The 72089-nt window shown below is 28.9% G+C and overlaps 1 protein-coding gene and 1 long non-coding RNA gene across 2 annotated transcripts; one reads left to right on the plus strand and one right to left on the minus strand.

Moving 5' to 3' along the window:
* The first annotated feature begins 21262 nt into the window (after nt 1-21262).
* On the plus strand, nt 21263-51747 carry LOC142321593 (uncharacterized). Its single transcript, XR_012755669.1, has 3 exons — nt 21263-21369; nt 42521-42697; nt 51575-51747. It is a non-coding gene; the product is annotated as an uncharacterized LOC142321593 (long non-coding RNA).
* On the minus strand, nt 35484-59076 carry LOC142321592 (brain-specific homeobox protein homolog). Its single transcript, XM_075359813.1, has 5 exons — nt 58615-59076; nt 51572-51710; nt 42510-42703; nt 40887-41010; nt 35484-35827 (listed from the first exon to the last, which is right to left on the minus strand). The coding sequence occupies exons 1-5, from the start codon at nt 58756-58758 to the stop codon at nt 35652-35654; spliced, it is 777 nt and encodes a 258-aa protein (XP_075215928.1). The 5' UTR covers nt 58759-59076; the 3' UTR covers nt 35484-35651.
* Nucleotides 59077-72089: the final 13013 nt, after the last annotated feature.

Here is a 72089-nt window from a genome sequence, read left to right on the forward strand (position 1 = left end):
AAATTTAACAATATTTCTAATTATTTTAAAGTTGTATGGGCTCATTACAATAAGCCTGAAAACTATCAGGCGAATTAGAAATTGCTAGATAATTTTCCAATTCGCCGGGCGCATTGCAAAGTGATGGCGCTCTTACAAAAGCCTGATTTTTCAATTTGCTTACATGTATATATTGATAATAAACTTCAAATTTGTTACGTTTGTGTTTAGTTTCTGTAAACTTTATTCATACCAATTTACTCAGAATCAAATTCTCCACAAGCTTTTTTTTTTAAACTTACATGTGTTTCTTTCCCATTTAACAAAGTTATTTTACGCCAAACATAAAGTAGTTTCTTTTCCGACCCCAATCTTGTTGTCTATTACCCAGATTTCCTGAAAACTTCTAAAAATGCAGTCTGGAACTGTTACATATATATACCGGGTTATATTTAAGTATGGAAACGGCTTAATACTACGTATCTGAGAGATGTTTAGAGACAGGAAGATAGTTTTTTATAGTTAACACGATTTTTCCGTCATTGCAAATATGAATGCTTGTAAATCAATAACGAAGGCATTAACAAAAAACCGGGTTTCACCATTGTTTTTCTTGTAAACTTTTAAATCGAAATCATGTGTCATATCTCCACCTTCCTATTTAAAAAAAAAATAAGTTTGATTCAATATGGCAGATTCAAGATAGCAAACATAAATTAAACACCCACCATAAAGCAGTCTCTCAGATATGCAGTATAAAGCTGTTTCCATACTTAAAAATTATCCTGTGTATAAAAAACGGGAAAGTTTTATTTATTCCTGAATAGTTTAATACATTTTCAAGTAAACGCTTTTAAAGCATTTTAAACCGATGTTTAAACATAATTTTTCGCTAATTCTGCTTGTATTCTTCGTTGTCTAATACCTTTTTCGTTAGGTTATTTATTCATTATAATAACACATTAACTTTTATTTTTTCTTTTAATGTTTAATTCATAATATTACATTTCACTGGCTATACATATGTCAGTGAATATACATTTCACTGACATTCACGAAGATTTTTCAGTTTTTACCATTATCTTATAAGATTTTTCCTCTTAACGTCAATTGTTTAAAAGAAGGCCAGTTGCACAAATTATATTCATTATATAAGAAAAAAATTATTTGTATTTTTTCAAATGTGTACAATAATTAAAATAAACTCAGAAAAATTAATAAAATTAAGGAAAAGATTATTGTTTTATTTGTAGTTTCTTTATGAGCAGACGCTTTCTGGACCGACAATGAATATTCTAAATGTCATTTTACCAAATGAAATTAAGTAATTATTTATGCCACAAAAGTAAAATAATTCCATTGTTTAATAATTTTTTCTTTGTCATTTTTTGACAATTTTTATTCACGTATAACTTAATGAAACTCAAATTATTTTTACACATCTGGCATTTATAGTAGCAAAGGTTGACATATCTATGTAAAATTTCAGTATACATCTTAAAAAAATCTTACAAACATATTATACATTTATATATAATAAATAAATAAACTATATCATTTATTATTTCTGGTAACTGAAGGCTAATTACTAATTAATGCTACCCTCCTATATTTAAAAATATTTTTATGACAACTAATTAATTTTGAAGCCATAAATATATTAATACATATATTATTTGTATTAATATATGTATTAATACATATATTTATCTATATATATAAAAATGAATGTTTGTCTGTCTGTATGTCTCTTATGCCTTCCTAAACCGTTCATCCGATAGCGATGAAACTTTGGGGAATGGTTGGACGTATGACAGGGAAGGTTTCTGAATTAGTTTGGACCTACTAGGTGGCGCTGGCGTCGAGATATTTCGAAAAATTGTATTTATGGTCCGATTTTCCTCATATTCTGAATACATGTTACTTGCATGGAAAGAATTATCTCTGCAAAAAAAATGAACCCGCTAGATGACGCTGGGGTTGAGATATTTAGAAAAAATATATTTATGGACCGATTTGGTTCATATTCAGAATATTAATATTAGTTACGTGAAAAGAAATATTTTTGCAAAAAATTTACCCACTAGGTGGGGCCGGTGTCGAGATATTTACGAAAAAACAGACTTTTTTATTCTATATATATATATATATATATATATATATATATATAAGGCATGTTCGTATGTGTGTCCACTAAAGACCAAAAAACTAATGGACCAATTTACGCGCGGGCAAAAGGGATAAAGAAGAAAATAGAAAACGGGGAAAAGGAGAAAAGGTGGAAAGAGAAAAGGGGAAAACGGGAAAGGGTAAAAAGGAAACTGCGAGAGGGGTGAGGGAGTAGTTGAAAAAGGGAAAAGGGGAAGGAGAATAAATGAAAGGTAAAATTTGTGAAGTTCAGTTTTTTCATTTTTTTATCAAATTTTTAATTGTATTTTTTAAACTCTCGCTCTCCCACTCACTCTCTCTCTCTGTCTCTCTCTCTCTCTCTCTCTCTATATATATATATATATATTTCGCTATTGCTATATATATATATATATATATATATATTTCGCTATTGCTATATATATATATATACATATTTCGCTATTGCTATATATATATATATATATAGCAATAGCGAAGCATTACCGAATCTGCTAGTTATAATCATAAACATATAATGATAATAATCAAATAGACTAACAGACTAACATAACAAGAAGCGATTTAAATAAATCTAATTAGGAAAAATATTCTTTGATGATTTATTTCGTTATGATACGGAGAATTCAAATTATTCGTGATTGCAACATAAGTTGCGAATTCAATCGATTTTTATCAAGAAAGATGTTGTTAGCTAGTTGTAAATAAAATACGAGGATTTTATCTGTTTCTGTCTTAATTTGTGCACGTGCTTGAATATATGCGGGTTCGTTTTTGTGTATATGTGTTTTTATAGAGGGCGCTGTACTTACTGTCATGACTTCTAAATTAGCAATCAGTTAGAACAGATATTTCGATCTTGACACTAAGAAGTTCCTAACAACTTCCCCTTCTGTTTCATCATAACACTGCTCGACGCCCATACGCAAGTAGCTCAGCTTACTGATTGTACGTTATCCTTCAATTCCTTCTTTTTATGTATTACGGTGGAAAACGTATTCTCAACTACCTTCGATTGTCTGAAAAATATTTTTCTCTTTATTTGAAGTGCATGATTTTTATGGATTTTTTCTTGTAAATTACTTCTGAATTTACTGGCTTAGTGATAACGTCTATCGCTGAATTTAAATGAATCATTAGGTGTTTTAATTCGTTTAAATTATTTAAAATAATCTATGCAATAATCAAATTTTTTTCTACTTGAGTGATTGTACAAGAAAAATTAAAGTATTTCTTTGTCAAAAATAAATGAGATGTAGAAATAAAATCTAACAAGCCTTTTTGTCGTAACACATCGCCGAGTTAGCGGTACGAAAAAACTGGACCTTCGTATACGTAACCTAATGATTATTAGATTTATTATTTATTATTAAATAAGTGCATCATCTTAATTTTGTAACGAATTTAAGTTATTCTTAAAATCTACTTAAATCAAAGCAGCTCGCTGCTTTGATAATTTTAAATCGCGTACTAAATCATTAAGTTCATGATTTTGAATTAAATGAAGAGATTTCTCATCAGATACAGGAAGAGATTCTTCAAGATCCTCTACATCATCTGCTTCATTTTCAGACTGTTCTTCTAGCAATGTCGGATTAGCTGTGATACAGGTTCATGAAACGACTCTCCATGTGGTACCGTCCTTAGAGCTGAGGATACATCTGCATATTTTCTGAAGTTTCTATTTTTTAATGAAAATCTAAACATATTTGTCATACAAAAGTAGCAGTCCGTGAAGTGGTTCTTAAGTTCACGCCTAACCATCGGTACAGCAAACGGCATGGCTTGTCGTTTCCTCTTCAACCATTCAGTTAGAGTTACTGAGCACGATATGCAATTATCGCGAGGAGCCCGGATTTTATCTTAATCCTCCAGAGCACAATCAAAATAAAATTTATAAGCTGTTTTTATCGATTCAGAAATAGTCTTTTCTTTTAAATTTAGGCATAAATTTACCACAGACATAACAAAAATTGTCTGGATGATTTGAACATCAACAAATTTTTGCAGAAGACATGTATCAAATAAAAACGAGAAAAATTACTTTTGTATTTTAAAGAATTGATGAAAATATAGCGAAACACTACTAACTCTGTGAAACACAAAACACAATACAGAAAAGTGAAGCTAAACTGAATAAGAGTTTAAGCTCTATAATAGGCAACAACAGATGTCTTTATGATGTCCATTATACAGACGTGTTTTTACGTGTCTACTACTCATGATACAGCGTATATATTTATTTAGTTTTTCTTTATTAAACATGTATGCATATTGTTTAAAAGTAAAAATACAGAAACTATTCTTAATTGTAACCAGTAGTTGATCGAAAAGAGTTAATTATAAAATATTTTAAAAAATTTACGATTTACGTAAAACCTTTATGTGGTAACACAATTTCAATAGCATATTTGAAATCAACACACAAATTACAGTGAGATACAAGCATGTTAGATACAAATTTTGTGTATACTAATGTAATTAAACTTTCATTATTAAAAACAAAAGGGTACTTTTCGGAATCCGACAGCCACTTTTTTCAATTTTTTTAAAGTTCTCTTACATAATTTTAATTTTTTTAAATTTGTAAAATTTAACCATAATTATAAATAAAATCTAACCAAACTTAAATGGTTAATTTTTACAAATCTTAAAAAATTAAAATTACGTAATAGTACTTTAAAAAAATTGAAAAAAAGTGGTTGTCGGATTCCGAAAAAGTACCAACAAAACAATACAAAACTTTACAGAAATTTATGATTTTGTATAAATTAAAGCTGTTTTTACAGAAATTGATGATTTTGTAAAAATTAAAGCTGTTTTTAGCACAATAAATTTAACTTTAAAAAAATAAATAAATTTTTTTTTAGGACCTATTGATTACAGCTGTTTTTAATTTGTGCAAATTCATAATATTTTTCTGTTTTTTTTTTAATAAAATAAGTTTTTTGTTTTGTTTTTCATAGATTTAAATACAATTTAAATTCTCTACAAGTTTTTATAATAAAATTTACGTATTTATTAGTCATTTAGCCAAACCTTTATTTTTTTTTTTATTTATTAACGATGAGTCGGAGAAATACCATTTACGTACCCCCCACATAAGTGGGGGTGTGCCGGACTCGCACGAGTTCGGCTAGATGTTGTTAAAAGCCTATATGTACCCGCACCCTACCGGCTAAAACTCCTCTCTCACCCCTGGTTCCCCACCCTTCCTGGAAAAAGCTAAAGCAGGCATTTCATCTAGAAGGGGGGGGGGGGTAATAGATCCATACACTCAATTCATACGCCATACGTACATAGTAATGCGTAGGGTACTCACAACCGAACAGTATAGTATACTACATCATACAGAACAAGACTAAAGGTTATGCTGCAAAAACAAAATCAAATTAGGACATATTCAGGAAGCATCTAATCACGGGACCATAGGGTCATGCCATCATACATAGTAATGCATACGTCAATCACAGAGATAAAAACTTAAACTAAAATACAAAGAAATCATTTAGCCAAACCAAAAAAAGTTGTTTCTCGACACAGAATTTTTCTGTTTGTTTTACGTTGGATATTAAAAAAAAAGTACAAATACAGTTCAGAACAGTAGATACAGTTTTGGGACCAGTTTTATTCGATTTTTCAGGTCAAAAACATAAGAACCAAGTTTATTTCTTATATAACACCTTATAGATTTCAGTATGATCTCATTTTACGAAGGAACAGAAATCCGGGCGAAATTTTTCGCTAGCCATAATTTGATAACAAAGCGTTTTCGGACCTATATTTATATTAAAGTTTTTCCTTATTTAAAACTCTAGAATCAGTTTCCAAATTATTTTTCATTCTTCCTGAATCACTCTGTATATACATATATGTCAACAGCCGGCTCCTCAGTTTTGATTTATAATTATATTATGAATAAAAGATTTTATGAGGAAAATACTAAAAAAAAAAAAATTGTAAAATTAAAAAAAGCGACTGACAAAGAAAGGATTTATCTGACCAGTTTTGTCCTGCTAATCCTAAAAAGTGTTGAGAAAAAAATGTTATATTTACTTCCATTAAAGTGGAAGTCTTTTATGGATAATTCACATTCATAAATTTAATCGTTGACCGAAACTCTTTATCCATTGGTGCACGCATCCACGTGCACACTCGACCCATGGTTAATGGTTTATGATAGAATTACGTAGAAAAATTTATTTGTTTTAATTAATTAATTTATTAGACAAATTAATTAAATTATTTTAATTTTTTATGTTTATTATCAACCATATTAAAGTAATATTTGAATATCCTGACCTCCCTAGAGTAAAGACATTCACCTCTTGACGACTTCGGTCGCTAGCATCTATTCCCTCCGTCTCTAGCCAACTCCCACCTCAGTTCCAGTGCGGAGTTCTCTAAACTAAGCCTAGTCTGGTCTGCGTCGGAAGGGCACCTAATGCCTCCCACTCCCACCAGACCTCCATCAGGGACTTTTAATTAAATCTACGGAACAAACGAAACTTTTTTATCTACTTTAATCGGGGCTCGATGTCAATACGCTTAACTAAGGACCAATTAAAGGCCCAAACGGGTCCTTTTCCCTAGTAATATCAGCAGCAAAGATTAATTTTTTTTACAAATGTTTATTACTTGCCTATTGAATTCTTTTAATTTTTTGATAGATAAAAAATTATATTGCTGTGTATTATATATACAATACAATTATACAATTATATATACAATTATTATTATTATTATTATTATATATACAATTTTTTTTTTAACGAAGTGTAATAATCAGTAACTTAGCAACGATCATGATATTTTAAAATTACTGCTATACGAATATCTGATAGAATTCTTTTAAATTTCGTTGCAGAACAAAACGTTACAGAGGTTCAGTCTACGAAGGAATATCTGGTCGCTGTAGAAAAGCCGTTAAAACTTTGAGGTAAAAGGATATCACTTGAAGCGATAACCGGTTAAAATAAGCAACAATTGATCTCACCTTATATTAAAGGTTAAAAAAGGCATACTTTCTTAATTTAATTAACTGTTTCCTTGAAAAAGTCTTTAAATTTCCTTTATCCTTGTTTCTAGTTGAGTGTGTTCCAAAAGAAACCTTTCCTGCCGTATTTCTTTACTAGAATCTAGTCGACTTTACAATTAAAACTTTATGAGACTTACACTTTTTTTGTGTTTGTTTTAACCGAGCGGTTTTTATTTATTAAATAAACTTGTATTTAGCCTTTTTCTTTTCTTTCTCTTATCTGTTTCTCTTTTCTTTATTATATGGAAGTTCTTGCTTTTTTTTTAACCTTTAGTATAAGTTGAGATCAACTGTTGTTTACTTTAACCGGTTATCGATTGAAATTTTGTCTTTTTACCTCAAAGACTTAGCGGCTTTTCTGCAGCCACCAGGTACTTCTTTATAAACCGAACCTCTGTAACTTTTTGTTCTGCAGCAGACCTTTAAAGACGTACTTCTATCAGATATTCGTATAGCAGTAATTTCAAAATATCATGATCGTTACTGATTAAGTTACTGATTATTACATATTGTTAAAAAAATTTGTGTTTTTTTTTTAATATACTTATGTTTTTATATATCCTTACAGAAGACCGTTTGTGCGACGGAAGCGTGGTTGTCACACTTTCTAATTCCCAGCTTTCTTGTTTTACCAGAACAATCAAGAAATCCAATTTCAAACAGCTTCAGATACATTTAAATCTAGTATTATTTCAAAACAAAGTTGCAAATCTATATACTGATTTTAGGGCAATTACAAAAAATTTACCAAAAAAAAACTTAATTTACATATAAAAACAGATCATTTATTTTCCAAACTGATTAAATTACCTTTATTTAAATTCAATTAAAAACTATTTGCTTTTTTAGGAGCGGACTTCTTAAAATTAATATTGACTTACTATTTTCAGCGCTGAATAGTTCTGACCATTTACAATACAATAAATCCCAAGCAATCACGATCAGTCATTTTTTAACCAATTTCTAGGGTGACTTACTTCTAATCAATCTTTCTCCGAAGAAACCAAAATTGAAATGTTCATCCCATTCATAATACTAATACACGAGCTTCCACTAGTGAGAATACAACCTGGATACAATTATATACAAACATACAAGGAAATTCTTGCCGATTATTTTACACACTTGGACAACTTTGTAATAATTGATATAAGAATTAATAAATTTTTTTAAATGAAAAACATACACAGTATCAAATTAGTTGACATATCCTAATAGAACTACACAGGAACGTTTGAAAATTTGTGAAAAACCGTGTATTGTTACATCCGAGTTAGAGTATGCTTGTTGAAATTAAATTTTGAAGATTATTTTTTGTAGTTTTTAATTTCGGCACTTTACAGCGAGATATTTTTAATTTAAATTTTATTGTCTAGAATTTTTCATTCGCAAAGAACTGCTCAATTTACTAATATATTATTGCTTTAATGTATTTTATTTGAGCACAATTACATTAAATCGGAATTACTCACGTAAAGAAACAGGAAGCAGTTTCCTTGCAGATAGTGATGTTATCAGTCTTACAGTGCCTTATATAAATACCAAAGCTTGTCTAATATATTTGTAAATTGAGTTGATTTTTTTATGCAGTTCTACAAAAAAATCTTTATTCCTTACAGTATTTATTACAGTTTTTATTTACGTTAGAACTGAATGACATAATAGAACTATAAAGGATTTCTATAAATTATATTTCTATTTCATTTTTAACGCAAAGATGAGAATACAAGCTAAAATTTTGACATATTCCGTATAGTAAAAAAAAGTGAATTTTTCACTCCATTATTCTAATCTTTCCTTAAAACTTGCTTGGCATGTAGTTCTTTCTATTATTTTAATATCGATTTAAGAAATGTTCTTCTACATAACTGTTTACCACTTTCTAGTTTATATTACCAATATCGGGGCTGAGCGTTGACAGGTAACAGTTCAGTATAATAACATTATCAGTATTTAATGATGATGATGATCATTAGTCAATATACAAAGTTAACAATTGCCTAAAATTAATTATTAAAAAAAATTGATATTTAGAAAGTTAACAACATATAATTAGTTAAAATTAAAATTAAGTTATTGTGATATTAAAACAAAGGAATTTGGTTAATTCTTTAAATAATTTTTTCTAAATGCTCAGTAATTTCTTATTCGTTACGATAAAGTCTCTTCATTCTGAATTTATAATATTTTTTAAATTTTATTCAGATAATTTGTGTGTTTTTTCTATGTACTCCTTTGCTCATCTCAGATGACTATGAAAATTGACCACGGGTAGTATAAAGAACATAATAATTTATAAAAATTAAAAAATGTAAAAGCGAATAGAATTAAGAATTCAAATAAAGGTTTCTTCATTACTTAGGTCAAAAAAAATTAGCATGTTTAAAACTTATGGATTGTAAACCAAGTAAAGGATAATAGTTACAAATAATATCAGCTAAGATGTATTACTAATACTATTTTTATCGGCTTCTAAAGTTAAGTATTTTTACAGGAGTGAGAAAACCTTTTTACGGTAAACATAAGTTTGGGTTTGATAAATTCTAAGATCTTTGAAATATTTCAGTAATATTTAAAGAAAGATTTATATTATTGTTCTTCTAAAGATCTAATCGTATAGTTCTTCGAAGATCTCTAATCGTGGAAGTGAAGTTAAGTTAGTAATGCTAATGACAAATAATATTTTTATTTAAAAAATATATCGTAATATTATTATAAACAGAAATAAAAATAAGATAAATTATGGAAAACAGGATAGGAATATCAACAGATAAAATAAACTATAAATGGAAGAAATATATGAATAGAAAACACGGAGGGGGGGTTCTTGAGAAAGAAACTAATGTGCTAACAACAGATAGATACTTCTATCTGTTTAACACGTTTCCGGAAGAAATTTATCGTTAACCATATACAAAGGAAAAGTATGAATGTAAGATTTTTGTAGGTAGGGTTGCTATACCACAGGACTTCTGCTGGGGAAAACCAAACACTAGTTTAAATCACTTAATTCTTTTCAGATTTGGATTGGAAAAAAAATTGGAACTCTTATTGATAGGTAATAAATTAATTCAAAATAATGTTTAATTTTTAAACCCCTATTTGGAAATCTCACTATTTTTTGTTGCCACATCTACGTACTTTGACCTGGAAATCTAATATAAAATCTATTATATAAAGTTTAATCTAGTATAATATTTAAACGTCTTAGAAAGTAAGAAATTATTTTATATCAAAATAGTTGTATTGAAAATACTGATAAGGTACTTTTTAATTAGTTAAAACAGCAGCTATTATTATAGTATAAATAGTAAAAAGCATGTAGCTTTTACTGGACACTTAAAAAAAAGATTTTATAGTACATTAAAATGGGAAAAAGGGAGGCTAAATTTTCATTGCCGGTTATTAATATAAAGCTTAATGCTCAAACCAGGGAGTAAATCTAAAAACTACTGAACCCACTTTATTATTAAATTATTTGGTACTCAAAATATAACAAAATCAGCAGATGCTTTTAAATTACAAGAGGAGTCAATTACTTATCTTTGATCTGATCCAATAATTTGAAGTACAGAAACACCCTTTAATCCGGTGTGATATTCATGAAAAGGATTAAAGAGCTCCCTCTAACTGAATTACAGGAGGGTGACCTATTGTCCGCACTCACCGCCCGCGTCGCTTTGAGAGGGGTCGAATATGGTTCGTCATGAGTGCAGACGAGGAAAACACCGAGTTCGAATGGAATGTGCCTTTGAACGTACAACAATAATTGCACTATTACTATTGTATTAGTAATAATAAGAATATTAGAGCTGTCGTTCGGGTTGTATTATCATCATAATATTTTGTACTTGTCAAAGAATTTCCTGCATACTTTTAAATGATGTTTATACTCATACATAAAACTTAACCTCTTTCTACGTTTTCTCCAATAAAAGGCTTATAAATATGTATGTATATAAAGCCCAGTTTGCACATATATATATATTATTAAATATGTAGATTGATTTAGTCTTAAATATATTGATTTTTGATTTCTACTGCATTTTTAAAATATGTAGAGGATACTGAGATGTAAGGAAATTATTTTTTTCCATTTCATCATTTGAATCTCATTTTATTAAAATTGAATGAGAAAATAATTTAATCTCTTAGGGAAAAATAAATTTTTGAAACACATCATGAGAATATCAGAGAAAAGCGGTTGAATTAAAAGTCTTAGATTGCTATATTTATCGAAATCATAATAGAAATTATTAAAATAATCTTGAACACAAAATAATATGTGATTTAAATGGAATCACTGAAATTCTGTAAAATATGTTTCAAAACCTGACCGGGTTTGCATTCCTGTCAAATTTATATTCGCTCTAAAAAGGAATTTTTAATACGCTATAGAAAATTCCATATATTTTTCCCAAGTACAAGATTAAAACTTTTGAGGTAGTGCTAGACTGTGGATGCCGCTGTTCTTTGGTGGTTAGGTTTCAATTAACCTCACGTCTCAGGAGTGATCGGCTTGAGTCTGTTCAAGACTACATATTTACCGGTACATTTACAATTACAAGCTACACTGCGCACAGATGCCTTGGCATCTCTGCTGAATACTGTTGATTTCTTGTCACTGTGCTGTTATTCTGTAACCTGGTATACATAAGTAAATAATTCATACTTAAAAAATGCAAAATAAAATAAAAATAGTAAAATCGGCTTCAAAAAATCGTATTAAGAAATAAAATAAAATACTTATTCAATACTTCTATATATTTCGACTTTTAGAAATCGGCGACAATGTTAAAACAACTACCAACAACTTATCTTAATTTGGTACTGCCTTACTCGAAATCTAAATAAAAAAAAATTACTTTCTAGTTACCTACTTGTACGAAGTAAAGGAAGTACTGTGATCGCAAAATATTTCGGTTTTCAGATTTCAATGGAAATATCATTTTGACCATTCCTGAATCCATTTTGACAAGTTTCGGCGTGACGTCTGTACGTATGTATGTATCTCGCATAACGCAAAAATGATTAGCCGTAGGATGTTGAAATTTTGGATTTAGAACTGTTGTAACATTTAGTTGTGCACCTTCCATTTGGATTGCAATCGACTGAACCAAAAATGTCCAAAAAACCCAAAATCCAAACAAAATTGAATTTTTTCTTAACTTTTATGTATTTTTCATTAAAAAAAATGTATATATGTAATTTAATAGGCGTACAAGGAAGTCATGTGATGTCCACATAAAATTATTTTTTAGTAAAGTTTTTGAAATCGGTTTTATCGTTTTGTTTAATTTAATTTATTTTATAGATAATTTTTTTGCGTTAAAATTTGAATATGCTGACAAAAAAATGTGGTACTATAAAAATACTATAAAAATGTGTCTACTATACTATAAAAAAATGTGGTAAGAAATCTTAATAAAAATACTGTGCAACATAAAAAAACTGCTATCGAGCATATGTGCTTAAAAGCTCCTTTAATTGCGTTATATATATAGTTTTCAGTTGTGTTTTGATGTACGTTGTAGAATTTAATAATACTGGATTATTGTTAATATACAAGACAATATAATTTATAATTTAAAAATCTTTCATTTAGATTAGGTGGATAAAATAAAACGGAACTATAAGAGAGAATTTCGCTCAAAATTGAAAAATCATAATCGAATTTAGTTAATTTGGTGAACAGTGAAGAAGAAAGTTTGAACATAATAAAAATACATTTCGGTTGAATTCGAGACGACATGCAAAAGTTATCATAAATAAATATTGTTTAGTGTAACAAAAGTAAAACCTTTTAATTTTTCACCGTAGTTATGTATTCAAAACATTTTCTTTGAACAAAGTATAGAGAATGGAATTTTCTAGAGCATATTAAAAATTACTTTTTATAACAAATTTAAATTTGACAGGAGTTTAAATCCGGCCAGGCTTTGGAACATATTTTAAAATAGTTTATCAACACATCAATTTTATTGTAAATTGATATCATTTTTTGACAATAACATGTTATTTGGTGTTACTGTTCCGTCTTTAAACGTATTACACATATTATAAACTATAGGGGGTTGAAGCCATTAGTAGCTCTGCTATCATCTGATTTTTTGACATTTTTCGATAATTAAAGTAAACTTTTTTATTAATTCTTATAAAAGAGAAAGTATAACAGCTTTTTAATATGAGAATTCATAAGCATCAAAATCATTGCTAATTGAAATACGTAATATAAAAAGAGAAAAGAAATGGGTAAAAATAATAAAATATCTCGGATAAATTGTTCCTTATATTGATAAAAAATAAAATTATTTATTATATTTTATAGCAATTGTAAAGCTTTTTTTTTTTCAAATGAATTTATTTACTACTAACTAAAAATCATGTTAATCTATTACTCTACCTAGAAATTATTGTCAGTCAACTATGAAACGACTGTGATCAGTATATTTACTCTCTCAAATATTACAATTCAAATTTTACTACAAAAATTTGCCATAAATATAAAAACTAAAACTTTATTATTTTTACTACTTCATTAGTTATATATCATTTAATTTATTTGTAAAGTTTATTTAATACCATTTAAAATTTAAAAAATATACCTGAAACCGCTATCATAATTTTAAAAAAATGTTTAAAGTAGTACAGCGTTTGGAGAAGAAGTAAATAAAATTATTCTTCTTTGTTTTTGGGTATTCATAAAATATAATAATTTCCTATTTTTAAAGTTTTGTGAAAATTTTTTTTAATCTATTTCATGAAAGTTAGTGAAAAGTTTTTTGAAACCAATATACTAAAAATCATATTTAGTTATACTTGTTTTGAATTTTTAATTTACATCAATAAAGGGAAGAGGTTCGATCAGTAGGTATTTTTACTTCCTTGTACGAAGTAAAGGAAGAGATAGTGAAAAATTTCGGTTTCAGGTTTCAACAGAAATATCCATTTTGACCATCACCGAATCCATTTTAACTAGTTTCGGCATGACATCCGTACGTAGGTATCCCATAACTCAAAAACGATTAGCCATAGAATGTTGACATTTTAGATTTAGAACTGTTGTAACATCTAGTTGTGCACCCTCCCTTTTGATTGTAATCAACTAACTGGACGGACCATAAGTGTCCAAAAAAGCTCCAAAATAGAACAAAAATTGGATTTTGGGCTTTTCTTAACTGTAGTAATAAGCCCTCATTTAGAGCTTTTCAACGATAAGTGGTACTTATTTTCATTGGTTTCAGAGTTATAACTAAATAAAATTTTAATTATTGAAATATTGGGATCTTACAAGGGGCACATCGGTTTAAATCCGACTTCATCCTTTTTTTTAACTTTTTTTTAATTTAAGTATATTGATTTATTAAAAATGATTAACCTCTGATTGTAAAAAAATGTTTATGATAAATAATAATTCAATAATAAAAATTTAAAAAAAAAATGAAACAATATCGTAAGTTATTAATGAAATAAAATTTGATGTAACTTTTCATTTAAAAAAAATGTGTGTGTATATATATATATATATATATATTTATAATTTAATAGGCGTACAAGGAAGCCATGTGATGTTTACATCAGATTTTTCTTAATTAACAATGGTTATTCTGATAATCCTGAAGTAAATATATGTTCATAAGTAGTTGGGTGTTTATTAGAAAAGAAATGTATTTAAATTTTATGAAACGTATTTAATCTTATAATACTGAAACTTATAATCAACTGAACCAAAAGTGTCCAAAACAGCCTAAAATTAAAAAAAAATTGGATTTTGGACTTTTTCTTAACTGCAGTAATAGGCCGTCATTGGGAGCTTTTCAACGAGAAATCACAAGAAGTACTTATTTTCGTTGGTTTCAGAGTTATAGCCAAATGAAATTTTAATTAAAGAAACATTTGGATCTTAGAAGGGTTTACACATCGGTTCGAATCAGACTTCATCTCCTTTTTTTTTAATTTAAATATATTGATTTATTAATAATTAATTATTAACCTGTGATTGTAAAGGATTTTTTAAGATAAATAATTTATCGTAATAAACAAATTAAAAATCGTAATAACAATTTAAAAAAAATAATTTAATTTAATTTAATTTTATCGTAATAACAATTTAAAAAAAACAATTAAACAATATCTGATGTTATTAATGAAATAAAATGTTATATTCTTTTTATTTAAAAAAAAATGTGTATATCTAATTTAATCGGCGTACAAGGAAGTCATTTGGTATCCACATCAGATTTTTACTTTCCCGTCTAGCGCTATAGCTTTAGAAGGAAAAGTATTGTAATCGGTCCAATTTGGGCATATGCGGTTTTCGCCGAATCTTGACGTTTTGACACCTAAGGAACTCAAAAAAACCGGATGGATATTTTCCAGATGTCCGGATGTTCGTATGTACTTGTATGTGTTGGATGTCACCCTCTAAATCAACTTATATCTTCAGAACTACTGGACCGATTTTGACCAAACTTGATCAGATTGCTTCTATGTATGCGTCACTGATGCCATAAAATTTTCAACTGAAAACGTCAAGGGGCTGAGGCTGTAAAGAAGGTTACCCTCAGTATCTTCAGATTTCGCCTAATTAAGGTCATATTTTTCTTAAGAATTTTTGTTAACAATTAAAAAAATAAGTGTAAAAAATTAACTCGTCTGGCTATGTCTCGAACTCGATTTAGCCTTGCTGCTACACCTGTCTGTCGACCGCACAAGCGAAATTTGTTCTATGCAAGTTGTAAAATTACATTAGTTTATTTAGTGCCGATCGTCGCCGCTACTACCGCCACACTCGCGAGAATTAAATACGGTATGCGCGCGCGCTTTAGTTAGAATTATTGAATTAAATTAACGAAAAAATATTATATTTATATAAATATAAATATTTTTAATTAAGTTATGTATGTGTGCAAGCCGTGCATCAGAAACAACCCACAATTGCACGACTTTCCCGGTAAGCGGTTTTAGTCGTGTGACGGGAAAGTCCTACAACTGTGTTGTCAGATTTTTTTATGTTATCAATCATCAAATGGGAGGATTTCGATGATTTAAGAAAAATTTTTCTAGAGGCAATTCTTAACTAGTAATTTTTTCGAGAAACATAAGCGGATTGATTTTTAAAACGAAAACTGTTTTCAAAGATGATATTAAGATACTTTTAACATTCTGTTGCCATTATTACTTAATATTAAGTTGTGTTCTATTGATCTGATGCATCAGTAGCTTTAAATTTCATTTTTAATAATAAAATAAAATAATAAAAAAAATAATAATATTAATAATATAAAATAAATAAAATAATAATATTAAAAAAACGGTATTACTAAGAACCGAGTTATTGCAGACAATTAACCTGGCAGTAAACTCGAAAATTGATCTGAGGAATCTTTTATTCATTTTTTTATGTTGACAATACATATCATTACTTTTCAAGTAGGTTTTTGCAATATATGTCCCAGGCTGCTATTAATTTTCAGGTTAAAAAAAGAAATGGATTCCTATTGAAGCTTTTATTAGTATAGATGTAATTTAAAGAACCGGAATGCAAAATATGTTATATTTTATTTATTTCTGGTTGATGAAAGAACAAAGAACCTTTGAAAATTGTACGTTGATACGGAAACGGAATTTTGTAGCGTATGAAAAATGTCATGCCTGACTGGGATTTAAACCCGGTACCTTCGGATGAAGAGCCAAGACACTACATAAAATAGTATAAAAAAATTTAACGTATGGTATAAAGAATGTAAAAGATAAATATTTTTATAATTCGCTTAATATTTAGCTGTAGGGATGCTACAAGCCATAGAAAACAATCAATAAACTATCATGTGAAAGGTGTAAATAAGTTAAGTGAATAAGCTACAGGGAATGGTATAATAACGAAATATGATTTCGATGTAACCGATTTAAACATTAATTTACTAACATTGCAGGAAATCTAAAACATTCAAGATATCCTGTAAATCAGTAAAAATGGACGTAAACAAATACTGGGTTTTTATTGATCTCAAAAAACTTTAGATCATTGATTTACGAACTTTTTCGCCCACCGCTCACGTTAGGAATCATAAATTTTCTAGCGCCCAAAAAATGTTTAAACTTAACATTTGTTAAAAATAATAATTGCAATTACTGTTTTTAAGATGCGCTCTTAAAAACAGTATTTAAAAAATCATTTAATTTCCATATTTATTTGTACCAATGCGTTGCTGAAATCGGGAGATTTGCAGCATTAAAGATAAAAGTGGCCTTTTCTCTTTAGAGTAGAATATTTCGGTTCAGAAAAATCGTAGAGACATACAAAAAACGTAATTGAAGCTGAAGTTTTAAACTTTTAAATGATTTTAGTGCAGTTTACTGGAAAAAATTTATTTCCCATGCGCTCGATGAAACACGAAGAAAAACTTTCAAATTTTTAAAACTTTTCTTCTCATTGATTTATTTTTTTAATTTGACAATTTTTGAAATCTGAAGTACACTGTCAAAAGTAAAGTATTCAAGCTTTAATTTTTTTTTTATTCGTCTCTCTAAACCTCTTGGTTGCAAAGTTAAAATAGTTTGAATACAACCATTTTTTATCATAAGATATAGGTGTCCCTTTAATTTTTTGTACTAGTGTAGTAGATATTTAATTTTAATTTCAAATATCAGAAAAACATCATTTTTGCCTTTTTTTTTAATCCGCCATCAAATTTCTAAACCGCCTGAACGCCCCTAATTTTCTGTGGGTCTTCTACTTCCCCCCTGAAGGACTCCAGCGCCCACAAGGGAGCGTTATCGCCCACTTTGAGAACGAATGCTTTAGATGTAGTGATCATATCCTACTAAAAAGCTATGGACTGCTGGTTCAAGAGAGGTTTGTTAAATAAAAGATTTAAATCATACTTACTAGATAGGTGTTAAACGTTTTTACGTAATAACACCTACCACGTGTTACCTTCTTATCACTTATTATTACCTTCGTAACTAATGTTTTTGGTACATCCGATCATATATTGCGAAGTGTATCATAAGATCATTAAACCCAGTTTTAAAATATGAAGTTGTCTCAGTTCAAGAAATGTAAAATAATATTGAAGAGAACTTTAGAAGAATACTTTATGGTTAGTTAAAAATGGGATCTCTCTAATTATAGCCTTGGTTGTATCATAAATATAATTCGTCTTGACAAATTATATTATTTTCAGATAAGAGGTGTACCGATTGATTTTGACAGTATTATGTGTCAAAATTTACAATGTGGGAATGCTCACTGTAATTTTGAATGTATTTTTCAGACAAAAATTTTAAAGTATTTACGTGTAATGTTGGATATAAATTCTTAACGAAAAGATTATACCAGTAAAATAAAAAAATGACGAATTATGCCATTAAATTTTATTATTTAAGATTTTACTATCTAATAAATATGTTAGAAATATTATAACATTCATTTGTACGATCGTGCAGATTATAGTTTGAGTAGTTGGGGGAGATGGATATGCTATTAATTCAAAATCCACTGTTGTTTATGGGGCAAAAACAATTATTGCGGTTTATTTTAAGAAGGAGTAAGCTTACTGAGGCCGGTCCTAGGAGAAGCTTAAATCCTTCCCTTAAAATGTTTGTATACTTTTAAAGTATTGAACATTTTTAATGCTAGAAGAAGTAATTACGGGTAATTGTTAGAGTCGCGTTCGTGAACCATTTTGAGGTATTTGTACATATGTTCTAATCATATGTGACCGAGGATTGAGGTCATTAGAAGATCTACATGGAACCGAAATTTTTTAACATGGTACCTGATATTAAGATTGAGAGTCGATTAGGAATTTTTAAAAGCAAGTATATTTTTGGTTCTTAGAGTACGAGATGTTCAAGCTATATTTTTTTAGAAGCTATCATAATATATATATATATTTTAGGGATATTATAAAGTTTTAATGTAGTTCTTGTAGTGCGATAATATTTTTGGGTACCTAGGCTTAGAATATCATGCCAATGTAGGCTTCAAAGCAAATTTAGCTTAAATGATGTTATTAGCGTGATCGCCTTAATACATTAATTAAAGTGCTTAATATTTTATTATTATTGTAGAGTCCATTATCATCATAAATATGTGGTGTAAATATTTTGTGCTTTTCATTATTTAATATTTACTTAAATGTTGTTCTCCTTTAATTACGTAATACTGAGTATATATTTTGTTTCTTATCATAGTACTCAACTTGGTTCTTTCTTGTATTTTTTAATTTATTAAGTTCACTGTTAAAATAAAATAACGCTCAACAAAGTTTCTTTTTTTATTAAACAGAGTTTACACATTAAAATTTTTATATTCAGGGGAAATTCTATTTATTTGATTTATTAAAATCTATTTAAGTTAATTTTAATGTATTTGTTTCAGTATTTGAAATAAAGTTAAGTTAGAAGAACCGTTGGAAGTTAAATTTTGATACAATAAAAAATAAATTATGTTAATGTAAATAATAGATATTTAATTAAATCATGAATAGATGTCCATTTAGTATTTTGCGTTAGTTGTAAACTCGAAAATGGTACTGTAATTACAAATTAATAAAAAAAATCAACATTTGATTTTAGTTTTTTCAGTACATATTTGTATTACATATCGTTCGCACACACATAAAAACAAAATAACGTAATATTCTTTCATTTCTCAATCTATCGTGATTCCTTGAGTCTAAAAATTATAAACTGTATTAATTAACCATAGATGTCCATTAGTGATGCCCATTTACTATTTTTTATTAGTTGTAAATCCGTGATTCCACATAACGTTTAAAACGTTATGAAAAACGTTTAAAAATACATCAAATCTATTTAATTTAATTTTAATGTATTTGTTTCAGTATTTGAAATAAATGGTATTATTAACAGTAATATTTTGTTTTGTCTTAAACACTATTGTAAATTTATAAATTGTTTTTTGTTGTGGAAATATATAAATAAATATTGAATTGTAAAAAGCGAAATGGTATATAGCAAAGTAAATACCATTTTAATAGTAAAAGTTAATTAACTAATTAAATTAGTTGGAAATTTAGGGTAAAAATATAATACACGTTTCCGCTATCCAAAGAGCCTTAGCTTATATTTTACAGGATATCTTAAAGTTATTTTTTATATTCCTTTTCTTAGTGACACACATTTCTCTCCTTTTAGTTTTTAGGACCCGCTTTTTTTTAAAAGGGGAGCAGCGTTTTATTTTGTAGGAATTTATGTTTTAAATAAAACTAAAACGAAAAATATTTAAACAAAATTCTTTTTATAAAAAAAGACCGATTTTGAAAAATGTAATAGAAAATAAAAATAATACCTTTAATTTTCCAATTTTTAAAATCTACGTCAAATTAAAAATTAGTAAGTTAACTTTAGTTGTGTTTAATTAGATTTTTGATTTCAAATGATCGAGATTTAAAGGAGTATTGAAAAATATGTATATATTTCTTTCTTCTGTATTTTTTTGCAAGTTTTATTAATATTTTTTTAAAACGCATGTGGGAAAAATATGAACTAACTGGTTTCAACTGAAGTAAATGAAAAATCAATCTGTTTTTTTCTTTTCAATCACCTTTTTTTTCATGTACTTAAAATCGTTAATAATAACTCTCTACCTTCGCTAGGAATGAACTGTTATCTCATATTGGCTGATTTTTCCTTATCTACGATCTTACCATTGTAAAATAAGTAGTAAAACCAATAAGTAGTTTGAAGCAACGTCAATTTTGAGTTTATTGAATGCCTGCACAGAAGGCAGTTTAATTGCTTTTCTCTGTTACCAAACAGTGCTTATTTATGAGGGACGTGGACATTTTTGTTAAATATGAAGTAGACATTTGATGGACGATGAAATATTTAAAGAACATTAGACTAAATTTAATGACAACTGAAAATTCAGAAAATAAATAATGCAAAATTAAATATCAATGAAATAATAATAATAATAATAAAAACAATTTGTATATTTCTTAGTAATAATAAAAGAAAACAGAAATTGTTAATGTGCAATAGATATTTGCATATCTATTTATTAATTACTAATATTAATTCTATAACAGCTGTATAGATGCCTTACAACCCGTCTGTACGTGTAACCATATGACTATTTAGTCAACTGGCAGGCTTACAAGTATTTAGTTGTCATTTTTTTCCGTATACAATGTTAACTTGGTCACCCTGTATTTAACGATTTTTAGTGGGTCAGTTGAAATTTATATTTAACTATGTTTTTATTAAAAAATAAAAAGAGACAGTAATTTCTGTTAAAATATATATGTTAATTAAATATTTGTTGATATTCGTCTTTGCTCTGGTAGCGATGTAGCCGCTCGCCATCCAAGATTAATAGTAAGTTGCTGGTGACTAGGAGGTTCGTACAAGGGTTTACCTTGTTTTAAACAAATTTTTAAACGTGCTTATTTTTTTCGGTGGCGTTACTAAAATTCCTTCTAAATGTAAGGAACTTTAAACTAATTTTTCAAAGTTCTAACTGATGCGCGATCGGAGTTTCTGTTTTAAGTCGTAGGATTTTTTTTTTATAACGTTGCACTCATGCCACGGAAACCTTTTTTTTTGCGCCATACGCTGACTTTTACACGTTTACATTGGTTTAATACAGATTTGTTAACTGGTAAGTTTGAAGCCAACGTCAATTTTGAGTTTATTAAACGCCTGCTCAGAAGGCGGTTTAATTGCTTTTCTCTGTTGTCAAACAGTGCTTATTTATGACTGAAGTGAACATTTTTGTTAAATATGAAATAGTAATTACTACATTTCTTCCCATTTTATTGTTGTAACTTTAAAACTGTTCTTCAACAATTTAATATATTTTAAAACATTTATGTTTTAAAATATATTTATGTTTTAATTAATTATGTGTTACTGTTTAAACTAAAGGAATATTTATTGTAACCTCAAATTTTTTTAACTTCTCGGAATAATACATCAATTTATGAAACAGTTTTTTTGTCTCCTCGTCAGAAAATAGAAAGAGATAAGCAGATTCCCTCACTTGTCTTAAATAGGTTATTAGAAAATACGTTTAAAATGCAAATAATTTTATTACATGTATAAAAGAACATGTCGTGAGTAAATCATAATCAACGCCCAGCAAAATTAGTGAAGATAAATTCATGAAAATATGTATACACGTTCTTCTTATGATGTAAGTAAGAAGGATCTCACACTAAGAAAGAAATTTTGAAATTCCGAGTTGAAAGAGTTAAAATGAAGTTAAAAAGTTCACTTTTCAAATAATCATTGTTCATAATTTCTTAATTCTGACAGGAACTTACCTAGATAATTTTTAATAATTTATGTTAAGAGTTTAAATTCAATGATTTTATGTTTTTAATAATTTAAAGGCAACTACAGTTGAAAGAAATAATATTTTTTTAAACAACAGAAAAGCAAGTTGTATGTTCTAGGAAAGAACATACAACTTGTAAGTTCTAGAATGCTGTTTGGTGTGAGATCAGCATATCTATTCCTACTTTACTTCTTATATACTAATATAAGCTTTATTTTTTTGAATTTACTGGTATTTAGCAGTTTACAGTTTATCTTAATTTTTCAGTATTATAAGATTAAATACGTTTCATAAAATTTAAATACATTTCTTTTCTAATAAACACCCAACTACTTATGAACATATATTTACTTCAGGATTATCAGAATAACCATTGTTAATTAAGAAAAATCTAATGTGGACACCACATGACTTCCTTGTACGCCTATTAAATTATAAATAAATATATATATATATATATAATTTAATATACACATTTTTTTTAAATGAAAAGTTACATCAAATTTTATTTCATTAATAACTTACGATATTGTTTCATTTTTTTTTTAAATTGTTATTATTGAATAATTATTTATCATAAACATTTTTTTACAATCAGAGGTTAATCATTTTTAATAAATCAATATACTTAAATTAAAAAAAAAAAGTTAAAAAAAGGATGAAGTCGGATTTAAACCGATGTGCCCCTTGTAAGATCCCAATATTTCAATAATTAAAATTTTATTTAGTTATAACTCTGAAACCAATGAAAATAAGTACCACTTATCGTTGAAAAGCTCTAAATGAGGGCTTATTACTACAGTTAAGAAAAGCCCAAAATCCAATTTTTGTTTTATTTTGGAGCTTTTTTGGACTTTTGGTCTGTCCAGTTAGTTGATTACAATCAAAAGGGAAGGTGCACAAATAGATGTTACAGCAGACCTAAAACCAAAATTTCAACATACTACGGATAATCATTTTTGAGTTTTGCGAGATATATACGTACAGATGTCACGCCGAAACTAGTTAAAATGGATTCACAGATGGTGAAAGTGGATATTTCAGTTGAAATCTGAAAACCGAAATTTTTCGCGATCACAATACTTCCTTTACTTCGTACAAGGACGTAAAAAACTGATTTAATTACCGACTGTAATTATGTGACAAGATCACATGTATTTTTTTTTTTAATTCTAGGAACAGAAGTAGATTATGAATAATCAATTTTCCAACTTTCGTGGCAGGTTTGGTATTAATCACATATTAACAACGTCAAAAAAAGTATAGTAAGCATAATTAGACTCCGGCTTGTGGTTTCTGGAGTGAATAAACAAATAAAAAAAATAAAAAAGTTAACAGTTTGGCATTTTAATGCTACGGGAGAAGTAGTATTAAACGAGAGGATTCTTTAACAGCTGTGCTAATGTACAGCATAAAAAGTCTGTTCGGTTGCAGACATGTGTTTCTTACCTTAATGGATGTGTTAGCCGATTGAATATTGATAGTCTATATCAATATAGACTATTAAAAGTAATCCCTATTGGAAGTTATTTTAAATAGATAAAAAATATACCGTGAAATTCGGACCTTTTCGGACACATTTTGAAGGTCAAAAGTTATTCAAATATGAATTTTGAAACACTTTGTTTCTAGCCACCGAAAATTAACTCACATATATGTTAAAAGATTTCTTTTAAAATTTAATTTAAGATTAAAAAATTAAAAATTAAAGAATTAAGGTTAAACGAAATTTACATCCACCGAAAGTGGACGCAAAAACTTTAGGAAAAATTCGTGTTATTTGATTTAGGGAGTTTATAAGTAGCGAGTACCCGTATTTAATCTCAGGTAGTATTTGAGCAGTTTTTGTTGTAAAAATCAACAAATAATTGTTGGAAATAGTTTTTCAGATATAGTGTGAATAAATTTTTTTAATCAGTAAATTAAATTAATCTATAATGGGATTAATTCCGAGTTGTATAATAAAAAGTAAAAAAAAAACTTACAAGAAACCCTTTATTAGAAATATGTATACGAACTGACCCACCCGAAGGAGAAGATCCAGCCATGTGACGATTCTGATCGCCACGCCACTCCTTCTGTACTTAGTCCTGATTAGCTTTAACGGAGGTCATCTTCCAAACCCACACTGATTGACGTCATCATCATTTTGTGACCCATTTTGGTCATCATTTTGGTCTCTGTCAGAATGCCACCGATGCAAGTGCCCGAAATAACATCTCCATTTGTGTGAACCCTATAAACTAACATAACAAAAAACAAATAACCAAAACTACTCATACGAAATAGACTGAGTAGAACAAATTATAAATTTTGAGTTAAATGCACTACAACAAATGAAAATTTAACGAACAACACCGGAAAATAACAAAACAAAAACAATTAACACCAAAAAATATTTCAAAAACGCCTATCATGGCAACTAAAACGCCCAAGCGACCCTAGTCACCCGTATTACATGAACACCGCCCTCCCTAACTTGCTGAATAACCAAATATTTCATAAAACTCTCTACAATATCCCATTTGGCCCGGCTTTTCCAATTGACGGTCAAATCCAAGAAAGATTCAATATCTCCGAGCTGCCTCACAACCTCTAATCGTCTGTCCTCAAAACGAAGACAGACATACAAAACGTGAAAAGCATCGTCCATTATACCACAAGTCGAACACAGGTCCGATTCAGCCAGGCCGTAACGAGCCAATTTATCCTTAAAAGCATCATGGCCGGAAAGAAACTGAGTGACATATTTATTATGAGACACCCAAGAGACGACCTATCAACTCATTCGGTTGTATGATCCTTAATTGTAATTCCGTTTTTTCGTTGTATGTTATGCTTAAAAACAACTGGCTTTATTAATTTTAAAGAGCCCGTTAAGTTCATTATGGAGGTAAACTTAACTAGTACGAAATAGATTACGAGTATTAAAAGTTGATAATAACGGCTGTATCTTGCGTAATTTTATCGATCTCTTTAACTTTTACGAAGGAAATTTTTATAATTATTGCTAATAACAAAAAATGATTATTTTTTATCTTCATTGTGCAGATTTCCTTTGTACGAGTAAAATAGCCAACATTGAAGGAAAATTGATTTTGAAGATAATTTGATTTCCTCATTTGACTTCTTTTTTTGTAAATGTTTGCACAAATTGAAAATTACGTTATATAGATAGGTAAAAGATATTATTAATATAGAATATCGTAAAATATAAAAGCAGCTTTCGATAAACAGTTTATTTTATAAGTTTGTTACACTGTGGCGTCGACGGGACTGAAACTGGCCGATGGATTGGTCGGCTTTATGTTGCAGTAAACCCAATCATGACTGATCAAGGTTGTAATAGTATTTTTGATTGTGCATTGAAGCGGAGACAATTTGATTACAGTAAATCGGATTTGACCGCGTGCAGATCACGTGGCTAACAACATTTACCTCTCTCTCCTCTTGTACCCGCTTTTACCACCCTCAATTTATGAAGGAAGGGGATGGTTTATTTTGTCAGTTGACTGTCATGAGACAGATAATTTTTATGTTACATACTCCATACATCTTTATAACAACAATCTTTAATTAATAAAAATTATATTTTATTGAGAGGTAATTTTACGATTTCAATATCGATAAAATCAAACGAACGATTTTAATGATCATCTAAGATAAAGATTTGTTCCTGATGATTTGTTTTATCATAACTAAAAACCCCTCTATTTAGCCACGTATATTTGATAGTATGTACATATTAGGTCGCCCAGCGAAATACAAACGGCATTTCGCCTCTGTATTGGAGCACTTTCTTGCTGTTCACCACAAAGTCTTTGGTAATATAGAACATCTTTACTGTCAGAAAAGATATAAACACTAAAATACGTTGTTATAAAGGGTCTTACTTTGATAAGTCTAAAAAATGTATTTTAACCAGCGTTTTGATAAAACGTAACTCTGGTGGAAAATGAGCCTAGCAAATTATTAAAAACACTTAAAGATCTTAAATTTATGTAAATAATGTTTATTAACATTATTTAATTATAATGTCTATATAATTATAGAATGAGTCATAAAAAAAGCTTATATTTGTTCTTATGTGAGCTTGATAAAAATATTTGAGTCTTTAAAATGTTTTCTTCTGGTTTTATTGTTTTGAAGAAAATTTATTTGAAGATAACCTATAGAAATTAAAGTCCCCAAAAAAATAGCTGCTCTGGTAAGTACATGGCCTGTAGAGTATTAAACTCTTAATTTTTATTATTTCATTCATAATTTAGCTTTATTTTCCATTCTGAATTCTTTTCTCTTCCTACAGATTCTTAATAAAATCATTAAACTAATTACTTAGCGTTTATGTAATTAAAAAAAAACATGATTTAATCAAAAATCCTGTCTACTTAAAGGAAAAAATAGAAGTTTGTTATTGATTATTGAACAACAACAACAACAACAATAATAATAATAATAATAATTTTTTTCTTTTTTTTTGCGGAGGGAGGTGGAAATGCATTTACGCACGGAGTGCCGGGCTCCCACAGATGGTATTATTCAATCACCATAAGCAGACTACCGACTAAAACCACCCTCTTTTCTACCAGGACTCGACCCGTAACCGTTTAAGATATTACTTCCGGCCGAATCCTCCTACACTAGCCTGAGAAGGCCGCTATCTAATTTTTAGGGCTATCCAGTCCCCCTTCTTGGTCCTGAGAATGCTGCCGACGAATCGGGCTATACTCTTCCAGCTTCTCATATTACGGAGCATCATCGCAACTACGTTGTGGAGGCTCAGTGCTCCGAGATCCGTCTCTAGTGTCCCTCGATATGCCACCCACCGTGCACATTTGAAAAAAGTGTGCTCGGCGTCGTCCCGTACACCGGGCAATAGATGCAGTCGGGGGACGGCGCTTTCTCTATGATATGGAGGTAAGCGCGGAAGTATCCGTGACCCGCTAAAAACTGGGTCATGTAGTACTCCACCTCTCCATGCCGCCGCTCCGTCCTCTGGTCTCGTGGTCCCAGGTCTCTTGCCATGCGAGAAACGTGCGAGTGCGTTCCTGATTGGTAATGGTCTCCCGGTCTTCGCCTGCCCGTCGACTCCTGTAGGCGCCTGGCGCTCCCTTACTAAAATAGCAATGGGTATGACGCCGGCGACCACCAGTACTGCAGGCTCGGTTCTGAGCCTGCAGTACTGTTCTGTTTGTAGCGTAGATTTTTAATCTATGCTACGGACAGAAAAAAAATTTAAGGGATTACTTCCATAACAAGTAACACCCTTCTACAAGCCATCGTAGCGGCAGACCAAAACTATACGCCATTAAATCTAGCAAACAGGACCAACAATGTAGAACACAAGAAAGAGAGCAACGCTGATAAAATTCTAGATTGGGGAAGAAAAGAGCTGCATGGCAGACATAGGCACCGCTTAAACCAGGAAGGATTCGACAAATTAGATTCAAATACTTGGCTTGTCCTAGGAAAGCTACATCCGAGTCGGAGGGATTTATATGTACCATACAGGATCAAGTAGTAGCAACAATAAATTTTAAGAAATCAGTTCTTAAAGAAAATATCAACAACAAATGTAGGCTATGTATGCAACACAATGAAGCAATAGAACATATAATCACTGGCTGTCCGAGTCTGCTCCGACGGAGTACACTACGAGGCACAACAGCATGGCGAAAATCGTACACATAGAACTCTGCAACAGATACAAGTTACAGTTTCAAAATAAGTCATACTACACTAACGTGCCAGCCTCCTTTTTGGAGAATAACAATACAAAAATCCTCTGGAAGCAAGGAATTTTAACAGCAAAACCTATCAACTGTAATAAGCCAGATGTAGTAGTATTTGACAAAATGAAAAAAGTAACTTACCTAATAGACGGAGCCGTCCCGTCAAGTAACAACCTCAACGTTGTTACACAATGAGAAGCTACAAAAATACAAGATCTTGCTTTTGAAATTAGAGAAATGTGGAATCAAAAAGAGGTTTATATAATCCCAATAATTATATCTGCAGAGGGGATAATAATCTACTTTGCATAACAGCCTTAAAAAACTGAAGATCCAGTGGAAGACCCACACGCTAATGCAAAGGAGCGTGATAGTTGACACCTGCGCCGTATTTCCCGGAAGGAACTTAGTCAAGCCTAATCTCGTCGATATAAATTACTCCGAGTTAGAGAATGTTACCGGCAAAAGGCTGTGAAGGTGTGGAATAATAATAATAAATATTAATCACCAGATAAAAAACTATTCTTAAATACTAATTTTTAGTATAATCTCTTAACGAAGTAATGGAACGATAAAATTGTGCTACCAGGAAAACAATGTAGGAGTTATATATATATATATATATATATACGAGTTTATAAGTATACTTATGTGTAGAATTTCTATAGAGATTTTCAGATAAAATGAAAGTAATAATAACGTAGAAAATTATATATTGTTCGTTAAGATATAACTCTTAAAATATAAGTGTTTTCTTTCATGACGAACTACACAGTAAGTATCTGAGTAATATAAATTAAAAAAACAAAGATTTAATCTCCAAATGTACGTAGGTGTAAATAAGGTATAAAAACCTGGCTCCTAACAACAAAAATCTATCCTTTCAACATCTTGAAAAATTACTGAAATGTTCGTCGTGAAAAATATTTTTAATATTCGAAAATTATTCTTTAAAAAAAAATCATTCACGAAAGCACTAAGATTTTTTTACGCAAAATAAACCAAAATTTATACTTTTCGATGAAATTCACAAATAGATGATTACAAACAGTTCAATTATTTTTTGGCTTGATGAATTAATTCACCAAGAAGCTTTTGAAATTTGGATTAGGGTATATACCTGGCATATACCTATATTAGGGGATTAAACCTGGCATGCCTGACCGAGATTCTAATTCGGGACCCCCGGATAAAAGGCCGAGTCGCTACCACTCAGCCACGGATATTTCATTTAATTATCATCGCATAATTTTACGAGTTTTTAATAGCACAAAAATAATATATTTTATGGTAAATGTTATGTATTTCACTGTATTCACACATTTCTATTTAACTTGTAATTAATTACATATCAACTTTATGATTATGCGTTTTATCCTCTGACAAGGCGTGGAATAAATTACGGTTTTAGGTGCTATATTTACCCTTCAATTATCTTGTTAATGCGGTGTAATATTAATTTCAAGAAATAAAATTGTAGCTGAGAATAAATAAACAGCCATAAAAGTTTCCCCCTTTTATTTTTTATATAAAATTATTTTATAGAGATTCATCATAAAGATACATATACGAATTACGAGTGTTTTAGATTTAAGATGACTGAAGAAGTATAATATATACCAATTTTTTTATTTTTCTAATTTCACAATAAAAAAATGTAAATATTGTACATAATTTAAATGAAACATTTAATGCTTTAGAAGCTTTGTGAATACTCCGGTTGACTTAGAATAAAGATAATATAAAGAGGAAGTTAGATGAATCTGCACGATTTCTAAACAATTCGTTATTAGAAAAAGAATGCATAATCATCGTGTAAATGATGCATTTCTATTTTTTTTTGTTTGGGTTGATTATATAATCACATAAGCTTGAAACGTGTACGTGGGAATATGAAATACATTTTTGTGAAAAATGTCCAGACTGGATTCGAACCCGGGATCTCCGGATAAAATGCCGAGGAGCTACCACTCCTCGGAGATCGGAATTTATATTATTTTATTAATTTATTCTCATATAAAACGTAATTTGCTACAATACGTATGGGGAAGATATCCGTGACCAAGCATCTTGAGAAATCGTCCTAACCTTTGTTGAAATCCCTTAAGTTATTCGAAATATTTTCATAATTTACAAGTTAACGAGATTGACAGTTTTTAATTCTATTAAATTTTAAATCTATTATTCTATTTTATTCTTATTAACTAAGTGAAATGTGAGTAAATACTTCCATCCATTCATATTCCTCTACACTATATTTTAACCAGCGTGTAATAAGGTATTTGTGATTTTCTTTGACGTTTTATTTTATTCTTGTTCGTTAGTCTACATATTTCTTAATCTGATCAAAAATTTTGAACTGTTGAATGGACTTTGATATAAGTTTTAAGTTTGTTTCTTAATTATATAAAGAAAAATTTTGTTGAGAGAAAAAATTGTTCCAGGCTATTGAAGAAAACGTGAAAATAGAGCATTTTTTACTATCGAAAATAACTGTTCTGCCAATATTTACGTAACCGTTTATTTTACTGTAACAATTTCAGCTTGAAAATTTAAAGATATATTTATATAGAAAAAACAAAAGTTAAAAAAAAATAAATAAAAAAAAAAATTTTTAATTCTTTATAAATATTAGACATTTGAATGGACATAGAATTAAAACATTAACAAATAAGTTTCTAATCCTTAATTTGACTCCAACATCATAAAATATATGAACTATTTTTTTCTTACAAAATTTAAAAAAAAATTATATTTATTTTTTGTTAAATTTACTTTACTTTTCTATTGTTTTTTCAATGGTCGAACAGTTGATTGAAAATATTCGTATATGTATGCTAACACGTTTTGCCTTAGATTTTCATTTTGATTTCGGATTCGGATTAAATATCATTAGAGGACTAAAAAATACACGAATTGCCGCGATTGGCCGTCAGGTTCACCTAAAAATGGCCGCCAAAATGAAAACTTTGTAATAATCATTATAAAATAACCATGTTATTTATCAAGTTGATTCAAACGCACTAATATAAGGTTTACTAAACTGCATAAAATATATAAATATTCATTTTGTAAATCAACTGTAAGACCTCCAATAATGGCGGAAAAACTAATGTTTTAATAATAATAAATAGAAAGCTATAAAAGCGCCAAAACAAGATACAAATAAATTATACTATTTAGTGTATGTAGCGTAAGTAAAGTTAAAGATAATAACTTTATTAAAACTGAATTAGAATGAACTTTATTAGAAATGAATTAATAATTGAGAGAACAGTAATAGTAATAAGAATGTTTCTTTCGGGAAAATCTTATTTGATTATTCATTTTCTTTCTTTAATATGGATTGACCTATAAAAAATTCTGGTCATAAAAATAACTTTTACAAACAAAAGACGACAAAACCTGCGAATTGCAAAAAGTGTATTTTTTGCATATCCTGGGAAATGCAGAAATACATCGTAAACAGATCATAACTGAGCGTGAACGTGTTGTTACTGAACTGCAGGAATTTTTTACGTTTTCTTAAAAACTTTCCTAAATTCTTCTCTAAAAATAAAGATATCAATCAGATGATGTTAGAATATGTAACTTACCTTATAAAATATTAAGCAACAGTTACGAAATATCTTCAAATCCTTTATCGAGACAATATAATTTTTTGTTTGAAAATTTTCAACTGACTGAAATTATCTGAAAAAAATTACTATAGGACAGCAGAGCAACTTTCTCTCTCTTTTTCTGTTTAGCCTCCGGAACCACCATAAGGTATTACTTCAACAATTACAAGACTACACTTCATTTACATTCATACCTATCGTCCTCTGAAGTAATAATTCCTTATGATGGTTCGAAGGTTAAATAAATAAAAAAAGTCGACCATTCCTGAGATGTATGGTTAATTGAAATCCAACCACTAAAGAACACCTTATTCACGATCTAGTAGGATTCAAATCCGTAGAGTAACTTACACTAAAAAATAACAAAATCGGATCATTTGATGAAGAGTAACATTTTTTTGAACGTATGGTATATTAAAAAAAAACAAAAAACTGAGTATTGAAATTACATTTAATTTATTTTAAAATGTATAATTGTGCAAGATGTTTACTACTCAAAAAATTACTCGTTACTTTTTTTTTAACCTAATTTCTTCTCGTCGGTGAGTTATTGGCAGCTCATCACCGACCAGCTGTTACAGAAATTGTTCTGTCATGTCGGAGGAGCCAGGTTCATCTCCAAGAAATGTTATAGTTACCTTTATTGGAACATTACTATTAATTAATATTATTGTTCAAAAGTAGTCTTCAGGATGAAATTTAACAAGTATGCTAAATTAATTATCTCTTAATAAACGTCAACCTATTCCAAGGATATATTTTTTTTTAATCTGAGAAATCGTTTGACTTATCTATTCAAACTTCTTTCTTATTGGATAATAATTAACAGTATCATGTATAAAAAAGAGCCATGTTTAACAATTATTAAAAAAAAACTGTACACGGAGAAAATTCTCAAAAAATAAGTTACAAAAAATTATAAAATTTGGTGGTGATTTTGATTTTTAAACAATCACTATCACAATCTGTAGATATTTGGGAATTATAATAAAAAACACATATAAATAAATAATTATAAAGAGGATATTAAATAAATATGTGAAAAAAAAAAACAAAACTTACGAGTATTTTTAAAGCTTTTATGAAATAAGAGTAAAAAAGTTGTTAGTGGTTTCAGATTATAGTGATTTAGATGTAATTTTCAACTTTCTACTGGAATCGGCTAACAACACAAAATTCTTTGTTTTTAACTTTTTTTATAGCTTTTTTTATATTAATCTATTCCTTCATTTTTTATTTTGTTTTTTTTTTCATTTATTTATTTACTTTCTTATATACTATTTATGCAGTATCTACGATGATGATTGTTTCAACAATCGACATTCCCACCGAGTTTTAATTTTAAGTAAAATATTTTATAAACAGTTTTTTTTTTAGCATTTACATCATCCTAGCATCGTCAGTGTTTTTTTTCCGAAACTCTATGCTATTTATAAGGTATTAATTATAATTAGCCCAACATTTCGACAGTTACTAGTATGTTTCAGATTCCATGAGTGCTTTGCGGCGATTAGTGAATGTACTCCATACACCATGTTATCTATGAGATTCATTGTGCTATTTCTCAAATGACTCAACGTAACACAACCGTGAGTTTCTGTTGGATTTCAAGCTATATTGGAATTTCAGGAAATGAGCGCGCTGATAATAGTGCGGCAAATGTGGCTTGTTTCCAGCCTCCTTTCAATAATCATATTTTTTCTGATGATTTTGTCTATTTTCTGAAGAGGGTGATCCGTGATGATCGGAAAAATTTTAAAAATACTAAACTTCGTCCTGTTAAGAATAGTATATCACCGCTCCTCATGCAGAAATAATCATCGAGAGGAGGTTATTTGCCATTTGCGAATACAGCACACTAAGCTCACTCATGGATATTTAATAACTCGACCGATTTAGCCGTTTTTGTTCGCTGCGACTGCCAACTAACTGTGCATCACATCCTTGTTGTGTTTGTTATGGGGCATCGTGTCGGAAGTTTAAACTAGGGGCTAACTTCCAAAATATTTTAGGAAACAATGAGACGTTATTATTGAATGTTTTACGATTTCTTAGAGCCGTTCATTTATATTCAAATATTTGATTTTTCTATAGTATGTTTTAGCTAATTGTACCATTTGGCGGATGACAGATGGTAATTTTATTGTTTTTATTTAGATTATTAATGTAGGTTTTATTTCATTTTGAGTATACGTCATATACACTGTGTTGTTATATTACTAGGTTTTAATTTTTTAATTTAATATTTATTTATCTACTGTATAAATATCGTGTCCGGGCGCTGATGACGATACTGGACGGTCTGAAGGGGAATTACGTCGGGAGGACAGGCTTTATAAGCCTAGCCTTCCGCGGTCGGCCCGTAAAATGGGTTCGATAACGCTGGTTTAACAACGGATTGGAATGCAATTAAATCCGTCCTTAAAACACTAAATAATAATAAACAAAACTTGAAAAAATTAGACCCGCTATTTAAAATTAACCCTTTTAAAAAAAACAAGCCCGATTAGAATGATCCAGCAGCAAGGGACTCTGTCCAGGTTCTGCGATTAAGTAGCGAGTAATAAACTCCTGCCAACTTTGCATTCCATTCCATGACGATACTTTGTAGTGCGCCCAGGGGAAAAAAATCTACATCTTTTTTAATTTTTACGCTATTATAATTATTTATCAAGTTTTTTTACAATAACGATCACAATTATTACATTCAGTGAAAAATTTAATAGATTTTTAATAACTGAAATAATTTTTAAACGCATTTCAACATTCATCTATTTATTCAATGACACAAAACATACACTCTAATTTATGTATTATATATACATACTATTTATATAGAATATTTACAATTAGAAAAATTGCTTTAATGTATTTCGTTCTTAGATTTTAAAAAAAAGAGTGAAATAAATACTTTTAAAATAGATTAAGGTTATAAATTTAACAAAAACAATATTTTAACCGTATTAAGTAAAATTAAATTGTACCTGAAACTTTACGTAGGCTACGGTTTTAATAAACCATAATTTTTTTTAACAATTCCATGCTTTTTTGTGTTATTTGATGAAAAATTGTTTTTATTAATTTTAAGAACATTCATAATAACCTACTGCTTGCAGAATGTTCGTATTATTTTTTTAAACATACGAACATAGCTAACAGACCTAAGCAAATTTACTAAAGCAAGAATAAAACCATAATTTCACTATGTAAATAGTTCTTTATTTACATATATTTTTAAATTGTAGGCCTACAACTAAAATATCCTACACAATTTTTTTTACGATTTTAAAATGAAATCAAGATAAAGAAACGTTGAAATGTTTACGCTAGCTTCTAATTTCAAACTTTATTTTTCTCTTGTGTTAATAGAAAAAAATGTATAAATTTTGAAAAAAAGATTTTTATTTATCCAAATAATATATCAAGATATATCAAAGAGGCTCAAGAAATTAAGATTTATGTCAAAGAGTCAGTTAAAATTGATAAACATTTTTGCAACGTACAATATATATTATAAAAAAGTAAAAATTACAAAAAAGACTTCTTGAATAATTAAAAATTGTATAACGTCAAATATATTATTTTGCTTTTTTAATAATTACAATGATTATGAGAAGTGATTACAAATAGTAGTGAGCTATTAAATTTACTGCAAAAATTACATCATTGTTAAAAAAATAGTAATACAAACACGTTAATTTAATTAACTGATTTTCCCTTATGTTAACCCAATTAATTAAAAAATTAACAATGAAAGAAATTTATGACGAAATTGAAAATTAAATTGAAATAAGTGATTTCGTCGTATATAATGCTATCATCTACTGAGAATGTGACTGCCTGCATCGTGTTGTAGAAGATTCTCCAACGATGTCTATTATCTCATCATCGGAATCCGACTGTTCTTCTCCGCTAGAAGATGTTCTTCGGATTCTGGTGAATACTCCGGATCCCAGAAAGTCGACTCCTGCTCGTTGCGAGAAGTCCATCGGCCTTTCTAAATAAAAACATATTTTTAATATCCATAAAGATAAATAAAATACAATAATCTTATGTAATAAAACGAACGGTGGAATTTTAATATAGTATTAAACGTGTACTATATGTACTCCGGGTGGGGTGATCGATTTAAATTGAGACACATCTATATTTCAAAAACTACACATTTTAGGAAACAAATTTTTCCTATTAAAGTTTTTACATTTCAAGGGAGAAATAAGTTCATAACCTATGTAGTCCTTGATAAGCTCAAATAAAGGTAATTTCAAGTCAACTTAATTTTTTTTTAATAGGAACCTATATTTTTTATTCCGGAATCGAATTCTTTACAAAAAAAATAAAATTTTATTTCGGACTTTTTTTATCTAAAATTGATAGTTTTTTTAGTTATTCACCTTCAAAAATGCTGTAGGTCTATAAAGTGGTGTTTTTAATTTCATTAGATCTAGCCAAGCTGACGACTTACATCCAGCTGACGCAATTAAAGGATTAATCTAAATAAAATCCATTTACGTTATACTGAATTTTTTAATCAAATAGTACATACCGTATGGTACATAGCCTACATGTCTTGCACGTTTTGGTTAGTTAAGTTATGTCGACTCTGAAAATATTAGATTTAATGAATTACTGATATTTTAAAATTAAAAAAAAAATTTTTTTAAATGTTCGAATTGGTGTGTTACTCGGAAACATTTTTCGATACGTTTTAAGAACGATCCATACATATTTAATAGAGCTTCTCTCTTTATATCTCTACAGATATTTGTTATACGTTTTCTCATGTTGTCAGGGTTGTTGATACTTTAGGTAAACCTTTTATTTACGGTAACCCCATAAAAAAACTTCTATTGGAGTAATGATGGGGAAAAGAGCAGGCCAATGTACTGGACCAGTTGGACCAATCCAATTATCATTTTATTTGCGGTCCAAAATTACTCTAGTGATAATTTAATAATGTGCAGGACAGCCATCATGATGAAACCAGATAGTTTTTCTCTTCTCCAAGTGTAGTTCATCATGCGGTAAAGGCAACTGATTTTCTAGAAAATCAGTGTATTTCTCTCCGTTCAAATTTCAATCGAAAAAATGGGATCCGATTAATGTATAGCCTACGATTCCGCACCAAACATTGGCAGTCCACGGACGTTAATGTTCTACTTCCCTTAGCTGTGGATTTTTCACTGCCCAATGATGCATATTATGATTAGTAAAACCTGATCGTCGGAAAATAGAACAATAAAAAAAGATTTTGATGTACCTGTACTTTTTCCAGCGCTCATCGAAAAAATGCTACTCTTAGATAAAGTCGTTTCCACGCGATTCCTGATGCAGTGAAATATTGTACGGATGGAATTTCAGGCGTTTTAATATTCTCAGAACACTGATTTTTAATATCTCGGTATCACGGGAAAATCTTCTTGAACTTTCATGAGGATTTACAGTGACCGCCGCAGCCATCGTTAATTCTTTGTTTTCTACTGTCACAGTATTTTGACGGTTCCAATTTTTTGACCCCATATTTCCAGCATCACTAAACTGTTTTACAATTTTGTACACAGGAGCACGACTTAGAGTATTTCTGGCTGGGAATCGTAGAGCATACAAATCTACTGTCTGATCAACATTTCAGTGACATTCTCCGTAAAGAAAAATTAGCTTGGTTTTTTCTCTAATTGTAAAATCGTTCCATAATTTCCAATAAATAAAAACTAATTAATTTAATATTTAATAGTTGGAGAGTAACAAAGTAATAAAAATATTAATTGAAGACACTGATAATACGTTCACATAGACAAATGTCATTTGCAACTTGTACTTCACATTTAGGCTATTTTAAAAAGTTAGCTGGAGTTTACATGCTCAACTTTTTTTTTTTTTCTTCTTCTTCATTATTATTAGCTTCATTATTGTTAGCATTGATATTTTTACTTAAAATTTTATTTTATTTTATTTAACATTAACATCAATTGGATATAACTCGTCAACTGGGTCGGACCTAATGAAACTAAAAACACCAATTTATAGGCATACAGCATCTTTTTGAAGATTAATAACTAAAAAACTATAAATTTTAGAAAAAAAGTCAAAAATGAAATTTTTTTTTTATGTAAATAATTCGATTCTGCAATAAAAAATATAGGTTCATATTTGTAATATGTAATATCCGTTGGAGAACTGTATGTGGATTAAGTTTGCAGATAACGGCCAAATAATGGGTGAATGAACTCACGTGATTTAAAATATTCAAAACTAACTGTAAAGGAGTGTTCCAGAAAAATAAAATTATAATATTGATGTACCAGATATAATAAAATAACATATCTTGTCTGCATCTATTTCCTGAGCATCTCTAAAAGTGACATCCTGACAGAAAATCAACATACTATTATATTGTTTAGAGAATTTAATATTACGTAAAATTCTATTTAGATTTTTTCAATGGAAAGGAGAAAATTTATTATCTCTTATATGAATTGCTTTGAACTTTAAGATATTGTTAATGAAATTATAAATTCACTTTGAAAATGGAATTATCCTGATAAAGGACATCAGATGGTAACGTTATCTTCTAACCAATCTGTATAGGCTTGGTGTTCTCTCCTTCTCCAGACGTGTGCCGAGTGTAGGTATGTACATGTTTTTTGAGTGCCAACGTTTTGCCCAAATTCCATTTCCTGAGGAGAAAGTGACCGGATGTCATATTTTTTTAAAACGTGATGCTTGATTCGGATGAAAAGTGGAAGTCAATGGAAAAGTTTGAGGTTAATATTCTGAAGGAACTGTAGCGGTTGTAATTTAATGAGAAAGACGATGAAGTCGTGAGAGATGTGAATGAGGAAGTAGCTTCAGGACTGGAATCATCGCTGAAGAAATGCTTAATGGAGGTACCGATGGATAGTACAGTGTATTTTGAAAAAGAAAAAATGCAGCGAGTACATAAATCAAGGTCTCAAGAAACTTATCTTTAAAGGGTCTTAATATGGACGATAAAGAAATATAATTTATTGTAACAAGAGATTAATTGATCAAACGATGCAAAAAGAAATTATAAGATGGATGCAATAATCATTTAAATTTTAAACGTTGTTCAAAAATTACACGTTATTGGTAAGTAAAGAGATAATTATATTTAAAAAAATAAAAACATAAAATTTAATGGAAAAAAATTTGGTTCCCTTAAATTTAACTCTACTGACATTTTTTTTAATTTTATGGAAATACTTCCTAAGTAATTTATTTTACTATTTTCTGCTTAATTATAACTGCTTTTGTTTTTTTTAAATAAAAATTAAAATTTTTAAGCGCTTTTATGTGGACAAAACTTATCATTAAACTGAAAGTATATTAACAAACGATCTGAGAGTTCGGAGAAAATCGGAGTCAGAAGTTTAATATCTTGTGAGAACTTTCTGACTTATGATCAAAGGAAAATCAAGACGTTCGCTAAAGTCTTACATCTTGAAGCGTTTTGTTGTAAAAGACATACAGGCCTAATTGAGTCAAGTAATAATGCTATTATACAAGCACTCAAGTACCTCTTCTTGATGACAAGAAACTTCCTACAACTTTGCCAAGAATTTTACTGATTAAAACAATTTTCTTATCACTTGCTATCAAGAATATCAAAGTACTTCATTCCGTTCTGAGGTTGATGCAAATATGACAATCTCCCTTCCATTTTCTTTGCAAAATATATAATGGTTCTAGAGACTATCAATTTCACATTAACAATACTTGACTATATGAAAAATATAACACAATTTTGAAATCTTTTTAAATAAAATTTTATCTTTTTATTTTTTTTTCAAATTAATCTGAGAAAACAAAAAACTGGAGGTTAAGTTTAAATTACGATTAAATATCGTAAACTTTTAAGCTAAATAATTATTTATAAAATTAAAATTCAATTGACCTATTCAATTAACATTTTTATACACATCGGTTTTATAAAAATTAAAAAAGTTATTTTTATTGAAGTTTGATCCGTAAAATGCGGAGTTTACAGGCCAAAGCCGGATTTGAAAACTACTTTGCACGATCGCTATTTTCAAAAATTCTAAAACTCAATTGTCCTAGAAAAAAAAAAACATTCCTACTATATTGATAAAACATTTACGTTACAATATGTTATATGTTTGAATATATGTTTACCACCTACAACTAAGTTTCATAATTTTACTAAAATAAATTATATTATAAATAAATACTAGATTCAAAATGTAATTCCATAAAACCCAGACAAATAATTTTGATAAAATTTCAGTTTTACATGGAATATTAAATTTCCGGTAAAATTCTTAGCCTTTACGAAATTTTTGAAAGTTATTGGGAAAGGATTAATTATTTTACGTAGTCGGATATGATTTTAGAAAGATCTTTCAAAGAAAATTCATATGGGTGCATTTTTAACATCTTACTAAAGCAATTCATAAAAAAGGAAAGACAAAAATAAAATCAATTAAAAAACTCCCACAGTGAATACATGTACTTGAGTAGACTTATTTATGGTATTGTTGTCTAGGCTATAGTACCCAAATTTCCTAGGGTAGGGGATCTCATATCGGGTGGGCTTCATCATGACTAAAATACAGAATTCTAGGATGTTAAAATAGTTTTATAAGACTACACTGATTAACGGAGTTTATTATTAATATGACGGAGTTTTTATATATATTTCTAGAAAAAAGTAAACTCGTTTTTAATATCTGATTAAAAATTTAATGTTTTGAAATTTATTAGTTATTTTAAGTCATTTAACTGAGGTGTGACAAAAATAAAAATGTGAGGTTTCAGAAGTTTTTACTAAGAACAAGATATTTTGACGGAATGAGAAAAAAGTGAAATATGAATTATATTTTTCATAAATTTCCACATACATTTTATTATTTTTTGAACATATTTTACGATTTATTAGGAACTCTTTTTATTGTCATTAATAACATTTTACTCGATTGTACTTTATTCTAGTAACTTCAAGAAGATATATTTTAGATTTTAACAATATTACAAATTTTATTTCACGTTAAATGCAATAAAAATTTTATAATTCTGACCTGGCACAAGCCCAGAAGTAACAGATGGAATTCCTTTATTCAACTGTGAAGGTGATTTTTCTTCTCCTAGTTTCCTTAGTTGCTTCTTGTGCTTCATTCTTCTATTTTGGAACCATGTTTTTACCTGATAGTAAAAAATAAAATAAAATTTATTAAAATAAAATATTAATAAAATTTATTTATAATCGTAAATATATATTATTAAGAAACAATTTATTTTCCACATTATCACTGTTTTATCATTAAAAGTTGGATTAAGATTATTGTGAAAATATTTTTACAAATTTCAGTTTTTAAAACTCATTAAAAGTTAAATGTGTATTTTTTCTCTCATTTTTCACACGTTTGTATATTTATAATAATTATGTAATATATAAGGTACAAAATAATCATAGTTACATTATAGGTTGAATTTAAGTTACATCTACTGATAGCAATGGAGAAATTGTAGAATCTGTGCCTTTCATCCAAAGGTTCTGAGTTTGAATCCCAGCCAAGCATGACATTTTTTTAAACGCTACAAGAAATCCATTACCATAATCTCCATGGACATGATTGGTCTAGTGGTTAAACTCGTCATCGTAAAATCAGCTGAGAAAAATCAGTTATGGTAAAATCAGTCCGGAGTTTTAAGGTTCGAGTCCTTTTAAAGGCAGTTGGATTTGAATGCTACACTGTGGGTTCTAGTGTTCTTTGGTGACTGAATTTTATTTAACCACACGTTTTGGTAGTGGTTGACCCGTGTCTGTTTAAGAATACATTATTACCGGTACAGTTACACTTACATTGCACTACGTTAGGCCAAGCAAGCGGTGATTGCAGTTGCTAATCTACGCGCGCGCGCGCGCACACACATACACATATATAATATATATGACTCACTCAGACCGACCTGCAGCAGTTGGAAAACTAGTTGGAAAAATAAAAAGTCTATCAGCAGCTATTAATGGGCGTCAGCCAAGAATAAACGAAATTAATTACTGTTGTGGTTTCTCTTCTTCGAGTCAGTTACAGATATTCAACACAACTATTCATCATTCCGAGGGAACAGATAGTATAGATAACTAACTGTTAAAAAAAATTACTCCTACGTGTATGAGTTTTAGTAATTTCATTACAAAATTAGGAAATTTCTATGTTACTTCCAAAAAATTAAATGTAATTATCAGTTTATCAACCTGTCATGACAAATTAGTATTACGCGAAAGAAGTACAAAAATTAATTAAGTGCTAATCCTTAAATTAAAATAAACTAAAATTAAAATAAAAAATAAACTAAAAAATTGATATAAAATAAACTAAAATTAAAATAAACTAGGTCCCTAATTGAATTAAAAGATAGTTCGATTAACGATTACTTCAGGATATAAGTATGTTTATCCCTTCGTGATCTAGAGAAGTGATTCCGCATTTAAAAATGAATATACACTTTTACGTACTTCGCCGCCTTCCGTAGTGAAATAGAAGCCTCTCACCTTTTATTACTGAAATGTTGGATTTGAAATACGATCAGGCACGTTTATCACGTTATAAAATTTACCTTAATAAAAAAAAACCTATAGTTATAATAGACAGTATTACCCTACACTCGGGAGCGTGAATAAATAAATAAATATTACTAGCCTGTGTTTCAGATAGATGAAGAGCGTTAGCGAGTTCTACTCTTTCTGGTGTTGATAAATACCGCTGAGCTTCAAATCGTTTTTCCAATCCGGTTAATTGATGATCTGAAAATACTGTTCGTGCTTTCCTCCTTCTGCAATGTTTGCTGCTATAATCACCTGAACTGCTACTGAACAACGATCCAAAAGGTAAACCTATTAAAAAATAAATAAATGTTTTATAGAAATAAGTTCTTATTTATTCAAAAATATTATATTTTTATAAGATTTTGTTCATAAATAGCGTCTATCACATGTGATAGCAAACTCCGAACGAGCAGTTACTTAATAAACTACCGGAATGAAAAAATATGTATGATGTTAATTTCACCGTACAAATTCAGCAACTTATAAACTTTTAGTCCGGTATTTTCAAGCTAGATGGAATCTGCTTCCTTTATAAAATGTTGGGGGTCATGCATTTAGACTAGAAATTTGAAAAAAGTTCATTATCAAAAGCAGTTGAGGATTACACTTTTACAGAACAAACAGGAATTCAGAATTAATATGAATTATCAAGTTGCTTAGAAAGAGTCGTGTTGGAAAGTGATTTTTATTTGTTACTTAATCAGTTCTTAATTTTAATTATTAGTTTATATCCACTAGAATTAAAATAATACAAATTGCAATAGTGTATATTTACATAAATAATTTCTCGTATCCGACTTAGTAAAAAAATTATTTTATAACTTTTATTTTTTTTAATTCAGACGGTTGGTATGAATACGTGCTCGTATTTTAATAAGGACTTTTAGGTAGATAGAATGATAGACAAAATAAAGCCAAGTTCATATATAGTATGCATCGGGAACTTGAACTGTTGCAGATCAAGTGGTATACATATTAGCTAATACATGAAGGCGAAAGAAGTTGAAAATATTTTTGTTAACACAGAACTAAGACAGGATGATCTTAATTATAATTTAATTAAATTCAATTAAACTGAGCATGCAAAATATTCAGAATTTTGAAAAAAATAAGAAATCTATGACTGAAATTTTCAGTTTAATTCAAATTTATAAAAAGTCAAGCCAATGGTACCAGACTGAACAATTTATGGTTCGATTGAATGCTGTTAGCCAAAAAATTCTGGGGCGGATGAAGGTCTTCCTTAGGAAACCTGAGCCGTTCTTGGGTAGCGCTTCAGTAACTGGAGTAAAGGAATCTAAGATGATATAAAAAAAATAACCTTCCATCACTAATATTCTACTCTCATCCTTAGTAAAGTCTTTTCAAAATCCAGTAAAATTATAAGGGGGATTGTCCGAGAGTTGGAAACTCATTTGGTTGTGGAGGGACCATCTGCTAAATCATTCTTTTCTTTTATTTTTTTTTCCGGGTTTTTCTAGGGGTGTGTAGAATCCCTAAAGCGTTGATTCGGTAGTTTGATATTCTTGTGATTTGATGGAGCGGGTCGGTCTACAGATATACAACAATGTTTTTTATCTGGAGATTGTATAAAAAGTCGTATTGGGCCAAGAAGCGTATTAAAGAAGAACCCCTCAAATCGTCCTATACGTACATAAAAATTATCAAAAGCTTTTCCAAATATATTTAAAACTTGTTTTTTTTTAATGAAATCTATCACAAAAATGAAATATACTTGTAAATTAAAATGTTGAAATTACATTGGAAATCGGTTTTTGTAACTGAATTACTAAAGCATCTTTTTCTCTGTCTTAAAGTAAAATTTACAATCGGTTACAATATTAAAGAAACCAGAATAAATATGATCACGTACAATCACATGTACAGATGCTTTAATCGAAGCTCCTCAAATATTAAATATGAATATTCCTAGACGGAAAATTTAATTTAAGAAAATTCATAAATTTAGGTCAGAAGAACCTAGCAGCCCTTAGTAGCAACACAAAACAAAAACAATCATAAGATTTCATAAACAAGAGAAAAAATTAAAATAAAACTATAATTAACTAGCTCTACCCGCCACGCTTCGCTGTGGCAGATTGTGGTTGCATGGATGAGAAATGAGAAACAAAACAAAGCATACGTTTCATAGAAGTTTAATTTTGCAATACTTGTGGATATACAATATTTTTTGTTTTTCCACTGTCTGCGTAGATATAAAGGCTATCTGGTTTGCCAACTCGGGAAGACGCAACATACAGTTGGCCATGTGAGAAGCAATCCGCATCTAAATCTAAACCACATAATTCTAAAGATTGACCTTGAGCTTTATTGATTGTGATTGTAAATGCCAATTGAATTGGGAATTGCAATCTTTTAAATTAAAATGGTGTATCGGTCGGGATTATGGGTATTCGAGGAATGAGGACATCTTCACCTTTGAAAGGCCCCGTTAAAATCGTTGCTTCCACTACGTTATTCATCAATTTCTTAACTGCAAGTCGCGTGCCGTTGCAGTTTTGGCTGATTAATATTCCGCAACAGGATAATTGTCATTTTTTGATCGAACCGTTGCTAGAATCAATCTAATGAGGAATGTTTTCTTTGTTCCTCCTGGCGCATCCAAGAAGAAGGTACCCCCAACTCCGTCATTTATCATTTGCACTATGCGATCATAAATGCCTTTCTGTTCACGCGTTAATTTGGGAATGTTTGATTGGACATATGACTGAAGATCACCAATGTTGTAACTCTGTTCACGGCGTAAATCCATATCAAATGAAGCAATCGCAGCTCGGGTGGGTGCTGGCATTCCCAATTGATTAAGAATTTTATTTGCAATAGCTAAGCGCATGTCTTCAATATTTACCAATGCTTCTTTGTAAATGCCTTCTGTAAATTCCATGGTCATATTGGTATTTTCTAGGCGTACTCTATGCAAACTATCCTCAGCCATATGCGATCGATAGCTTTCCCATAACTCTGTGGGAGATGAAGGGAAGCAAGCGGTCAATATAATTGCGAATAATGTGCGAATTTGGTTTGGATGTGCAGTGTTGCACGCGTCATTAATACATATATCCCACTGTTGGTCGTTTTCTAATAAATTCAGAGCTTGGTGAAAGGCGCAGCTCAATCACGACACGATCACACAAAAGTACCTCGATTAAAGTGAATATTTAATTCAGATTGTATAATAATCTGAATCAGATGCAAGTGGATACGTTTTTTTTTTGTTAATAAACAATGTATGGGAACAGGTATTGTTTCACATGTGACTGCGGTTGTCGTTAGCTAGTATGGCGAATGTTCCCCTCGCTTCCGGCAGATGGCGCGGTCACTGGTACACAGCTCACCGTTAAAAAAACTGTTAAAAAACCTCGCGGTCGCGGTATGTGACTGATGCGAAAAATAGATAAAAACAATCTTTGAGGGGGGGGGGTATATATCGTGCTAAAATTTGAGCTCAATCGGTGCAGAACATTTTTAGTTTTTGAAGCGTACACAAACGAACTTAACATTTGTATATATAAAGATTTGTGGGCTGCGAAAAAAAGCCCTTAAGTCGTGCGAAAAAACACATCATTTTAAATGCTTACAAAAGCAGAGTAATGCTTACAAATTACAGAATAATCAAATGGCGTTGATTTCAGATGTTAGTAAACTGCTAACGTAAGTAGAAGTTGTGCTACTTCAGTATACAACGTGATTCTCGAGTATGAATCTACTAATGAATTACGGTCTCCAAAGAAAACAAAACCCCGCAGGTCAATTGAGAAAAAGGTGAGATTTTGATAAAAACGCGATTCGTAAAAAAATTACACGAATTTGAATTATTTAGAAATAGTTTAGCGGTGTATTATGTCCTTTGGAAGAGAATTCGGTTATTGTCTTGACAGCGCTTCTTATCATTAAACGAAAAGAATTCCAGCCGTGTTATAGAAAAACAATGATATCAAAATGTGGCTTAGTTCAAAAGGAATAATTTTTGAAGAGGTTTAAGTTAATGTTCAATCATTGCAAAGGGTTTCGCGTATTAAAAGTAATTTAGTCCGTATAAAATTGGTTTGACACACAACGCTATATTGTTAAGTCGTGCATTTATTCGGCTCCTAACGAATATGTTTGCCGGCCTCCGCGGCGCGAGTGGTAACGTCTCGGACTTTAATCCGGTGATTCCGAGTTCGAATCCCAGTCAGGCATGGCATTTTCATACGCTATAAATCATTCATATCATCATCTGAAGCAATGCATAACGGTGGTTTCGGAGGTTAGAAAAAAGAAAAAAAAAAGAAGGAATACTTAGTTGTGTGGTCTCAGTGTTACTATTTGTGAATTTTGTTCTTTGCTTTTACATAGCAAAGAACGATAAATTACCAAAAAACGATTGTTTGGTCATATATATATGTAAAAAAATAACCTAGCAAAGGATTTTTTGGTCATTATGTAGGGGTATTATTTTCTGTGTATTTGGTTATTTCGACTTTTTTTGTTTGCATAGTCTTAAGTCTGTCTGGGCTATAAGAAAGTTGGGTCTTTTAATTTATTTACTGTAAGTCATCCTTCTTGGTGGCTTTTCTTTTTGTTTTGGTGTTTTTTTTTTTATAATAAAATACAGATGTTTTAGCTGTTAAATATAATTCAAAGAAATTTGTTAGTTAATCAGTTGTGATTTTGTTTACATTGGCAACGGCTATATGGGCTCTTTGTGATTAGTCGTTGTGTTTGACAGCGGCCATCTTGCATTGATCTGATTGGTTTTCCTTTGTTTACATTTTCATCTGATTTATTAGCCTCTTATTTATTAAAAACTGTACAAATTAAAAATAGATAGATAGATTTATTAAAAATAGATGAAAACAATCTTTGATGCGGGTTACATATCGTGCTAAAATTTGAGCTCAATCGGTGCAGAACATTTTGAGTTTTTGAAGCCGTACACAAACGAACTTAACATTATTATATATATAGATAATGAAAGAATAATAACTAAAATTGAACAAAGTGAAATCTAAATATGATAGGAAACACTAAGTTAACCCACCGGATTGGTCTAGTGAAAATCTTGTCATCGCAAATCAGCTGATTTCAAAGTCGAGAGTTCTAAGGTTCAAATCCTAGTAAAGGCAGTTACTTTTGTACAGATTTGAATACTAGATCGTGAATCCGGTGTTCTGGTGGTTGGGTTTCAATTAATCACATATCTTAGGAATGGTCGACCTGAGACTGTACAAGACTACATTTTATTTACACTCATACATATCATCCTCGTTCATCCTCTGAAGTAACTCCTTACGGTGGTTCCGGAGGCTAAATAGAAAAAATAGCTAACACTAAGTTGATGCAGTTCCACCTCAAATCACATTAAGTCACCAACACGTGGAGTCCTTTTAACTTTCTAACGTCTTCAGTATTGTCTAGAAGGTTAATAGCTAAATAATTCACGAGGTTGTATAGCCGCAATTTGTATTTTGTACCGAATCGCTTTATTTATTCTGGAACATATGGTAAACCCAGATATTCGTGGATCTCTCTCTGTTTCTTGCGAACTAAGGCACCTCTGTGGCCTGATTTGATGTAAGCATCAAATTATTGATGTTTCTCAATAATTTGTTTTGGAATCGCTGTATAGTCTCTACGCTAACGCTGCTTTCTATACTCTAAAGCTAGATTTCATAGATCCAAATTGGTTTCAGGTTCGTCGAGTACAATAATTGTTTGCAGGATAGTGCAATTTGTGACTTCTTGCTCAGCAACCAGTACATTTCCTTAAACCTAATATCCAGTTGATTTCTCTGTTCTCTTACATAGATTTTCCACGTCAGACGCCGATCAAGATGAAGATCAAGATACCGTACGCTTAGAGCATATGATATGAGAACGCCAACGAGGTGGACTTATAGAGAGTCTTCTCTTCTCATTGCGAATGTCACGTGACTCGACCTCACTTGATTAATTCTAATCTTCCATCTTGACAGCCATCCGTTGATTTGGCCCGATTCAGATTGTAGATTACTTGAAGCTATAGTCGGGGCAATATATTTAGCCAGGTTAACCGTGTCATCGGCAAATGAAGCGACAGTGGCAGTCTGTAGTCCGCAGCCGTGAGATCCGCTGTGAAGATAGAATATAAAAACAGGCCCTAAATTCGATCCTTGAGGAAGCAACTTGCATGTAATTTTATTACATATTAAAAATGTGTAAATGTTGTACTTAGATCATACGTGGAATATGTGAATACATATTGTATAAGTATACGACTAATTTATTCAAAGTTATATTACCAATCATTGACTTTTAAAATTTTAGTTGTTCGATAATATTATGAGAGGATTTTACTAAAAACAGAATTTTAATAACGGTCAGTTATTTTACTAATAGTAACATGAAATATAGCGGTTACTATTTAGGCAGTTGGCTTAGAAAAAGATCCAACAGAATTCAAAATAATAAGACATTATAAATTAACATTTAACTCGTTTATGACAAGAAGAAAATATGTGTGTATGTTTTAATATTTAATTTTTTTGTGTGATCAGCAAATTGGCATATTTAAAACAAAATCATTGCTGGATGTTTTTGCTGATGTGCTTCAATCATAATTAACATAAAAAAAGAATTGATAAGCAATATTATATCAATTTTAATGTCAGTATTTTTTTTCTTTAATTACATAAATTATTAATCAGTAATCAAAAAAAACGTATTGATTAATGATAACTTGTACTAATTTATGTCATACTTTTATATAAACAGGCGTTATACTGTAAAATTAATTATTAATCTGCAGATAAGTACGATTACTATATGAAACTGTTATTAAAGATGTCAAAAAGTACTCGTAAATGGGTGATTGAGATATATTTCGATTTTTCATTTTCAAGAAAATACTTAAAATTTTTCTCTCCTGATATTCAATAAGAATGAATTTAACAAAGGGTTCAAGGAAATTTTTCCCATTGGGAGTTGTTTTTCTGTAATAAAAATAGAATATGAAAACATTTACAGTAACAATTGCTATATTTTTATAAAAATTTCGTTAGTCCCGTTTTCATCTGTAAAGTATAACAAAAATTACGTAAAATAAAAATATAATTTTTTTACAATGTAATTTTTAACGCTTATTTTTACAATGAGAAAGTTTTGAAACTTTTTTATTCAATTATAAATGTATAAAAATACTTATTAGAAAAGATTATGATGTTTGTTATATCTTATAAACATTAAGGTCATTTTTAACAATGAATGCCGACGCTTTAATTGTTGATCGCATATTACTATTATTATTTTTTGCCAAAAAACGTATTCTTTTTTTAATTTTAAATATTATTTCTTTACATCTTTAAATAATACATATAATTAAAATATGAGCGACATATTCCCATGTATTATCAATACCTAAGTTTGATGTGAACATTAAATTTCCAGTAAAATAAATAGAGGTTTTCTTTATTGTAAAATTTATATTAAAATTTATTTTGTTATCTATTAAATTATTTAATAATAATTAATTTGAGTAATGACTAACACCGGTGATTGAACCAATTTGTAAAATCTCGAGACTATTGGATGCTGAGACAAAATGTGCCCAGTAAATGGATAATAGAGGTGAAAAATTGGTTGACTGCAAGATTTGATCAGGAAGAGCAGATAATTTGAACTAAATAAAAGCATTTAAAGAATTTATTATCAGCAAATGTGAAGGTCCTTCTTTAATGACGAATAGATTCTCTCCTTTATTTCAAATCAAAACCAGAGTAGATAATATCCAATACTTTCCTTCAAGGAGACGAAGAAAGAATGTAAATTTAAACGTTAAAATAAAATAAGCGTTGTATTTACGTGCAGCTTCGAATATTTGGTAAGTTTTTTTCATTATAACTAACTAGAAAAATAAAATTTATTTACATTTTCTGGAGCTGAAATCTCAGATTATCTTTAACTGACAGAATTCAATATTTCTAGTAATTATTACACGAATAAAATATTTGGAAGCTCTACATTTAGAATTCGATTATATTTTCGATTACGTAATCCTCTGTAAAAAATTAAAACTTTTGATATTTTTAAACCAAGTATACCTTATCCTAAATGAAAAGTTTCATATGTGCATCTTTTTAAAGCACTTTCTCATTATGAAATAATTAATTTCAAATAACAAACACGTGACGGAATATGTTAGGAAAATATTTAAATTTTCTACTGCATTCAATGAAATTCTTTAGAAAAACAATAATCTTGTTTTATTTTTCGATCATAAAATGGTAAAACAGAGTGGGGGAAAAACAGTAGAATTAGTTGATTGACCACAATTCGGATAGGTAGATTTCGTTAACAAATAAGTTGCAAAAATATCAATGTAATTAATTGTATTCAATAAATTACGTTTTTATCAATTTCTGTATTTTGAAATTGTCTTTGACACATATTTGCAAGATTTTAATTTAAAATTATAGTTAACAAGCATGTAGAAAATCTGCCAGTTGTGGCATTCTGTCCTGTAAAATCGCGATTTAGAATTAAAAATGATAAAAATAGAATAAATGAAAAAATCTCACGGTTTAGTATTAGAAGAATAATGAAATTATTGATTTTTTGGAATAACGCTGACCATATAAATGTGTAATGTAGATTCAACAAATCAACGGTTAATCTCGAATCTTGGATTGGCTATATTCTGTTCTCATATTAAAAAAAAAAAATTAGCATTGATTGGCTGCATTTTATCATTCAACATGTTTTAATTCGGTTACACAATATTATTATTATTAAATTTAATTCAACTGCAGTCTTCTCTATTAGAAATAACCTTGCAGTATCAACACACACATCCGAAGAAAACACATTCAGAAGACACACTGAGTTTCAACGGAAAAGTTTACTTCACGAAGACACACGGAGTTAGTTTAGTAAGTAATATTCCTATGTGCTGTACATATATATATATATATATATATATTTGGGTTGGTGTGTGTGTGTATGTGTTTATGTTTTTGCATGTACATTTAATATTCACTGCACTTAAATATTTCAGGATCAATATTATTTTTACGAGTATTTTCCAAACTGATAAAACGTTTTTGTTGAATTATGAAAGCAAATTCTACAATAACTATATATATAATATTATAAAAAATTAATACTTTTGTAATTTACCAGGTGTTGTAAACAAAAAAGGATCAGCTTTGTGAAGGTATGATGTCGGATATGTGAGATACGCTGCAGCAACTGCAGGTGGTAATAATGGATACATCTCTGCTGCTCTGCTCAACGCTCTGTTCATTCCATTACCTACCTGAAAATTAATAAAAAATATGTTTTGCTATAAATAATTAATTTCTTAATTTTTTAGTTCCGCGTCTAACCTTAAAGTATTTCGTTTTTGAGTGGGAGTTATTTTTTTAGATTTTACGGTAGGAAACCCTCCCTACAGCATCATACCAGACAAATAATCGTTGATTTAACTTCGGTCTTTTATGAAACCATTTTATATTAACACAGATAATGGTCATTATAATTAAAAAATATTAAAAACGTTCACAGTGGCACAAGTTAATTTAAAAACCCTCAAATCTCTTGAAATAAAAGCAATTTTTTTTTTAACGAAAACCAAATATACATATATTTTTCTTATTTTTGACCAAACTTACAGTTAAATAACATTAGTATCAGCAATTTAAAAAAAATAATTTCCTTAAGTTACTCGTATTTTTATTAGACCAATTATAACTTATTATTTTACTACCGTTTTCTAGTTGGTTTCCCTCTAAACGATGAAACGCCCCCTTGAATTTTTTTATCTTATATAGAATAAGATAATACTAATAAGATAAGAGAATAAGATAATATAGAATAAGATAAGACATCATTTTCTGTTGGGCAGCACTTTTGTTAAGTTCAAAAGTAATGCTTTTCTTGACTTTTATTACTAATAAAATGAATCTCAAGATAGATGAATGAACCAAATAGTATTCCATCATTTACACGGTCTAATTTGAAGCCTCAAAATGAATTTGAACTTCAAACATTCAAAATTTAAGTACAAATTCAAAAATAAAAAAATAATCTTTTTATAAATCTATCGGGATCCGACACAAGGTAACACTTAAGATAATTATTTGTATTTTACTAAGTAATAAACTAACTCTCTCTCTCTCTCTCTCTCTCTCTCTCTGTGTGTCTGTGTGCCAAGTTTATTTTTTATAAATGCTTGATACAAAATATCTACACATATAAAGGAAATTTTATGTTATATTTAAAAACACAGAATTCTAAGTAACTATGGCTCATAAAAACATAAACTTTATTTCCTGTGCTTTTGAAGGCAGTGCATAAATGTTAATGATCGGGGGGTACCCAAATTTTTTAACTTCATCGATAAAATTAATAACAAATTTACGTCCAGAAATAAAAATTATCTGTACTTTGGCAAAAAAGAAAATTGTAGTAAATTCATTAGTAACGAATTATCTAGCGTTCTTTCTGATATAGTAGTTTTTGTACAGTAAACGTTATTATGTGTAATTTGTTTAATGGAAAAATAAATACATATTTTCCAAAACAGAACCATCAAGAAGAGTTCAAACTATCTAATGAGGACAGTGAATTTTGAAAATGTATTTTAGATGTTTAAACGTTTAATAATTTAACTACGTAAATTATATAAAATATTTCATTTAATAAAATAAAATCAGTTTTAATCAATTTTTGATTTAATAAGTCAAGGTGTTGCACTATCTAATCTAAGAAGGAGGTATGAAAACTCAAAACAAAACTAAAAAAAATAAATAAAAAATAAAATATTTTGTTATTATTTAAAAATAAGTTTTTTTTAAAAATTAAGTAAACAAGTTGATTAATTAAGTAAATTATAAATTCCAGTTTTAATATGCCAGAGTCAAAGGAACTGATTTTCATTTAGTATATGTCATATTATACAGAAAGGAGTTTCTTATCAATTTTTTATCAAAGTTTTTTATAAGAACGTATTTTATCTATTTTTTTTTTATTCCTTAAACCGCTTAATCTTTAAACAAAAACGAGAAAATATTTTTTATTTCACAATTTTAATTTATAAAATATACGATTAGCCGATATACATTGAACTGCAAGATTTAAAAACTAGTCTATCTACCATTTACATCGTAATATCGAAGGTACTGAAGAAATTCGAAATAAATTCAAATTTATTTTTAGAAAAATTTGAATATTAGTTCAACGTCGCCGCAAACTGTCAATCTCGCACACAGGAAAGCAAATGCTAACTGGCGCTCTCTGAGTGACGAATAATTATTTGTATTTATAACTAAAAAATTAAAACCAAAATTACTATAATTTTCTACGCATTATTTAAGGGTCGGGTATTGTTAAAAATTTTATTATTTTTTTCAGACAAGATGTTCCGTTAATTACAAAACGTTATTTACAAAAAGTTAATTACAAAAGTTATCAAGAAATAACTTGCATTTTAAAAACAATGAAGAGCATTTTATTTTCTAAAACATTGTAAATATTCTGCTTACTACAATATATATATTAAAAGATGTTTACACACGCGCATATACGCGTGTAGGTATATATGTATATATAGAAGCATGAATCAGCATAAAATAATTAAATTAAAGCTGGCTGTATAAAATAACTGAACTAATTAAATAAAGAAGAATGGAAATTTCTACACAAATGAAAATGTAAGCCGTAAGATGATTATTAAAACTGAATGATATCCTCTTAATATTTACTTATTTTTTGATACAAAAATTAATAAATAAAAGTGCTATAATAAGGTGACAATTTGAAAATTAGCTGTAGTATTCATTACTTAAAATCATTAATTTTTAACAATTAAAGAAATATTTTTCTAAACCTCTGTATAACTACGTGACAGTAAATTATTCTGAAATTATATATTTACTGGTGTAAAATTTTGTATGAGATCTATCTGTTTTTACTTCTTCAGAGGTAAAGTCCGATAAATTTTTGCATAAGTTAATATAGTTTCAACAGTTAACTTCAATTAAAAAAACGTTTTCTTATTATTTGGTATGAAAGAACGGGAATTAATATCTATGGTTATTAGCTCCGTAGAAGCTAGTAGCGCAAGAAAAAATGTCATGCCTGATCGGGATTCGAAACCGAGACCTTGGTATAAAATGTTGAGACAATTCAGTACTTTTATAAGATTTCAAGATTATTTTACATTAAAAAAGAATATTAAAACTTGTGAAAACGTTTATATTAAGTATTGAATTGAGAACCCGGATTAGAGAGCATGAGAGTTGTCACGGGTATAATTGGGTATAAAAGATAATTTTTTTATATCAAAACGGGAAAAAAACAAATAACCTTTTTTATGGTGAAAATATACCAAATAATTTTTGTCTGTTATTAAGAAGCGCTATTTAATTTCTCTCTCTCAATAAAAAAAAAAAAAAAAGACTAAAATATCGAAATGTATTTTGTACAATTTTCTTTAATTCTCAATAAAAAAAATATTGTTTTGCAATTGAGGATCCTAACTCCTTCATATATTATGTAAATTGACCCCTAAATAGCGTAAAATTATAATTTATAAACTAAATATCATAAACAGATTTTTTTTTTAAAGGTTTAAAAAAATTCTTTTCTGTCAAATTCATTGCATAGTTACATCGTAATGACACATATACTAGTGCTATACTGATTTTCAAAGAATTTTTGAAAAATAAGTTTTTGAAAATTGAGTGTAAAAATTTATACGTATTCTCTCATTCCGGAGAGGGAACTGTTTATGTGCAATATTTTTTTTTTTTTTTTTTTAAGATACTATTTTCTCTTCTATATACTGAGGTGAGTTTTATTCAAATAAGCATTTTTACAGGTGTATCAATAACTTAAATGAAAATTAAAATAAAGTCGCCTTAACAGGATCAGAGATTAACAAATAACACGTTTTCAATTGTTTTATTTTGCGACGTCTTGGATTCAATACAAAATTAAGGGTTAATATTATTAATAATATTATAATAATATAAAATAATGTAACTGTTAATATTGTTGGTAGTTGGTTTTAACTGGGTGATAACCTGAAAAGTCAAATTTGAAAGTAAATTGAAAAGATATCTATTTTTTTGTGTGGTTTTGTTAAAGTTGATTTTATTTTTTCAAAAAGTAAATTTTTTTATATAAAATTCGAGTTATGTGATGTTCAGAGAATTATTTTACTAATTATTCAATGATTTATGAAATATTTAAGAGTAAGTTTAACCCTAGAATTGGCTTAAACGAATTTTTGTCATAAATTAATAAAACTAATAAAGATAATAACTTTTAAAAGATTTTTTACTACTAGAAAATTCTAAATATCCGAAGAGATTTGAGAAGACTATTTCAATAAAATATTAATCTACTCGTAGGTTAATAAATAAATGTCGATCTGAAGTGGGAATCGAACAGGAATCTGCAGTATAAAAACTGATATTTCGTAACCAGTTGAACTGCTGACATCAATAAAGTATATATTACCATTTAAAAAATTAAAAACAAAAAATTATGCAAAAGAAAACTGTATTTTCCAGTTTGCAATGTACTTCTTTGCGATGTACTAACAACAATGTATATCTACTTCTTACAACGTACTTTACTGTTTATGTTATAAAAGTTAAGAGTATCGAAACGCAAATAAAAGGCAAAATGTTTGGGTTTGAGCGTTGTTGATCACAGAATGGTCACATCGAATTGTTTATGAAGTAAATGTCAAATGATTTGTCCTAATCGCACAGGTGGCACGTTATAAATGATACGAAGATCTGAAAATCAACAAAAAATTATAATGAAAATGATATGAGAATAATATGACAAATTATACACAACTGTACCATTTAAAAAAAAAATCGTTTGATAATCTTTAAATGCTGTATTAGATAAAAATTTTCCAGAAGATCGTTAAATATATGCGAGTAAATTAAAGGGTTCCGAAATAGTAACAGGCAGAAAATTAGTAGCAAAAGTAAAAAAAAACTGTATAGAAGAGGAGTAAACCCAAGAATTTGAAAATCTTTTAATAAACTAATAAATACACGTAAATCAATCTAAGAAATAAAGCAAGTGTAATTTAAATCAAATTAATATTTAATAACGTACAAAAAAAACAGAGATATTTCAAAATTAATAATTATAACGAGGAAAAAATCTTAATATTATAAGTTTTTAGTAAATTAATGTATTATGTAGTTTGAATACTGATTTTAAAAATAACTTATCGAGTAAATTTTTTTTTGGTTTTAATTAAAGTGGTACTGGATATAAACGATAAAAAAACAAATGTTTAAAGCTATACTTATTTTAAATTGCTTCTACGAAAATTATTTTATAATTTTCTTGTTCTCTTTTCTATATTATGACTCTGGCCCATAATTGTCTCCAATTTACACAATAACGTAGTCGTTCAAACCAAATTAAAAATGTCTATATTTTATTGTTTCCATGATTTAAACGAGTTTTTAATAAAGCGTTCCAGGACAAATGGCATAATATCTTGATCGGTTTACCAATCCACAAATAAATAGTACAAATCTAATTTTACTGTAGTAAAAAGATATTAGATCAGAATTTTTTAGTAATAATGATAATAACAATAATAATAATAATAATAATAATAATTACATTAATAATAATGAATGAGTAAGTTTAGAATATGACTGTATGTCTATTCCATATTAGAAGTAATTTAAAAGTAAGCTAAATACGTCGTTAAATATGGACAAAAATAATTCTGTTGTAGCACTTGAAAACAAAAAGATAAAAAGGAGTATTTTATAAATTCTATAAAAAAGATAAATTTAAATAATTGATGCGTTCAATTGTTTTTGACTTAATAAAATATTTAAAGTGATTAGATGAAATCACAATCACAATCAAAACTTTTATTTAGGAATCCCAGTAAACTTGTCCTTAGGAATTATTAGCTAGTTTTAATAATATTTGCTGAAGGAGTTTTCGTGATTTTTCTTTCTTTCAGAATATAGTATATAGCATTATCATCATCATTGTATGACTAAAACTGGTTTCGTTCAAATTAAAAAAAATTCATATCAACACATACATTCATACATATACAGATTAAAAATAAAATTAAAACTCACAATAAAGCAAAGATAAAGAAAAAAATCTGAATACAATTTGAAAAGCATACATATATATATGCGCGCGCGCCCGCACGTGTGTGTGTATGAATATATAAATATATGGTGCGAATAATTGAGATAATTAATTAAAACGCTAATCTAATTATATGCTCAAAGTACAATCTACATTTTCAACTAGCAGCAGTATTGGTGATGTCAATATTGAGTTTTTTTATACTTTAAAAAACTAATACTTAATGTCAAAAGTTTGAAAAGATAAAAAACAAATTGAAAAGATATTCTTGAATTCAGTTAGATTTGTTATATTTTATCAGCTTAAATAAACACGCAATAAAATAACAAAAATACTCATTAACATATCCATTAACTATTTAGGAAAATAGAATATTTACCCAATAGAAAGTACAACAAAGTAAGGTTTTATATACATAATTATACATAATTTTTGAACATCATTTTTAAAACTATAGGATTTAAAAGCATTTATTTTAAGTAAATATTACGATAGAAGGTAAAAAAAAAATCATTAAAATTTGAATACATATTTTTTTTAATAAAAAAGATTAAACGGGGCATATTTTCTTCTAAAATGAATGGTTACAATTTGAAACTATTAAACATGAAGTCATATTCGCCGTCATCATAACGGTAAAGTATAAAATAGTATTGAAGTTTAAATTAAACTTCCTTCTTACATCAGCAACATTATTTTTCTAATAAATCAGAACAATAATATACGTATATATATATATATATATATATATATATATATATATATATTAATAAAGTGTTTTAATAATATTAATATTTAGATATCAACAACAAAATAAAAATAAAATAAAATATGTTGTATCATTTTCACAAAATTTACTTAAAAAATCAAGACAAAATATTGTTTGCCAAAACAATATTGTTTTGGCAAACAATATTTCTATTTCTCAGATAAATAACAATAGCAAATTTTTAGGTTACGTCATGTAGAATTTTATTTTTCTTTAAATGTTAGTTAATATCCAAAAAATTCCTAAGATTATTTTAATATGATAATCGATAAAAACAATTTCACTGTTTTACCTGTGACGGCGGTGTTGGATGTCCTGATTTCGGTCGAAATAAAATATCCTCGATAAGAAAAGATGTCCTTTGATTTACTGAATTTCTTTGTCCTTCTGAAGGTTTTTCCATTTGGAGTATTTCCATAATTTTACGAGTTGTCATACATTGAAGTCTCTAAGAATTTTCGTAAGAACTAGACGAAAATTAGTTAAGCGCTTCCTTTTATTTAAATTTTTATTTTTTTTTTAAACTAATTTTTAAGTTCACTGAACACTACTTTATAATAAATAAAATATTTACTTACAAATAATTAATTTAATCTGGTAAAGAATTAATTAGGAAAAGATAAAAAGTAATAAGTAATATTTATATAATAAAAAAGGTTAACGGAAAAACTTAATGAAAGGTGAAATCTTTCTTGGTTGTCGATCGGCTTTCGAATACAAGAGTTATTTGAGTGTGTCGTGCGCCCCATTAGGTTACAAAGCATCGGAACAAACAAACCAAAACATATGTCTTAACCCCCGTACCTCTTTGCGAGTTGTCGGCGGTGGGATAATGAGTAATTTCTGTTCAGACTGCCATGTTAAGGGATCAAGGGGATGCGACATCGCTATTGGTCTATCGATCATAAGGATGAGGGTGCAGTCGACGCCGATTGGACGCTCTTAACTGGCGTTTAGTTCCCTTGGCAACCACCATAGCGGGGTGCATTCTAGGAGGGTAATATGGAAATCGCGCCCGGATATTGTTGAGGACGGTTCACAGTCAATTCCCGGTGCTTATTTCCTCACGCTCTCTTTTTTCTTTTTGCATTTTTAAGCCCGCATTTTACTTCCCTTTCTCCACATCATTTAACATAAATACTGTAATAAAAGAAATAAACGTATCGTCGGCCGTATTTTAAATACAATACATCGCTAAAGAGAAATAAAAGTAGACACGACCTTCCGATTAATAAGTTTAACAAACTTTGTTCACGTAAAAGCTGCAGTACATCGGTTCAAATAAAATTTAATCAACCGCTGATTAAAGGATATTTAATCACATTATATACAAACGTAGAGATTTATCATATACAAAGCATTCACTTAAATTTTCATAACGTTAAAAACTGATATAACTGTATGGAATAATTAGATTTAGAATGCAGTTGTTTTTCTCATAACTTAAAATATTAATAAAATTTGAATCTGGCCTTTAAAAGCAACCGGATTTCATTGAAATTCGAAACAGCAGTTTATTTTACACAATTAAATAAATACAACTCATTAAACCAGATCATAATTTTTAATTTCATGGATTAGCCATTTTTCTAGAAATGTACCGAAACATTATAAATATTAATAATATTACATTATTTTTAAATAAAATGACGCGTAGATAATACATAAAAATTTCGCTTCATACAGTGTAAAAATATATATTTACTGTGTTTTATTTAATTTCGATTAATAAGCTCTCATTTAAAATTCTCTTTGTCCATTAATTTTCTTTGCTTATTTTATGATTAGATGAAATCAGTTTGTTAGAAATTCATTAAGAATCGACTTTCATACCGGTTGGAAAATAAACCATTTTTTCTAATACATTACAAATTATTACATTATTATACAAACTACACTTATTAACCAAAATATGTTATAATTTTTATTATTATTGTTTAACTAAAAGTAAAAATCCTTCATGTTCTAATTCATTGTATTTGAAAATAGAACTTTTTTTAAATGTATAGTGAAGAGCATAACTGTGTTTTGATCATAAAATCATAATAGATACAAATTTCTAAGCTGAACGTTCTCTAAAATGCAAAACTGTTAGTCTCATTCATTTTTATTACTATTGAAAAATTTTATTGCAATTTTTATTTAAATTACATTTTTATCGAATGTTCAATAAATAATTTAAACATTTCATTATTTATTCATCAATATACGATTTAGAGTATAAATCGGATATGCATCCGAATGTTTGTTATCTGAATGTCCGTTATGCTCCGAATGTTGTTAGAATGAATGTTTGTTATATATATATATGTTTGTTATCCGAATGTTTGTTGTTTGTTTGCTACTATGTTTGTTATATGTTTGTTAGCTGAATTTATCTCAGAAATCACTCGTCCGTTCTGAGTGATGTTTTTGACATTGCTTTTATTAAGCGTTAATAAAGGTTTTAAGCAATAATTTATCTAGTTTAAGTCCATAATTCTACTCCTTAGATGTAAGACTGTGTGTGATATAGTAAAATTAGCGTGATAAATAAAGAACAGTTTTCAATGTTCATTACCGTTTTTTATGTTCATGTTTTGTTATATTGAGTCACTAACATAATTACGTTTTGTAAGCGAAGATTCCCGGGAATGAAATTTATGAAATATACTAAAGTTTTTTAATATTTAATTTATCACAATTAATAAATCCATTCTAATGATATGAGCGATTTAAAAAAAATTTATTGCTTCGCATATTTCGTAAGTAGCGAAAACATTTATTACATAAGGAACCTTATAGAATAAAAGCCCTGGATATGTTCTTTTGTCTTCAGTCATTTGACTGGTTTGATGCAGCTCTCCAAGCTTCTATATCTAGTGTCAATCGTTTCATTTCGATGTACCCCCTACATCCTACAACCCTAATAATTTGTTTTACGTATTCCAAACATTGCTTCCCTGCACAATTTTTCCCATCTACCTGTCCCTTCAATATCAAAGCGACTACTTCAGGATTCCTTAAGATGTGGCCTATTAAACCAATAGCAATAAATATTTAGCTATATTTTTCTAAATGCTTCTTTCTTAATCATTTTACCGCAACACCTCTTCATTTGTCATTTTATCCACCCATCTGATTTTTAAGATTCTCCTACAGCACCACATTTCAAAAGCTTCTAATTTTTTTCTTTTCAAATATTCCGATCGTCCAAGTTTCAATTCCATGTAAATTTACGCACCAAATATATACTTTCAAAAATCTTTTCCTGATGTTTAAATTAATTTTTGATGTAAGCAAATAATATTTCTGGCTGAAAGTTCGTTTCGCCTGTGCTATTCGGCGTTTTATATCACTCCTGCTTCGTCCATCTTTAATAATTCTACTTTCCAAATAACAAAATTCTTCTACCTCCATAGTCTTTTCTCGTCCTATTTTTATATTCAGGGATTCAGCTACTTTATTTCTACTACAATTCATTACTTTCGTTTTGTTCTTGGTTATTTTATGCGGTAGTTCTTGCGTTGGACTTCTTCCATGCCATTCATTGTTTCTTCTAAATCATTTTTACTCTCTACTACTATACTCTCTTCTACTACTAGAATACTATATCATCAGCTAATCTTTATCCTTTCACCTGTACTGTTACTCCGGTTCTAAACTGTTCTTTAACATCATTAACTGCTAGATCTATGTAAAGATTAAAAAGTAACGGAAATACGGAACATCCTTATCTGATTCCTTTTTTATTACTGGCTCTTTCTTATGTTCTTCGATTATTAACGTTACAGTTTGATTCCTGTAAATGTTAGCAATTTTTCTTCTATCTCTATACTTAAACCCAAAATTTTTTAAAATGCTAAACATTTTATTTTAGTTTACTTTAATAAATGCCTTTTCTAAACCTATAAATGCCATGTATATTGGTTTGTTTTTCTTTAATCTTCCTTCTACTATCAATCTGAGCGCTAAAATTGTTTCCCTTGTCCCTATACATCTGAAACCAAATTGGTCTTCTTCTAACAATTGTTCCGCTCTCCTCTCAATTACTCTGTACAGAATTCTAGTGAAGATTTTTTATGCATGAGTAGTTAAGCTAATTGTCCTGTATTCTTCACATTTATCTACTCCTGCTTTCTTTGGTATCATGGACACTTTTTGAAGTCTGACGGAACTTTTCCTTTTTCATAAATATTACACAGATTTTGTATAATCTATCTATTGATTCTTCATCTGCACTGCGCAAAAATTTTGCAGGAATCCCATCTATCCCAGAAGCCTTTCTGCCATCCATATCTTTTAATGCTATATTAAATTCAGATCTTACTTTGATATCTCGCTTGTCATCCTCTTCTTCCTCTATAACACCAGTTTCTAATTCATTTCCTCCGTATAACTCTTAAATATATTCCACCCACCTATCGACCTTTTCTTTCGTATTATAAATTGGTGAACCATCTTTATTTAATATATAATTAGATTTGAACTTATGTATCACAAAATTCTACTTCACTTTCCTATATGCTTTGCCTATTTTACCAATGGTCATTTCTCTTTCTATTTCTGAACACTTTTTTTAATTCACTCTTCTTTCGCTAGTTTGCGCTTCCTGTTTATAGTGTTTCTTAATTGTCAATAGGTCCTTTTACCTTCTTCATCACTAGAATTCTTTACTTTTTACGCTCATCCATCAGCTGCAATATATCCTCTGATATCCAAGGTTTTCTACCAGTTTTCTTTATTCCGCCTAAGTTTGCTTCTGCTGATTTAAGAATTTCCTTTTTAACATTCTCCCATTCTTCTTCTACATTTTCTACCTTATCTTTTTACTTAGACCTCTAGCGATTTCCTCCTCAAAACTCTTCTTTATCTTCTCTTCCTCAAGCTTCTCTAAATTTCACCAATTCATCTGACACTTTTCTTCAAATTTTTAAACCCTAATCTACATTGCATTAACACTAAACTACGGTCGCTATCAATGTCTGCTCCTGGATATGCTTTACAGTCGACGAGTTGATTTCTAAATCTTTGCTTAACCATTACATAATATATCTGATACCTTGTTACTGCAAGGTATCAGATATAGTATGAGCCGAGCGACATAGTATCAGATCATTAATCCATGTGTGTACATAGTATATCTAAAAAGTTCCCGAACTAAATTAAATAAAAATACAATTTTAAAGATAAACGAATTTACTCACATCAGCTCTTCTCTACATAGAACCCTTCTCTAGTTATGCAATCGTTGCATCGCCGGTTGAGCCCGTCAAACGCTTTGTAGAAATCACTTTGTGGGATCGCCTTCAAGTTTTCCCTTTGCTTGGTCGGAATGTCGTCGAAAAAGCGGTCTTTCATCTCCAACTTGAGTTTCGAGAACAGAAAATAGTCTGCTGGAGGCAAGTCGAGTGAATAGGGTGGGAGGATTATTACGCCGCAAATCAAATCACCGTCATAAGACGGTGATTTGATTTGCGGCGTAATAACGGGTTAAAGTTGTTGTCATGTTGCCATGTGTGCCGTGGCATTGTCCTGCAAGAGAGTCCAACTACCCGGGTTCCGGCTCGGGCCGGATTCGACGCATCAGGCATATTATTACTTCCAAGTAGAATTTAGAATTCACTAGTTTCAAATTCATGATAATCAGGCCCTTTGAGTTGAAGAATGCAATCAACTTCATTTTCATTCTTGATTTTTGCTGCCTGATTTTCGCTGGTCTTGGTGCTCCAGGACTCAACCAAACAGCGGATTGAAGCCCAAGCGGTTGAAGGTTCTATATAAAAATTGTCATAAAAAGTTAAAATAAATTTACTTAAATTTCATTTTTTTGTGCGATTTTATAATGTGAAAATTGATTTGTGCCAAAGTTCCCTTAAACTGAAAGATTAAAAAAAAGTTTTTTGGTAATTTTAAAATGCATGCTATATACTAAAAAAACATTTTTTAGTTTTTCAATATAAAAATTTTTGTAAAAAATGGAGATTTGAAAGAAGTTTTACTCGGTAAAAAAAATTGTTTTTATTTAAATTAATAAAATTAGATTAGATGCTTCAAGTTTTAAAAATATCTCTAGACTTTTTAAATTAATTAAAAAGATTTCCTTCATATACTATGAAAAAAACCTCTTTTATCTATTATCTGCTTTGCTCTTGTTTCACAGAAACGTGGACAGGATCGACTCATTGGTTCCTTGAATTTACAACTTTCTGGAAAAAAAAAACTTAACCAATATCCCGCTCTCTTTGTTACGGTGATATCCAACTTCCAACTTCTTAACACTTGTTTTTGAGGTGAACTAGCAGAAATGCAAAATAGTGAGAATATTATCACAGATCAAAACAAGAATATTAATTTTACGAGAAAATAGAATAGGACTATTTCTAAGTAAATAACAAAGAGAATCAGACCAAGATTCAACGCTAGGAAACTTCAGACTTTACTTCAAATGTGGTTTCTGAAGTGAAAGCACCGAAATTAACTACAAAACAATGGTTACGAATATAATTTCGAATCCAATGAAACAATGCTTTCCTGACTTTTTATAATACAGGAGAATAAGGGAATCTATCAAACGCTTTTATTGGATCAAAACGTATGGAGTCAACGGGTCCTTTACCTTTCAACTGTCGAAAAACTTGCGTGAAAAATACCGGGCTAGTAAATATATAGAGTCCTTTAATTAATTCATCCTTAAACGATAAGGTGGTTGAATAAATTTGATAATATAATGTGTGTTAACATTCATTTCTAAAACTTTTTGATAAAGAATACAAATGGAAATAGGTTGAATTTTTTTTTACATATGGAAGACCGGGACCTTAAGCTTAGAAGTAACTATCACATGATCTTCATTACTATTTGATAAATACTATTTCAATTTTTTAAAAACTTAGATGGATGAAGGTTCTGTCTGATTACGTAACTAAGAATTCACTTGATATAATTTAATTATTCAGATATTTCGCGAAACCAAATCCTACTCACATAAAATACAGACTTTTTTGGTGAAATATTTATAGAATATAAAAAATAATTTTATTAAAAAATTTGAAAATGGTACGCTTTATTTCTTAATTTGTACGATTTAATAGAAATTATGAGTTATTTTTGTTCGCCTGTTTTATTAGCTGTTAAGAAACAGAAAAGAAATACGCATTTTTCTTTTAGATCACTGTTACATATCTCATTTAGTTGCCATAAATATCGCTAACTTAATAGAAGAAACTGTGAAAGGTTTAAAAAAAAGATACTAAAAGCTACGCATAACATAAAAGTAATAAAAGAATACTTATACATTTAATTTAATAAATATAATTTAGAATTATGCTGATAAAGAAAATAGTGTTGGCGTTTTTAAAATATAGCCGAAAGTTTTACATAACTGGTTATTATACTTCAATAATAATAAAAATCGGATTGGTAGCGTCTCGGCCTTTCATCCGGAGGTCCTGGGTTCGAATCCCGGTCAGGTATGGCATTTTCACACACGCTACAAAATTTCATCTTCATTATCCCACTTATAAGCTTTTCTTTAAATTTTTGTGGTGAATTAATTCATCAAGAAAAAAAAGAAATAGTATAAACTTTATCAGTACAATATTAAACTATATATTTGATAATATATAGTTTGAAAATATAGTTAGATAATGTAGGTAGATAATATAGTTAGATAGTTAAATTCTATTAATCATTTCAGACATAACCTGAAATCCTGCTTACAAACTGCCGAAAATTTAAGTAGTTTTAGAGAAAATTGTTTACAAACAAATCATATAAGTAAATATGGGTGCTTTAATTTAACTTCAATTTATTAAAGAAGACGGCTTTCGTGCTGCGAGTGGTAGCGTCTCGGCTTTTCATACGGAGGTCTCGGGTTCGAATCCTGGTCAGGCATGGCATTTTCACACGCTACATATCACCCATCTCATCCATCAACTTGACCAAGAATGTCCAAAAAATTTGGAATTTGGACTTTTTCTTAACTGGAGTAATAAGCCCTCATTGAGAGCTTTTCAACAACCTATCATAAGTGGTACTTATTTTCATTGGTTCCAGAATTATAGCCGAATAAAATTTTAATTAATGAAATATTTAGTTCTTACAAGGGAAAGGCACATCGGTTCGAATTCTACTTCATTTCCTTTTTTTTAATATAAATATATTAATTTATTAATAATTATTAACTTCGTCTGATTGTAAAAAAAAAATGTATAATAAATAATTCTATAATAACAATAAAAAAATATATATATGAAAAAAATCAGAAGTTATTAATGAAATATAATTTTATGTACTTTTAAACATGTATACATATAATTTAATAAGCGTACAAGTAAGTCATGTGGTGCAAACATCAGATTTAAAAAAAAGTATACTACCACGTAGTTTTTACATGTCAATCTGGTGTTCGATGATCTATTTCTTTAACTGACTTTTCTAATGCTGCAGTTTTTTTTTAAATATATTGTCTAGCGGTTTGGAAGCCGGCTCTCATTTTTTTACCGTTATATTTAAAAAATGTATTATATATATGTATTGAAATTCATATAAACCGTTTTAAGCTTTAATGTAAATTTTTTAATTAGTTCATCCCGGTTAAGTAATTACGTAAAGTGTTTAAATAAAATTCTAATAATTTTTTTTTGTAGAAATTGTTGATTATTATAACTTAACAATTTTTTTTGCTAGTCTCTTACGGACTCGTTCTGCAACTATTACAGAGAGGCATCTCCAAAATTATAACTGAAAATAATAATGTTTGGAAACAAATTTTTATTATTCCAAAAATTTAAGACTTTTTCGTATTTTTTTTAGGTAATCGTATCTTTTTCAACCAACTATCAAAATTTATAAGAAATTGATCTTCGCATTGTTTTCTCGGTCGAGAAAGGAATTCAAAAATTAATGTACCCAGATGTAGTTATTTTTTTGTTGTAACTGTCCTTTATTTAATTTAAGAAACTTCAAGAATCATAGAGCCGATTAGTTTTATTTGCAAAAATTGAGAAAACATATTGGCAGAAATGCTGATCTAGTTAATAAAAAAATGTTAAAGAAAATATACTTGACTAGTCAAAAAATTAAAAAAAAAAAACATTTTGTTTACAATTTTTTGGGGTACCTTGCCCAAATGAAAAAAAAAAATACATTACAATATTCCCTTCCCACACATACACACATGTAAAAAACGATAATTTTATTTTATTAATTGTTTGTAAGTGATTAATTACTGTTAATAATTTTGTGTATAATTTTGAACAGTATTAATTTGTTTATATTGTTATTGATTTTTAAACAAATGTAATTCATAGAATTCACAAAATTCTGCTAAATAATTTTTTATTTATTCTATTTTTCTCAGTTTTATTTTTACTTAGTAACACATTTTCTTAATTTATTTTGGAGATCGTCTGTGAACATTTTTTTTTTGAACCTACTGGTACATATGAACCACGTAAGTTTTAACTATGTTAAGCGATTTCTCATGTTTTCTTATCGTATGATCCTGTATTCGAATATTTAGAAGAAATACATAGCTAACAATAAATTAGAACGATGAAGAAATTTAAATTAAATTTTGAAGAAATGTTTCGAGGCAATAATATTTATATATTAATAATTTTGTATTAAATCTTTTTATTTATGAAAGTGCGCTAAGGTCGATAAATAAACGGCTTTGATAAAAATTTATATAAAAGCAGAAGTCACCCGCTGAATCGGAGTTGTTTTTATGTTCGACAGTGAACCAGGCGTTACATTTAAGCCTTACAAAAGGCGAGGTTATTGCACAAAATGACAATAGCTTATGTGATAGGGAGCGGGCCACAAATAGCTGCCTTTATGCTAGCTTTATTATATAAAAGAGGTCTTCATTAGAAAGATGAAAGAAAACGGCGCCAAAATGATTGAATTTTCTCAGAGGGGAATCGAGTTATCCGTGATATTGCAATGCTTACTCTAAACTAATTGGATTGAGCCGGCGCGCGCTGTGTTTACCCCCTCCTGTCTACTCTCGAAGATCACAACCCGCTGGATCTATTCAGTAGCAATTAATTGACTTGATGTAACTTGATGTGACAAGACAAATTGAATGATTAAGCATTCTGGTCTACAGACCGTTTCCCTTAATGCATTTCCGTTTCGACATAACTCATTAACATCCTCTGTTTTAGTTATTCCATTTATCCTGTTTTCCTTCTCACCTGTTTCACGCTACATCAATGGTAAACACCAAATGATGCGATTAACTAATAACAATACACATAATAATTGCTGCTTGTAAGTCATAAATAAGATTTAATAGTAACTTAAAACCATAGAAAAAAGGAAAAAAATAATGCTTTATTTTTTATAAACAATTAATATTCCTTAATATTAACCTCAATTTAAAAAAAAGAAAAAAAAAAGATTAAAACTTCTTTAATATAAAATTAACTGTAATATAAATCTATGTATATAAAAGAGTATGTCCTGACTGACTTATTCATCAACGTTCAGAAAAAACTAGTGAAGATAAAATGATGGAAATTTGTAAGCTTGTTTTTCTTACAGTGTAAGTGCACACTAAGAAAGAGTTTTTGGAATTCTGAGTTTAATGGGTTAAAATGGAGTAACAATGAAATTTATTATTTTTTTAATTTGTCAGTAACAAATTAAGTTATCGATTTTTGGTAAGTGTTAAACTTCGTTTAAATATCTAAAAACTAATTTCTAGATTTTTTAAATTCCGATTTAAAGGATTCTTAATTTTTTTGAAACCCGATTATTTTTTTTTAATTTCCCGGTAAAAAAATGAAGATATCAACTTAATTTTTCGTATGTGTAATTTTAATATAAACATCTAAAAACCATTTTCTAGATTTTTCGACATTCGATCTTGAAAGTGGTGAAGAAATGAAATAAAATTTGAATAATGATTGCAAAAATTTCCCATTTCCAACTATACTAAACGAGATATTCAGTAAATTTGGGGTTGCAAATACTCTCCAGATAAATACCTAAAAACCATTTTCGGATTTTTTTTGAATACCGATTATTTAATGGTGCGACGGTTAGCCTGGCGCGGCGGCTCAACCGATACAGCCAGTGCCACTGTTACTGTTTTGCGAGTCGACTGGCTGTACCTGTCTCCGATTAGTTGACTAAAAATTATAAAATAAAAAAAACAATTGACCGCGACGGGAAACGCGAGTAACCGTATAACGCGGACGAAGCCGCGATGGGGATGCTAGTATGTTATATGTATTCTAATTCGAATTATCTTTTTGCTTTTTCCTGACGTTTTTAGCAACCTCCCTTTTCTTAGTAAATAAAGATTAATGTACAAGTCACAAGTTGCGTAATTTGATTACGTTTCGTAATCATAGTTTTTTATTCATATTAAAATTGTTCAAATAAATGAAATTTCAATAACACAACCCACCGACTTTTATGTTTTTTATTAAAGTAGATTCTTCTATCTCAATAATAAAAAAATAATTTTTCAATTATTTAATTGATTACTTAGATTAGATTAATGGGTGGCTTGATTTAGTTTTGGTAGAAACCGGACACATTCTTTCTTCTCTTCTTTCCTAATATGTACGTTATAATTTGCTCAACTAGTGAACAATAAGCAGCCCTCTCCAGGCCCAATGAGATGAGGATAATGTGTATGACAAGTAAATAAGGCGTGGTCTTGTATAGACTCTGGCCGACCAATCCTGAGACGTCTGGTTAATTGAATCACAACCACCAAAGTTCATCGGTATCCGCTGTCTTGTATTGAAATCCGTATAAAAGCAACTAACCTTTATTAGGATTTGAACCTAGGAAGAACCTTCTTCTTCGAAAATTAGCGGCTAAACCACTGACTGCGACGACGAGTTAACGACTAGATCAGCCCGGTTAGCAGGATGCGTATTCAAAGTATAAAAATATTAATAGCTTTTAAAATATTAATCATGCTAAACGGGAGCCAGTTAGTAATCGAATAGTACACGCTTTATTAATGATATTTAAGTTCATTTAAAAACTTGTTTTTGCCAAATTCAGTATGTTTAGTGTGAAAAAGCTGAGCAATAACTTGAAATTATCTTTCTGATATATATTTTCATATCGTATTCAGAAAGTTAATAATATTTTTAATTTCTTTTAAAAAAATAAACTGGATTTCATATTGCTGATTAATTAATTTATTATTATTATTACTTGTAAAATAACGGTTACAAAAAATATTTAATATTAAAATATAATTTTGTGTCTGTTTTCTAAAGCAAAAATTATCAAATACAAGAGCTAGTCTCTTGCTGATAAAATCTCTTTTTAGAAAATTAATCATTCTTAGTAAGTGGATCAACACACCTTGATTTATGTCATAAAAGATAATTAAATTAGTAGTATATGATAATTGCTACTTCGCTGAAAAGTTTCAAACTACCTTCTGTGTTACCTTATAATTTTTCGATCGCGCAAGGAAGGGTTGATCTACATATTTTCTGATGAATATAAATTTAATCTATTGATTCATTTAATATGTACTAAAATTTCGAAGTATCTAAATTTTGATAAAGACAAGTATAAAATTGTTTTTTATTATCGTTATATTCTATTAAATTATTCATATATTTACTTTTTTAGTTTTTATACTTGATAAATAAATAAAATTGTACGTGCACTATTTCATTTATATATGTTAAATCGTCTGAGTATTCTTTGTATGCAAGTGTCTGCATGAGTAGCGTACTATATAAGTAATCTTGTGAAAGGATGCAAAGTGCACGTTTCTCTGATTGATTTCTTTTTCAGTAGAAAGCTTTTCGTTCTGGGATAACAGGAAAATAAATCGTAGATTTTGCATATTCATTCTTTTTCACCTTTTAAAGATAGAATTTCATACGCTAGCTACTACTCTATAATCAAGTTAATAAACATTAATGTGAAAATATTTTTTTTATAAATTTACAGAATAAATTACATACAATAGCCTGAAATGTTAAATTACGTTATTAAAAATTATTTTAAACAGATGAATAATTATTATTTGTTAGCGCTTTACTTTACGGGTAGTTAATAATTACGGGTAGTTTACTTGTAGTTAAGAATATCCGTGGAATACGCAAGCCTCATTTTGATTACATTAAAATTATAAAAATTACCACATATGCAATATTATTTTAAATAGGTAGAATTTTAAAAGTATGATAGCAACCAAAAAATAATCTTTTAAACTAATTTAAACCTACACGTAGATCACACTGATGCGAATCGGAATTTCTTTCACTTTCTTTTTTGATAAACAAAAAAAAAATCATTTCATCACTTTCATGAATTCAGAACATGAGAAAATACTAGAATCAAGAGGATTTTTTGATAATCTTACGTAGAACGGGTTCAGTAGTTTACCAGGCAGTAAAATTCTCGCCAAATCCATCTCATCTAATCTCAGAAAAACCTGCGAAATGAAAATTGATAGATTATTAAATGTTAATATAAAATAAACTTTTGAGAACCACACTAAAATGTAAACATTAAACAATTTTCAATCTTTGAAATTAAAACTTTAGAAGTCACTGTTAAATTAAAAACGATAAAAAAAACAAACTCACCTCAAATTTGATTCTTATTATAAATATTCGAGTCTACATTCATTTTATTTTATTTACACTTTGTTATTTTTATTTTATTTAAAATATGGATAAAACTACAAGATAAGCTGCTTATATATTCAAAGAAAACCTTTTGCAAGTAATCAACATGCGAGAAATCTGATTGTTGATAAAATAAAGAAGAAATGCAAAGAGATTA

This window comes from Lycorma delicatula, chromosome 3 (genome assembly GCF_047948215.1).
Source record: "Lycorma delicatula isolate Av1 chromosome 3, ASM4794821v1, whole genome shotgun sequence".
NCBI lineage: Eukaryota > Metazoa > Arthropoda > Insecta > Hemiptera > Fulgoridae > Lycorma > Lycorma delicatula.

Bases quoted from the DNA above. Each gene is read 5' to 3' on its own strand.
- LOC142321592 (XM_075359813.1), bottom strand. From the start codon at position 58,758: ATGACAACTCGTAAAATTATGGAAATACTCCAAATGGAAAAACCTTCA. The intron at 51,711-58,614 runs GTAAAACAGTGA...ATTAATTTTCAG, and splicing joins ATCCAACACCGCCGTCACAG to GTAGGTAATGGAATGAACAG. The intron at 35,828-40,886 runs GTCAGAATTATA...GTTTTTATTTAG, and splicing joins TACTTCTGGGCTTGTGCCAG to AAAGGCCGATGGACTTCTCG.